The sequence below is a fragment of the Bufo bufo genome, chromosome 1, assembly GCF_905171765.1.
Source record: "Bufo bufo chromosome 1, aBufBuf1.1, whole genome shotgun sequence".
Lineage (NCBI taxonomy): Eukaryota > Metazoa > Chordata > Amphibia > Anura > Bufonidae > Bufo > Bufo bufo.
This window is the reverse complement of record NC_053389.1, coordinates 25,043,863-25,115,951: the sequence shown is the minus strand read 5'-3', so window position 1 is coordinate 25,115,951 and position 72,089 is coordinate 25,043,863. Positions and strand designations below refer to the sequence as shown.

Here is a 72,089-nt window from a genome sequence, read left to right as displayed (position 1 = left end):
ACATGAAGCCAGATTCTCTGCTATGGCATGAAGAGACTGATTCTCTGCTGACATGAAGCCAGATTCTTTGCTATGGCATGAAGAGACTGATTCTCTGCTGACGTGAAGCCAGATTCTCTGCTATGGGACCTCTTTCCAATTGATATTGGTTAATTTTTTTTAAATTTTTTTTTATTTTAATTCATTTCCCTATCCACATTTGTTTGCAGGGGATTTACCTACATGTTGCTGCCTTTTGCAGCCCTCTAGCTCTTTCCTGGGCTGTTTTACAGCCTTTTTAGTGCCCAAAAGTTCGGGTCCACATTGACTTCAATGGGGTTCGGGTTCGGGACGAAGTTCGGTTCGGGTTCGGATCCCGAACCCGAACATTTACGGGAAGTTCGGCCGAACTTCTAGAACCCGAACATCCAGGTGTTCGCTCAACTCTATTAATAACTTATCCTTCCCACTTTCTGACCACAATCTTCTTTCATTTACCATTAAGACCTCTCTAATTTTTCTCATGACAATCCTACTTTTCACACTTACAGAAACCTACACACCATTAACTGCCAGCAACTTATTAACACCCTACAACTAGCTCTTACCCCAATCACTTCCCTCCCCTGTCCAGACTTGGCTGCCAATCATTACAACTGGACCCACAAACCACCCTAGATGAAGTTGCTCCAATATCAATCCGTCCCTCCCGACCCAGAACACGGCAACCCTGGCACACATCTGAAACACGTTTTCTCCAGCGCTGCTCCAGATGTGCAGAAGGCTTATGGAGAAAATCGTGAATAGCAGCAGATTTCCTCTATTATAAATTTATGCTCAAAATATAGAATTCGTCTCTCAAAATCACCTCTCTCATCTTCTCACTCTCAGATAAACCAAAATTACTCTTTGACACTTTTCATTCCCTTCTAAGCCCTAAAGTTCCAGAACCTGTCACTGACCTCTGTGCTGATGGCATAGCCACTTACTTCAGAGACAAGATTGGCAGTATCCGGTAGGAAATAATCTCCCAGTCCCCAAATAATTTCAATCCTCCTCCCTCCGATTCCTCCACATGCTCTCTCTCTCCTCTTTTGGCCCTATAACACAGGGATGCTCAACCTGCCTAACCTCCCCTTCATCTTTAAACTCCTTGAACGTCTTGTCTACTCTCACTTAATAAGCTATCTCTCTGCAAACTCTCTTCTTGACCCCTTACAATCTTCCTTTCGCCCTCCTCACTCTACAGAAACTGCCCTTACTAAAGTAACTGCAAAAAGGCATGCTCAACCTGCGGCCCTCCAGCTGTTGTAAAACTACAACTCCCACAATGACCTGCTGTAGGCTGATAGCTGTAGGCTGTTCGGGCATGCTGGGAGTTGTAGCTTTGCAACAGCTGGAGGGCCGCAGGTTGAGCATGCCTGCCTTAGACCATAAACTCCTCCTCACCATGCTCCACTCAATTGGCCTTAAGGACACTGCTCTCTCTTGGTTCTCTTCCTGGCTCTTCTTCTCCTCCTCTTCCTCTTAATGTTGGCGTTCCTCAGGGCTCAGTACTAGGTCCTCTACTCTTCTCCCTCTATACAGCCCTCATCGGGCAGACTATCAGTAGACTTTGCTTTCGATACCATCTCTATGCTGACGACACCCAACTATACACTTCATCCCCTGACATCACCCCTGCTTTACTCCAAAACACCAGTAATTGTCTGGCAGCTGTCTCTAACATCATGTCCTCTCTGTATCTAAAACTGAACCTCTCAAAAACTGAACTTCTTGTCTTTCCCCCATCTATTAACCCACCTAAACTTTATATTTCAATTTCTGTCTGCAGCACTATCATAACTCCTGTGCAACATGCCCGCTGTCTTGGGGCCACATTTGACTCTGATCTTTCCTTTATTCCCCATATTCAATCACTTACACGCTCTTGTCGTCTGCACCTCAAGAATATCGCCAAAATCTGCCCTTTTCTTACGGTGGAAACGGCAAAAACTCTTGTTGTTGCCTTGATTCATTCTCGTCTTGACTACTGCAATGCATTACTAATCGGTCTCCCTCTCACTAAACTCTCCCCCCTTCAGTCTGTTCTAAATGCTGAAGCCAGGCTCATCTATCCATCCAACTGTTACACTGATTATACTAGTCTGTGCCAGTCACTTCACTGGTCGCCCATCCACCATAGAATACAGTTCAAACTTCTCACCCATAAAGCTCTCCACAGTGCTGCACCTCCATATATCTTCTCCCTCATCAACATCTACCACCCTACTCTCCGTTCTGTTAGCGACCTAAGATTAATAACCTCCATAATTCGTACCTCTCACTCCCGTCTTCAAGACTTTTCTCCAGCTGCACCAATTCTCTGGAATACTCTGCCCTGGAATATTAGGTCAATTCACAACTTCTCCACCTTCAAACGTGCCTTAAAAACACAACTTTTTTTAAGGCAGGCTTATCAAGCTACCTAAAATGACTTTTCCCCGACTAAACCTCTCCCCCACCAACTCCTCTGGCCTAAACTTGATCCTCTAGCAGTCCCAAACCAAAATCACATAGGTCGGCACCACTCCTGTCAGTTCAATAATGGCTCGAATCCTACTTATCACAATTAACTACCTTACAGATTGTAAGTAGGGTTGAGTGAACCGCAACTGTAAAGTATGGGTTCGTACCGAACTTTAGGATTTTCGGACCCGAACTTTTCAGTAAAAGTTTGGGTTCAGCGATTTAATGGCGCTTTTTGAAAGGCTGCAGAGCAGCCAATCAACAAGCGTTTAACTCGTGTGCCCTTAGAAGCCATCACAGCCATGCCTACTAATGACATGGCTGTGATTGGCCAGTGCATCATGTGACCCAGCCTCTATTTAAGCTGGGGTCACCTAGCGCTGCACGTCATTCTACTCTTACTAGTGTAGGGATAGGATGCTGATGCTGTAAAGGAGAGAATAGGAAAGAATCTATCTGTTATCAGAAGTGCTTGTTGTTAACTCTACGATCTACAGAGATTTTGTTTTGTGGGTGCAATGCAACATTTTTTTACCCTGCCCTGAGCCCAATGACACAGAAAAATAAGTTTTATCTGTCTGTTAGATAGGTGGGTGTCCGCGGCCATTTTGTGCAAGTTCCCTGCACCAGCACTGCATATGTGCCGGGACAATAATTTAACACTGTTCTTTTAGTTCAGTGGGCAATATATACCCACTGCATATGTGCCAGGGGAAGGGAAAATAATATAGGGAATCAGTCTTTGAGTTCAGGGACCCAGGGGGTGACATATTCAATTTTTTTTCTGTAAAGCACAATCCAAGTAAATCCATCTGTTAGATTCTGTGGGGACAAATTATTATTTTGTTGCTAAAAAGTACATTTGCGCCCTGCACTGCATTTGTGACAGTCCAATACAAGCTTTAAATACTGCTGTTATATTCTGGTTTTAAAAAAACACCCATTTTGTGCAAGAACCTACATTTTGGGCCTTTGCTGCATTTGTGACAGTCCAATACAAGCGTTAATTATTGCAGTTATATTCTGGGTTTAACCACTACAGGACGCGCCGGTAATCGAGTGGATCTTCAGCCTGCCAGCGGTGATCATTCGCTGGCAGGCTGTAGATCCGATTTTTTTTAACCCCTTAAAGGTATATTAGATGCTGTTTTGATAACAGCGTCTAATATACCTGCTACCTGGTCCTCTGGTGATCCCTTTTGCTTGGATCGACCACCAGAGGACACAGGCAGCTCTGTAAAGTAGCACCAAACACCACTACACTACACCCCCCTGTCACTTATTAACCCCTTATTAACCCCTGATCACCCCATATAGACTCCCTGATCACCCCCCTGTCACTGATCACCCCCCTGTCACTGATCACCCCCCTGTCATTGATCACCCCCCTGTCATTGATCACCCCCCTGTAAGGCTCCATTCAGACGTCCGTATGTGTTTTGCGGATCCGCGGATCCACAAAACACATACGGACGTCTGAATGGAGCCTGACAGGGGGGTGATCAATGACAGGGGGGTGATCACCCCATATTAGACTCCCTGATCACCCCCCTGTCATTGATCACCCCCCTGTAAGGCTCCATTCAGACGTCCGTAAGTGTTTTGCGGATCCACGGATCCGCAAAACACGGACACTGCGGATCTGCAAAACACGGACACCGTGGGGTGTTATACTGCCCTGGCATTTTAGGGGCCCTAATGCGTGAGAAGTAGTTTGAAATCAAAATGTGTAAAAAATGCCCTGTGAAATCCTAAAGGTGCACTTTGGAATGTGGGCCCCTTTGCCCACCTAGGCTGCAAAAAAGTGTCACACATGTGGTATCGCCATACTCAAGAGAAGTTGGGCAATGTGTTTTGAGGTGTCTTTTTACACATGCCCATGCTGGGTGAGAGAAATATGTCTCTAAAAGACAACTTTTCCCATTTTTTTAAAACAAAGTTGGAATTTGACCGAGATATTTATCTCACCCAGCATGGGTATATGTAAAAAGACACCCGAAAACACATTGCCCAACTTCTCCTGAGTACGGCGATACCACATGTGTGACACTTTTTTGCAGCCTAGACGCGCAAAGGGGCCCAAATTCCTTTTAGGAGGGCATTTTTAGACATTTGGATCCCAGACTTCTTCTCATGCTTTAGGGCCCCTAAAATGCCAGGGCAGTATAAATACCCCACATGTGACCCCATTTTGGAAAGAAGACACCCCAAGGTATTCAATGAGGGGCATGGCGAGTTCATAGAAGATTTTTTTTTGTTGGCACAAGTTAGCGGAAATTGTTTTTTTTTTTTTTTTTTTTCTCACAAAGTCTCCCTTTCCGCTAACTTGGGACAAAAAGTCCAATCTTTCATGGACTCAATATTCCCCTCAGCGAATACCTTGGGGTGTCTTCTTTCCGAAATGGGGTCACATGTGGGGTATTTATACTGCCCTGGCATTTTAGGGGCCCTAAAGCGTGAAAAGAAGTCTAGAATATAAATGTCTAAAAAATTTTACGCATTTGGATTCCGTGAGGAGTATGGTGAGTTCATGTGAGATTTTATTTTTTGTCACAAGTTAGTGGAATATGAGACTTTGTAAGAAAAAACAAAAAAACAAAAAAACAAAATATAAATTTCCGCTAACTTGTGGCAAAAAAAAATTCTGAATGGAGCCTTACAGGGGGGTGATCAATGACAGGGGGGTGATCAGGGAGTCTATATGGGGTGATCACCACCCTGTCATTGATCACCCCCCTGTAAGGCTCCATTCAGATGTCCGTATGTGTTTTGCGGATCCGCAGTGTCCGTGTTTTGCGGATCCGCGGAGCCGCAAAACACATACGGACGTCTGAATGGAGCCTTACAGGGGGGTGATCAATGACAGGGGGGTGATCACCCCATATAGACTCCATGGTCACCCCACTGTCATTTATCACCCCCCTGTAAGGCTCCATTCAGAGGTCCGTATGTGTTCTGCGGATCCACGGATCCATGGATCGGATCCGCAAAACACATACGGACGTCTGAATAGAGCCTTACAGGGGGGTGATCAATCATAGGGGGGTGATCAGGGAGTCTATATGGGGTGATCACCCCCCCTGTAAGGCTCCATTCAGACATCTGTATGTGTTTTGCGTATCCGATCCATGGATCCGTGGATCCGTAAAACACATACGGACGTCTGAATGGAGCCTTACAGGGGGGTGATCAATGACAGGGGGGTGATCAGGGAGTCTATATGGGGTGATCAGGGGTTAATAAGTGACAGGGTGGGTGTAGTGTAGTGTGTTTCTTGGTGCTACTTATTACAGTGCTGCCTGTGTCCTCTGGTGGTCGATCCAAGCAAAAGGGACCACCAGAGGACCAGGTAGCAGGTATATTAGACGCTGTTATCAAAACAGTGTCTAATATACCTGTTAGGGGTTAAAAAAAATCGCATCTACAGCCTGCCAGCGAACGATCGCCGCTGGCAGGCTGTAGATCGACTCGCTTACCTGCAGTTCCTGTGAACGCGCGCGCCTGTGTGTGCGCGTTCACAGGAAATCTCGCGTCTCGCGAGATGACGTGTATATGCGTCTAGGAGGAATGAATCGACCGCCGCCGGAACGCAATCCTGCGTTAGGCGGTCGGGAAGCAGTTAAAAAAACACCCATTATTTGCAAGATAATACATTTTGGGCCTTTGCTGCATTTGTGACAGTCCAATACAACCAGTCATGACGGGGTATTGGTTATTACCTGCTCGCCCCTCATGATCAGTCACTTACTAACCCTTGACTCACTTACCACAAGCCCTAACCTTCTAAACTGGCCCTGTCAGAACCCCAATAAGACACGGACACCAAGTTGGATTATATCGGCCACAGCAGCCGTTTATTGAAAACATATACATGAATAATTAACCTTTTATTTCCCACAAAAACATCCCCATAAGATATAACCAACTTAATTCACCTGAGTAACACGGGGGAGGTCCTGGAAGCCCCAAACCTCAGAATTTTCCCAGTATCCTTTTTTGAGCCGACTTGCCCCCAGCCGTTAAGCACCAGCTCGGAGGCACCACTGACGGCTCGCCCAAATTCCGCCACAACCGACCACCAGCCATAGGAGTCCAGCCCCAACCGTGGAGCACTCCCATCCTCGTCACCTGAATCTCTCCAACTTCAAGGACCTCCCACCGCCATGAACGCACATGGTTGACACCTTAAGCCTGTGCGTCCCTCCACATCCGCAAAGCTGTCTCAATGCCTTCCTGTATTGCCAGACACCACATGTCAATCCCCACTGCGTTCAAGTGAACGCCGTCAGACCGCCAAAAAGCTCCAACCCCTTTTTCCAGTTCGGTATGCCGTACTACCACTGCACCATTCCTTGCCATAAACCGCCCTATGGCCCGGTTAGCTTTTATCCTAGCCTTATTTATCCCCTCCACCGAACGCGCCCCCCTCCACACTTTGCGGGGAACAATGTCCGACCAAACGGAAATAAGACCCGGGAACAGCGCCCATAACCGGAGTAGGTCGAATTTAACGTCCTTCACCAATTCCCGCAACGGCCGCACCCCCAAATCGTTGCCCCCCACGTGCAACACCAACACATCCGGCACCCTATCCAACCTAACAAACTTGTGGACCTCAGGTAACACGCCCCCCCACACCATTCCCCTACGCCCCAACCATCTTACCACCGCTACCGACCGGTCAATCCCCAACTGTTGTCCATCCGGCCGAACCGCTGCCCGGATGGCTCCCCAGAAAACATAGGAGTGACCCATTATCCAGATTAGCGCTGGGTCCGAACCTGCAACGAAATAACAATAACAAAAGCATACCGTGCGGGATGAGACAGAATACAATGCAATATCACAACCGATCTAGACGAATATATGATCTAAAGCGAATCGATTCCCACCTTCCTATCCGCATGATCACGTCCTGCCCCAACCCGCGTCTGGCCGCCTCCGTCGCTGCCCCGATTCTGAAAGAATGGCTAGAGTAACCCCCAAGCGATAAGCCCAACTGCCCTAGACACCGCTTAAAGACCGCCGTGAACTGGAAACGGGAAAGGAAAGACCCGTCCGCATGCACTAAGAGAGGGGAATTCGTCCCCACCACCGCAAACCCGTACTCCCTTAACCACCTCCCGACCGACTAACGCACGGGGATGCGTCCAGAAGATGGATTATTCATTCCTCCTGGACGCATCCGTGCGTCATCTCGCGAGACGCGAGATTTCCTGTGAACGCGCGCACACAGGCGCGCGCGCTCACAGGAACGGAAGGTAAGAGAGTGGATCTCCAGCCTGCCAGCGGCGATCATTCGCTGGCAGGCTGGAGATGTGATTTTTTTAACCCCTAACAGGTATATTAGACGCTGTTATGATAACAGCGTCTAATATACCTGCTACCTGGTCCTCTGGTGGTCCCCTTTGTTTGGATCGACCACCAGAGGACACAGGTAGCTCAGTAAAGTAGCACCAACCACCACTACACTACACTACACCCCCCCCGTCACTTATTAACCCCTTATTCACCCCTGATCACCCCAGATCACCCCAGATCACCCCATATAGACTCCCTGATCACCCCCCTGTCATTGATCACCCCCCTGTCATTGATAACCCCCTGTAAGGCTCCATTCAGAGGTCCGTATGAATTTTACGGATCCACTGATAGATGCATCGGATCCGCAAAACACATACGGACGTCTGAATGGAGCCTTACAGAGGAGTGATCAATGACGGAGGTGATCACCCTATATAAACTCCCTGATCACCCCCCTGTCATTGATCACCCCCCTGTAAGGCTGCATTCAGATGTCCGTATGATTTTTACAGATCCACTGATACATGGATCGGATCCGCAAAACACATACGAACATCTGAATGGAGCCTTACAGGGGGGTGATCACCCCATATAGACTCCCTGATCACCTCCCTGTATTGATCACCCCCCTGTAAGGCTGCATTCAGATGTCCGTATGATTTTTACGGATCCACTGATACATGGATCGGATCCGCAAAACACATACGGACGTCTGAATGGAGCCTTACAGGGGAGTGATCAATGACGGAGGTGATCACCCCATATAGACTCCCTGATCACCCCCCTGTCATTGATCACCCCCCTGTAAGGCTGCATTCAGACGTCCGTATGAATTTTACGGATCCACTGATACATGGATCGGATCCGCAAAACACATACGGACATCTGAATGGAGCCTTATAGGGGGGTGATCAATGACAGGGGGGTGATCACCCCATATAGACTCCCTGATCACCCCCTGTCATTGATCACCCCCCTGTCATTGATCACCCCCCTGTCAGGCTGCATTTAGATGTCCGTATGATTTTTACGGATCCACTGATACATGGATCGGATCCGCAAAACACATACGGACATCTGAATGGAGCCTTATAGGGGGGTGATCAATGACAGGGGGGTGATCAATGACAGGGGGGTGATCACCCCATATAGATTCCCTGATCACCCCCCTGTCATTGATCACCCCCCTGTCATTGATCACCCACCTGTCATTGAAAAAAAGGCTCCATTCAGACATTTTTTTGGCCCAAGTTAGCGGAAATTATTTTTTTTTTTCTTACAAAGTCTCATATTCCACTAACTTGTGTCAAAAAATAAAATCTCACATGAACTCACCATACTCCTCACGGAATCCAAATGCGTAAAATTTTTTAGACATTTATATTCCAGACTTCTTCTCACGCTTTAGGGCCCCTAGAATGCCAGGGCAGTATACATACCCCACATGTGACCCCATTTCGGAAAGAAGACACCCCAAGGTATTCCGTGAGGGGCATATTGAGTCCATGAAAGATTGAAATTTTTGTCCCAAGTTAGCAGAAAGGGAGACTTTGTGAGGAAAAAAAAAAAATATCAATTTCCGCTAACTTGTGCCAAAAATTTTTTTTTATATGAACTCGCCATGCCCCTCATTGAATACCTTGGGGTGTCTTCTTTCCAAAATGGGGTCACATGTGGGGTATTTATACTGCCCTGGCATTTTAGGGGCCCCAAAGCGTGAGAAGAAGTCTGGTATCCAAATGTCTAAAAATGCCCCCCTAAAAGGAATTTGGGCACCTTTGCGCATCTAGGCTGCAAAAAAGTGTCACACATCTGGTATCGCCGTACTCAGGAGAAGTTGAAGAATGTGTTTTGGGGTGTCATTTTACATATACCCATGCTGGGTGAGAGAAATATCTTGGTCAAATGCCAACTTTGTATAAAAAAATGGGAAAAGTTGTCTTTTGCCAAGATATTTCTCTCACCCAGCATGGGTATATGTAAAATGACACCCCAAAACACATTCCCCAACTTCTCCTGAATACGGAGATACCACATGTGTGACACTTTTTTGCAGCCTAGGTGGGCAAAGGGGCCCACATTCCAAAGAGCACCTTTAGGATTTCACAGGTCATTTACCTACTTACCACACATTAGGGCCCCTGGAAAATGCCAGGGCAGTATAACTACCCCACAAGTGACCCCATTTTGGAAAGAAGACACCCCAAGGTATTCCGTGAGGGGCATGGCGAGTTCATAGAATTTTTTATTTTTTGTCACAAGTTAGTGGAAAATGATGATTTTTTTTTTTTCTTACAAAGTCTCATATTCCACTAACTTGTGACAAAAAATAAAAACTTCCATGAACTCACTATGCCCATCAGCGAATACATTGGGGTGTCTTCTTTACAAAATGGGGTCACTTGTGGGGTAGTTATACTGCCCTGGCATTCTAGGGGCCCAAATGTGTGGTAAGGAGTTTGAAATCAAATTCTGTAAAAAATGGCCGGTGAAATCCGAAAGGTGCTCTTTGGAATGTGGGCCCCTTTGCCCACCTAGGCTGCAAAAAAGTGCCACACATGTGGTATCTCCGTATTCAGGAGAAGTTGGGCAATGTGTTTTGGGGTGTCATTTTACATATACCCATGCTGGGTGAGAGAAATATCTTGGCAAAAGACAACTTTTCCCATTTTTTTATACAAAGTTGACTTTTGCCAAGATATTTCTCTCACCCAGCATGGGTATATGTAAAATGACACCCCAAAACACATTGCCCAACTTCTCCTGAATACGGAGATACCACATGTGTGGCACTTTTTTGCAGCCTAGGTGGGCAAAGGGGCCCACATTCCAAAGAGCACCTTTCGGATTTCACCGGCCATTTTTTACAGAATTTGATTTCAAGCTCCTTACCACACATTTGGGCCCCTAGAATGCCAGGGCAGTATAACTACCCCACAAGTGACCCCATTTTGGAAAGAAGACTATCAAGGTATTCCGTGAGGGGCATGGCGAGTTCCTAGAATTTTTTATTTTTTGTCACAAGTTAGTGGAAAATGATGATTTTTTTTTTTTTTTTTCTTACAAAGTCTCATATTCCACTAACTTGTGACAAAAAATAAAAACTTCCATGAACTCACTATGCCCATCAGCGAATACCTTGGGGTGTCTTCTTTCCAAAATGGGGTCACTTGTGGGGTAGTTATACTGCCCTGGCATTCTAGGGGCCCAAATGTGTGGTAAGTAGTTTGAAATCAAATTCTGTAAAAAATGACCAGTGAAATCCGAAAGGTGCTCTTTGGAATATGTGCCCCTTTGCCCACCTAGGCTGCAAAAAAGTTTCACACATCTGGTATCTCCGTATTCAGGAGAAGTTGGGCAATGTGTTTTGGGGTGTCATTTTACATATACCCATGCTGGGTGAGAGAAATATCTTGGCAAAAGACAACTTTTCCCATTTTTTTATACAAAGTTGTCTTTTGCCAAGATATTTCTCTCACCCAGCATGGGTATATGTAAAATGACACCCCAAAACGCATTCTTCAACTTCTCCTGAATACGGAGATACCAGATGTGTGACACTTTTTTACAGCCTAGGTGGGCAAAGGGGCCCACATTCCAAAGAGCACCTTTCGGATTTCACCAACCATATTTTACAGAATTTGATTTCAAACTCCTTACCACACATTTGGGCCCCTAGAATGCCAGGGCAGTATAACTACCCCACAAGTGACCCCATTTTGGAAAGAAGACACCCCAAGGTATTTGCTGATGGGCATAGTGAGTTCATGGAAGTTTTTATTTTTTGTCACAAGTTAGTGGAATATGAGACTTTGTAAGAAAAAAAAATAATAAATCATCATTTTCCGCTAACTTGTGACAAAAAATAAAAAGTTCTATGAACTCACTATGCCCATCAGCGAATACCTTAGGGTGTCTACTTTCCGAAATGGGGTCATTTGTGGGGTGTTTGTACTGTCTGGGCATTGTAGAACCGCAGGAAACATGACAGGTGCTCAGAAAGCCAGAGCTGCTTCAAAAAGCGGAAATTCACATTTTTGTACCATAGTTTGTAAACGCTATAACTTTTACCCAAACCTTTTTTTTTACCCAAACATTTTTTTTTTATCAAAGACATGTAGAACAATAAATTTAGAGCAAAATTTATATATGGATCTCGTTTGTTTTGCAAAATTTTACAACTGAAAGTGAAAAATGTCATTTTTTTGCAAAAAAATCGTTAAATTTCGATTAATAACAAAAAAAGTAAAAATGTCAGCAGCAATGAAATACCACCAAATGAAAGCTCTATTAGTGAGAAGAAAAAGAGGTAAAATTCATTTGGGTGGTAAGTTGCATGACCGAGCAATAAACGGTGAAATTAGTGTAGGTCAGAAGTGTAAAAAGTGGCCTGGTTTTTCAGGGTGTTTAAGCTATGGGGGCTGAGGTGGTTAAGCAACATACCGGACACATTGCGCAACCCGGGACCGCAAACAAAACAACCTTCCGACCTCTCCCTTCCACATCAGTTTTTGACCGCCTAATACGAAACTCCACCCTGTCCTGAAAAAGGTCTACATCGTCCCTAAACAAACCACTCGGTCTCTTATCCGATGGAGAAACCAACTCGCCCAAACGCAAGGCCCCAAAACATGCCAGCAAAAAAGCCAACCGAAACAAACGTAACTCCCACGGCGAGGCACAAACGTCGACTAGTTGATCCCCCAACCTCAACAGCAAAGCAAAAGACACCGGCCTACGGTCATCCTGCCCTGACTGAGAACGCCGCCAACCCTTTAAAGCCCTCACCACCAGAAAAGACTTGGTGACGTCCGGCAGATTCCTAAGACGAAAACCGAAAGCCAATCCTGAAACACAACTATTAATCCTAGAGACAGACCACCCCTCCTCTCTACAATGCCCAATGAACAATAGCAAGGGAATCTCAAAGTCATCCGACACAACAGCCAACCTGGTCTTCCAATCCTCCCAGCATTGCCATGCCCTATCGTATGTCTCCCACGTACCGGGTGCAAGTGAAGCCCGTATGAGACCCGCTACGGTGTCTCCAGAAGTTCCCACAGGCAACTCGGGCAGTCCAGTCGGCGCTCCTCTGCCCCCAGGGCCAGCTGGCGGAAACGCTCCCACTGTGAACGAGAGAGAGCATCAGCAATACAGTTATCAACCCCTGGTACATGCACTGCTACCACCCAAGCATTGAGTGACAAGCACTCCAGCACCAGCCTCTGCAATAGACGCACCACCAACGGTGAAGAAGCCGACAGCCCGTTAATCGCTTGCACCACCCGCAAGTTGTCACAATGGAAACGAATCTTCTTGTTCCTAAACTCCTCCCCCCATAACATTACTGCCACCACAATGGGGAACAATTCCAGCAACGCTAAATTCTTGACCCAGCCTCTCTCCACCCAGGTATCAGGCCAACCCCCCGCACACCACTGCCCCTTACAATAGACCCCGAAACCGCCTCCCCCCGCCGCGTCAGAGAAAAGGTCAAAATCAAAGGAGTCTACCGCCTCACCCATAAACAGACCTCTGCCATTCTAACACTCCAGAAACGATGCCCAAACTTGCAAATCCGCCCTAAGCTCTTTCCCCAATCTAATAAAATGGTGCGGCGCCGCCACCCCTGCCGTTGCCGCCGCCAAACGCCTACTAAATACCCTACCCATGGGGATAATCTTTCAGGCGAAATTCAGCTTCCCCAGGAGTGACTGTAGGCTCCGCAATTGGATTTTCTGCAGTCGCCTCGCCCTGTCGACCTCCATTTTCAAATCCTCAACCTTGTCCAAGGGCAGCCTACATTCCATCTTCACTGAGTCAATCACTATGCCTAGGAAGCTCAATTCCGTGGTCGGCCCCACCGTTTTCCCTGCCGCCAAGGGAACCCCGAAGGAATCAAACAACGCCTCCATCGTGCGCAACAGTAAAGAGCACACCCTGGATCCCGGGGGGCCAATACATAAGAAATCGTCCAGATAGTGAATAAGTGATTCACATCCGGAGGAATCCACTACCGCCCATTCTGGAAAAGAGCTGAACTTCTCAAAATACGCGCAGGACAACGAACACCCCATTGGCAAACAACGATCAACAAAAAACGTACCCTCCCAAAAACATCCCAACAAATGCAGGCTCTCTGGGTGCACCGGCAACAACATAAATGCTGACTCAATATCTGTTTTCGCCATCAATGCACCCATCCCAAACTTCCTAACCCACTTCACTGCCGCATCAAAAGAGTTATAGACTACCGAGCACAGCGTCGGGTCAATACCATCGTTGACCGACGATCCCTTAGGAAAGGATAGATGTTGAATCAAGCGAAACGTATTCGCCTCCTTCTTTGGGACCACCCCCAGAGGCGACACACGCAAGTTCTGCAAAGGTGGTTCCAAAAACGGGCCAGCCATCCTTCCCAGTCTAACTTCCTTCTCTAACTTTTTGGTCACCACATCAGGGTGCTCCCTTGCCGACTGCAAATTCTTCTTAAGCAACACGGGCCCCGATGGAACAAACAGAAATTTAAACCCCACCGAAAAACCTTCCCGCAACAATTGCGCAGCCCCCCTATCCGGATATCTAGCGAGAAACCGGTCCATCTCTTCCAGACGCACTGGCGTCTCCCCCTTTCCCAGAACTCTCGCCCCCCTTCTGTTTTGCCCCTCTAAAGCAGCGCGTGGCTCCGTGAGACCCGCCACAGGTGGAACATTCGTGCTTAAATTTGCACTTGGCTCCAAATTTACACCCCTCTTCATTGAATAAAAAACACAACCCCTTCGCAGATGCTGCCGCGAATCCGGATTGTCCCCCCGCCCCTGATTCGCTCCGAAAGGGCTGACCTGACTGAACCGGCGCCGTCACTTTGAGCCACAAAGCGATATCCTTGTGGTCCCATTTGATGCTAGGGCGTACCGCCTTCCGCTGCCTAAACTGTTCGTCGTAACGCAGCCAGGCCATACCCCCATACACCCGGTAAGCTTCCCCAATAGCATCCAGGTAACAAAAAAGCGCAGAGCAGCACTCCGGCACCTTCTCCCCTATCACACTGGCCAATATCGCGAACGCCTGCAACCAGTTAGGGAACGTCCGCGGTATCAGTCGGTGCCTACGCTTCTCCTCGTCCTCCCTCTTACCCTCATCCTTTCGCGCCCTATCCAAATTGAACCTGTCCAAAAGGAGTAAGGAAAATATATCCACATACTCCCCTTTCCAAATGCGCACCCTAACCTCCTGCTTCAATTGTGCCCCCAACGGGCCCTCGAAACAAACATAAACTTCCCCCTTAGCCCTATCGTCTAACCGCATTACATCCTCCTGATCAGACCCACCTACCTGCGTCTGAACGGACGCCAAAGTCCCACATGAAACCACCGTGGGTGTACTCGAAGCTGGCGGCCCCCCAGCGGCCGCCCCCACGCCGGCAATGGCCCTGACGCTACCGACCCGCCGACGCCACCCCCCAACGGTAACACGGGATTCCCTGCCGCCCCCAAATTTGCTAACAACCCCACTAAACCCCCCAAGAGCTGTCCCAGTCCCTTACTCAAATCCGACTGAGACCCTCCAGCCCCCCCAGACACTGACATAAAGGTCCCCAAGGTGCCTCACCTGGCTGCCTGGGTGCTGTGACCCCATCAGCCGAAGGTCCTGACTCCCGCCGCTCGGTCCTCTGAGACGGTCCTGGCACAGCGAGCTCCCACGGATGTTCCCTGGCCGGGCTGGGGCCAGGGACGTGATCTTCCGGATCCTCCCTGGAAACGACTTGCCCGGCGACACCTTCCTCCTCGACTTGCCTGGCCGACGAGGGCCTGCTGCCAAGGTCCGCAGCAGCCCGTGCCCTCTGGAACACTGCTCTGGCTGAGGGGCCTCATCCACATCAGGATCCTGGAGAGAGCCCGCCGTTCCCGGTCCCGACCACAAGGTGGCGCTGCTGCGCTGCTGATGAGGCCTGCCGAGGCCTGACCGAGGGCTCCGCCTACTGGCTGGATTCCTTCCACGTCTGGGCGCCCGGGAAGGAGCTGCACCCGGCGCCTGCAGGCGTGAAGGGTCCTGAAAAGCAGGGCTCCGTCTGCGGCGCTGAGCCCGAGGGGAGGCCATATCTGGGCTGAGGCGCGCCGGCGGCCGGGCCCGCCGCGGCCGGGATGCCCGTGGCTGAGGCGAAGCGGGAGCCTCAGCCGCCCCTCTGAGCAGCCGACCTGAGATCCGACAGAAGTGACTCTACGTCCATGATGAATGTAAGTGACCGCAAGGGAGTGTAGGTGTATACAGCTCCGTTTTCTCCACAAAATGGCCTCCTTCATCCCGGGCCCTCACCTATTTAACCCCTCGCTCCACCGCCCCCATAACTTAAACTAACCAATCCCTCCCCAGGGGCTCCCTCAAACCAGCCCCCCGTCATGGTCGCCTCCCCCCAAGGCTGCGCCCCCAGTCCGGCTCTGTCTATACTGCAGTTGCATTGTTGGTTGACAAATTCAAATTTTTTGTGACTGTGAAGTAATTGTATTAAATTCGCCTGTCACACTGTTGTGTGACCTCAAGACATTTTTCCTCTTTATGACACCGGCACTGCCTTACTGTCAGTGAACTTAATTGTTGACTTTTGGCGGTTACATTGTCGCCCGACATAAACCATCCTTTAGTTTGGTTGGTGAATGCAAAGAATGAGGAGAGCGTCAAATAAGGGACGTGGCCCTGGTCGTGGTGCTGCTGGTGGAGCTCCTGTTGCTGGGAGAGGACGTGGTCGATCTGTGCCAGCTACACGCACAAGTGAAACTCCTTCCTCAGGTGCGAGTAGGCGACAGAACTTTTAGCGTTATTTGGTCGGGCCTAATGCGGCTCTACGAATGGTGAGGGCAGAACAAGTACAGGCGATAGTAGATTGGGTGGCTGACAGTGTCTTCAGTTCCTTCACATTGTCTCCCACCCAGTCCCCTGCTGATCAGAGTTGGCACCTACAGCCCATGGCCATCTGTCTTTCAACTCACCCCCTTGCAAATCAGGCAAGCAGTCTGAGCCCCAAGTCATGCAGCAGTCTCTTCTGCTTTTTGATGACTCTACTGGCAGGGTTTCTGTGGGCCATCCACATAGCCCTGCCCCCAAAGTGGAAGAGATTGAGTGCACCGATGCGGAACTACTAATGTTTCAGGATGAGGACATGGGAGGACCACCGCAGCACGTGATGATGACGAAACACAGGTGCCAACTGGGGCTGCTTTCTGCAGTGTGCAGACCGACAAGGAGGGCAGGGGTAAAGAGTGGGTGGAAGATGATGTGGAGGATGATGAGGTACTAGACCCCACATGGAATCAAGGTAATGCGAGTGACCTGTGTAGTTTGGAGGAAGAGGTGGTGGTCGCACAGAGGCACCAGCACAGCAAAAGAGGGAGCAGGGCGCAAAAGCGTCTGTTACATTCTTGGGTGACATTTTACCATTTTTGCCGTATACAAACCCCTGCTCTGCATAGGTGACAGGGACCTAAATTTCAAAAAATCGTCTGTTACATTCTCAGGTGACATTTTACCATTTTTGCCGTATACAAACCCCTGCTCTGCATAGGTGACAGGGAACTCATTTTTGTAAAATCGACTGTTCAATTGGTGGGTGTGACATGAACCCAGTTTTGCCGTGAATAAATCCCTGCTCTGCATAGTTGACAGGGACTTAAATTTCTAAAATTCGTCTTTAATTGAGGCGCGCCACCTCCTTTCATTCGATCCTTCCGCTTTAACAACTTGTCCCACATTTCTGCTCAATTACATTTCAGCCATTGACATCCCTTGGATGTGGTATCCCTTTCTCAGGCTCCCTCTCCGGCCTGGAACTCTGATTCCCTGTTACCCATGATCACCATGGTAGGCGCATAAAAGAACATCGAAATTTGATAGAGAAAATATCCAATTGGATGGTGGACGTCACAGGGACGTGCTATCAGGCAGAAGTTATCTAGAGTCAACAAAGCGGCAGCAGGGCCTCTCCTGTATAACGTTTCCTAATCCAAAATACCCCAGTGACATTCCATGTAATTTTTAATTAATCATTCCAATAACAGGCATCTTAAGAGTCCTGTATTGATATTTGTCATCACTACCTCCCGAGTCGGGAGTGGGTAATTGCCGTGTGCCCCCTCCTTTCATTCGATCCTTCCGCTTTGATAACTTACCCCACATTTCCACTCGATCACATTTCATTTCATCCATTGACCTCCCTTGGATGTGGTCTCTCTTTCTCACGCTCCCTCTCCGGCATGGAACCCTGATTCCCCGTTACCAGTGATCACCATGGTAGGCGCATAAAAGAACATCGAAAGTTGATTGAGAAGATATCCAATTGGATCATGGACGTCACGGGAACGTGCAACATGGTTGAGCAGTATGTGTGCACACGCCTACACGTACTGACTGATGGGTCTGCCCCCTTCAACTTCTGGGTCTCCAAATTGGGCACATGGCCTGAGCTTGCCCTTTACCCCTTGGAGGTGCTGGCCTGCCCTTCAGCCAGTGTATTGTCTGAACGTTTGTTTAGCATGACTGGAGGGGATTATCACAGGTTATATTTCCCAATGTTTTGGGGTCGACCCAAATGTAAACAAAAAATAAATAAAAATAAAATAAAATAAAAATCAAAGCAAAAAAACAGTGTTGGCTACCTCCTCCACCGCCACATCCACCGCCTCCTCAACCTCCTACTCCATATGGACCTCCTCCTCCTAGATCAAGATATATATATATTTTTTTTACCAATTTTATGTTATTTGAATTCATTTCCCTATCCACATTTGTTTGCAGAGCACTTGCCATGCTCTTAACCACATTTTGCTGCCTTTTGCAGCCCTCTAGCCCTTTCCATTACTTTTTTTAGAGCCATTTTAGTGCTCAAAAGTTCGGGCCCCCATTGACTTCAATGGGGTTTGGGTTCGTGGTCAAGTTTGGGTACCGAACTCGAACTTTTTTGTGAAGTTTGGCCGAACCCGTCGAACCTGAACATCCAGGTGTCCGCTCAACTCTAATTGTAAGCTCTTGCGAGCAGGGACCTGACTCCTAGTGTTTCAGTTGTATATTAGCCAGTTACTTTTGTTTTGTACATAAACCCTATGAATTTGTAAAGCGCTGCGGTATATGGTGGCGCTATATAAATAAATATTATTATATTGTTTATATTTATATGTAAAATTGGGAAAAGGGATGGCTTGAATATTTATTTATTTCTTTATTTAGCTGACATTTTTACTCCCATTAGGGCGGGTTCACATCAGTGTTAGTAATTCCATTATACTGTTCCGTTATAACAGGGTTAGGCCTCATGCACGCGGCCATTGCTCGGCCGTTCCGTGCATTGGGGATCGCAATTTCCCTAATGCACGGGCACTATCCGTGCGGCTGCAGCGACGGATCCAGATCCATTCAACTTGAATGGGTACGTTATACGTCCGCACTGCAAAAAAAGTGAGTGGGTCCGGTGAGCACACCGCAGGAGCCTGCATATTGCAGACCTGGTGTGAGTGGGCCGCAATACGGGCCATGGCCAGCAACGGCCATGTGCATGAGGCCTTATAATGGAATATAACAGAATTTTCTGTTGACCGGATTTTTTTCGTCATACATAACAGAACAAAACGCCATATAAGACCCCAGTTTTAGATCTCAGATCAGACCCCCATTAGACCTCCATGTAAGTCCCCGACCTAATATCAGATCTCAGATAAGACCCCTATATCAGACCTCCAAACCCCCATATCAGACCTCAGAGCCCCATTACACCTCAGACCAGACCTCCAGACCCCCCATTAGACCTCTAGACCCCCCAGTCATACTTCCAGGCTCCCCAGTCAGACCTCCAGACCCCACAATAGACCAAACCAGACCCTCAGTCAGACCCCCAGACCCCACCATTAGACCAAACCAGACCCTCAGTCAGACTTCAGACCCCCAGTCATACCTCCAGACCCCCCAGTCAGACCTCCAGACCTCCGCATTAGACCACTCCAGACCCCCAGTGAGACCTCTCCAGACCTCACTAGCATTTCCTATATAAGATGCACTGCATCTTATAAAGGGAAAAGTACAGTACTACTAGCAAGGGGGCCCCTCTTGGCCTCCCTGGCTTAGGGGTCTGGTCACAACTGCGACCGCTGCGACCTCTATAGTTACGCTAGTGGTTGTAACCATGGAAACAAGCAGTGTATAACGTGATAGAGTCCAGCCACCAAAGGAAGCAATATGGATAATAGCAATATATTAGTAAGTGTCTTGAATTAACTTTCTCTACATGATAAAAGCCACTTGCCGAAGTGGGACAATTCCTTTAATGCAAAGATTGTACATGTACGTAATTATTAGGGGTGTAGCTAAAAGCTCATGGGCCCTGGTGCAAGAGTTCATCTTGGTCCCCCCTTCCCTCAGTGCTTTGCGGCCAGTGGCAGGGGAGCACGTAGCCTTCGTGCTGCCTGAGGCAAAAATTAAAACTTCACCCCCCTCATGCCAAATTCTTGACCTAACTTATTCCCTCCAGCCAGAGATGTAACTTGACCAGCATGCATTTTCTATAATACTGGTGTCTTCTTATGTGGCACAAGGGTCTTTGGGCCCCTCAGGCTCCTGGGCCATTAGTGACTGCTACCTCTACACCCCCTATATCTACGACCTTGATGATTATTCATTAACTTTGATCTGATTTACTTTTCCTGAGCTGACTGCTCTTTCCTTGAAATGACGATCTTCCCCGCCCATTGTAAAACTTTATACATTATTGTATCCTATCCAAGTCTGCACATCACCAGCTGCGACCGTTCCAGAGAAGACCACCATGACGTCCATCCTTGGAATTCTCACCGTCTTCTCAGCTCTTGTAGCAACAGGTACATTTTGAAAACTGTGGGATCACTCCAGAGCAGTGTTCCTCATCTCCAGTCCTCAGTGCCCAACTAGCCATCATGTTTTCAGGATTTCCTTAGTAGCAATACAGGACATAGAAAGCATACAGATGTAGCAGAGGTAAATTTGTCAAGTAGCTTGTCTTTTTTGCACTGCGATAACGTTCTTTGTGATGATACAGTAGACGGTTTATTTGCAGTCCTAGGTAAAACCATAGATTGTGAGTTAACTCAAATTCATAACCAAATAAAATCTAATTCTGACTTTTTGCCAGTGGAAAATTCATGTGTGTAAGAACCCTTAGGCCCCTTTCACACGAGCGTCCCGGATTTTTTCCGGATGCGTCGCGTGTGCATTGCGGTAAACCAGCAGGAGTGCGCACGCAATTTCAGTCAGTTTTGACTGTGATTGCGTTGCGTTGTTCAGTTTTTTCCACGCGAGTGCAATGCATTGCGAGTGATTGTGGTATCCACTACCCAAACCCTGACTTTTTCACTGAAGTTCAGGTTTGGGATCGGTGTTGTGTAGATTTTATTATTTTCCTTATAACATGGTTTTAAGGGAAAATAATAGCATTCTTAATACAGAATGCTTACTAAAATGTGCCTTGAGGGGTTAAAAAAAATAATAATAATAATATCTTGTTCGCACAGCCGGCATCGTCTTCTTTCTTCTTCTTTCAGGACCGGCAAAAGCACCTTTGATGATGTAATCGCGCTCACCTGACATCAGTGCAGGTCCTGCTGAATGAAGATACTGTAGAAGGATCTTCTATCTTCATTCAGTAAGACCTGCGCTGACGTCAGGTGAGCGCAATGACGTCATCAAAGGTCCTTTTGCAGGTCCTGAAAGTCGAAGAAAGAAGAAGAAAGAAGACAATGGCAGCTGCGTGATCAATTGAATGAGGTGTGTTATTTTTATTTATTTTTTTAACCCCTCAAGGCACATTTTACTAAGCATTCTGTATTAAGAATGCTATTATTTTCCCTTATAACCATGTTATAAGGGAAAATAATACAGTGATTAGACTTTAATGGGGTCCGAGGTTGCTCATCCCTATCATCGCTTGCGGATGCTTGCGATTTTCAAGCAGACCCATTCATTTCTATGACCCATTCATTTCTATGGGGCCTGGGTGTAGAGATTTATCAGTTGCTGAATATTATATTTCTGTACAAGTCAGGGTGGGTTCACACTACCGTTACGCCATTCCGTTATAGGTTCCGTATATAACTAAATGGCCAGACGGAATGCAAAATAGAAGTCTTTAAGAGGCATTCCGTTTTGCTCCGTCCTAATAGAAGTCTATTGGCAATCATAACGGATCCACCTGGTTTCCGTTATGCAGGACGGAAAAAAAAGTCCTGTCAACATCATGCATAACGGAAACCAGACGGATCCGTTATGATTGCCCACAGACTTCTATTAGGATGGAGAAAAACGGAATGCCTCTTAAAGGCTTCTGTTTTGCATTCTGTCTGGCCATTTCGTTATAAACGGAACCTATAACGGAATGGCGTAACGGTAGTGTGAACCCACCCTTAGGCAATCCCATTAGCACGGTGCCATTTTAGGGCATTTTGCACTTGTTTTGACCCATCCCACTTACAATTTTGGTTTCCAATAAAAAATAATGTATATATTTTCAGCTTGCGCGCTCTCATGCACAGAATGTGTTACTAATGAGCCATCCACCACTACATGCTCTGGCAATAAAGTTTCTTGTGCAAATGGCTTTTTATGTGGATCCACCTTCATAGAAACTGTACAAGGTGAGTCAAGGAATAATAACCTACAATCTGCTGTTGCCTTTCAGTTTCTTTTGGTCTCCATCCTGTTCTATTGTTATTGGATTTCTTTATTTCTTTATTTTTGTCTATTTATTTTCTTTTGCAGAATAAGGCTACTTTCACTTCAGCGTTTTCCTTTCCGGTATTGAAATCCGTCATAGGATCTCAATGCCGGAGAAAAACGCTTCCGTTTTGTCTCTATTCATTGTCAATGGGGACAAAACTGACCCGAACGGAACGGAATGTGCCACAATGCATTAAATTCCATTTGGTTGCATTCCCATGCTGGACATAAAAGATGGATCTGTTCAGAAAATACAACCGCCTGCATCCGTTCAGAATGGATCCGTTTGTATTATCTTTAACATAGACGGATCCGTCTTGAACACCATTGAAAGTCAATGGAGGACGGATCCGTTTTCTATTGTGTCATAGAAAACGGATCCGTCCCCCTTGACTTACATTGTGTTTCAGGACAGATCAGTTTTGCTCAGTTTCGTCAGACGGACACCAAAGCGGAATGGAGATGGAACGGAGGCAAACTGCTGCATTCTGAGCGGATCCTTTTCCATTCAGATTGCATTAGGACAAAACTGATCCGTTTTAGACCGATTGTGAGAGCGCTGAACGGATCTCACAAACAGAAAGCCAAAACAGCAATGTGAAAGTAGCCTAAGACTGACAGTATCTATTACAATAAGTAAAGAAAACTCATGTTCTGTTTTCCTTCCCTGTATATTTATAGTAAATGCGAGGATCATAAAGTTTGAAATATATGGTGTTACAGAAAATGTTAAGAATTTCTGCACTCACTGAAAAACCATCCACTGAGTTTTTAATCTCCCTGATCAATGGTCTTTGGGTATATCTAATAATCCTGTTTAATAGTATTTTTGGAAAAGTGTAAACTTACACTAGAGTCCAAATTTATCACAGTGGCTATTTTATATAATTTTACACCATTGTCTGGTTAACTTAATGTGCGCCAAAATTTGGTTACAATTCCAGGACAATTTGGCGCATCTTAAAGGATATGTATACCTTCGGAGGCAATTTTTTTTAATTATTGCATGTTACTCAATTTTGGCTAAAAATCTTTTTTTTTAATTGGCCTTTATTTAAGGGTTAACTGTTTTTCTAGCTGTGTGACTGGTACTTCCTGTTTCAATAGTTTTTATTGGTTTAGTATCAATAAAAGATAATAGAGGACAATAAAATGCAGTTCCACCTGCTAAGCATTGCAGGTGGGAGAAACTATATGTTTGTCTTTACAGCATGAGACAAACAGCCAACTGGATATTATTATTATAGTAAAGACGCATTATCAAGATTGTTAACAGTTTCCTTCCTCAAATAGGGTTTGTTATGTATGAGGAATGATACAATTCCCAAAAAAAAAATATATATATATATATATCATAAAAAAAGAAAAGAACAGGGTTATAGTTCCACCTATATCGATAGAAGTTGGAGTTTTAGTTTGGTTGATCTTATGGATCTAGTAGAGTGGCATAGACTGTAGACCGCCATGGCGCCCAAGTTTTATAGTATTTGGCCGATATGTTATTACTGTTTGCTATCATTTCTTAGAATCTGCAGTTAATATTTACTTTCCTGATTATCCGTGAAATGGGAGGGGTGAGTGTGGATATCCAGTGTTGTGCGATACTCTGGAGGGAAGCTGTAAGTATAAGACAAAGTACAGTTTTTTGAGAGGGAGATAGATTGTCTAGATAAATTTAATCTTAAAAGAAATATTTCTGGTCTGAAAGGGAGTTTCACTCCTATCACAGTTAGGATTAGGTTGTTGATTTCTTGCCAGAAGTAATATATGAGTAGGCATTCCCAGAATATGTGGGTGAGAGTGCCTGTCTGGTTGCATCCTCTCCGGCACATACTGGATGTATTCTCATAAATCTTGGATATTCTATATGGTCTGTAGTACCATCTACAGTCAGGTCCATAAATATTGGGACACGACACAACTCTAACATTTTTGGCTCTATACACCATCACAATGGATTTGAAATGTAACAAACAAGATGTGCTTTAACTGCAGACTGTCAGCTATAATTTGAGGGTATTTACATCCAAATCAGGTGAACGGTGCAGGAATTACAACAGTTTGCATATGTGCCTCCCACTTGTTAAGGGACCAAAAGTTATGGGGCAGAATAATAATCATAAATCAAACTTTCACTTTTCAATATTTGGTTGCAAATCCTTTGCGTCAATTACAGCCTGAAGTCTGGAACGCATAGACATCACCAGACGCTGGGTTTCATCCCTGGTGATGCTCTGCCAGGCCTCTACTGCAACTGTCTTCAGTTCCTGCTTGTTCTTGGCGCATTTTCCCTTTAGTTTTGTCTTCAGAAAGTGAAATGCATGCTCAATCGGATTTAAGTCAGGTGATTGACTTGGACATTGCATAACATTCCACTTCTTTCCCTTAAAAAAGTCTTTGGTTGCTTTTGAAGTATGCTTTGGGTCATTGTCCATCTGCACTGTGAAGCGCCATCCAATGAGTTCTGAAGCATTTGGCTGAATATGAGCAGATAATATTGCCCGAAACTTTAGAATTCATCCTGCTGCTTTTGTCAGCAGCCACATCATCAATAAATACAAGAGAACCAGTTCCATTGGCAGCCATACATGCCCACAATATGACACTACCACCACCATGCTTCACTGATGAGGTGGAATGCTTAGGATGATGAGCAGTTCCTTTCCTTCTCCATACTCTTCTCTTACCATCACTCTGGTACAAGTTGATCTTGATCTCATCTGTCCACAGGATGTTGTTCAAGAACTGTAAAGGCTTTTTTAGGTGTCGTTTGGCAAACTCTAATCTGGCCTTCCTGTTTTTGAGGCTCACCAATGGTTTACATCTTGTGGTGAACCCTCTGTACTTACTCTGGTGAAGTCTTCTCTTGATTGTTGACTTTGACACACATACACCTACCTCCGGGAGAGTGTTCTTGATCTGGCCAACTGTTGTGAAGGGTGTTTTCTTCACCAGGGAAAGAATTCTTTAGTCATCCACCACAGTTGTTTTCTGTGGTCTTCCGGGTCTTTTGGTGTTGCTGAGCTCACTGGTGCGTTCCGTCTTTTTAAGAATGTTCCAAACAGTTGTTTTGGCCACACCTAATGTTTTTGCTATCTCTCTGATGGGTTTGTTTTGTTTTTTCAGCCTAATGATGACTTGCTTCACTGATAGTGAGAGCTCTTTGGATCTCTCTTGAGAGTTGACAGCAACAGATTCCTAATGCAAATAGTGCACTTGAAATGAACTCTCGACCTTTTATCTGCTCATTGTAATTGGGATAATAAGGGAATAACACACACCTGGCCATGGAAGTGCTGAGAAGCCAATTGTCCCATTACTTTTGGTCCCTTAACAAGTGGGAGGCACATATGCGAACAGTTGTAATTCCTACACCGTTGACCTGATTTGGATGTAAATACCCTCAAATTAAAGCTGACAGTCTGCAGTTAAAGTACATCTTGTTAGTTTCATTTCAAATCCATTGTGGTGGTGTATAGAGCCAAAAATGTTAGAATTGTGTTGATGTCCCAATATTTATGGACCTGACTGTATATATTAGTTTAGAGTATGCTTCGTGGTGTTCTGTAAAGGATGAGCTGAGAATTGATGTTGTGAAGGCTTTTTTCCATTGGGACAGAGAAATTTTTATATTTGTCACGGATGGTGTTGCAGAAAACTGGAAGTTATAAATAAACATCCGACTGACTTGATCCCAAACTAAGGAACATATGGGTGAGCCCTATAAAACCCCTAGAGCTTGCCCTGACTGCTATGCCCATGCAAAGATCTTTATGATAGAGAATTCCATGCCCTAGTACCTAGACTGTGTGACACCTGAAAACCCTAAAATAGTGAGGGGACACGACCACCAGCTCCCTGCACTTAGTACGGAGGGAGTCAGGGTCACCTAGAATTAAGCTAGCACGTAAACACAAATAAAGGAAAAGACTTATCTGAGGAACCAGCAGTTGTAGCCTCTAGCAGTGAACACAATCCGAGAAGTAGTATAAACCGCAAAGTGAGGCAGTATGGGAGGGAATATAAAGGGAGGCAATCAGTGTAAATAGATGACAGCTGGGAGAAGGAAAAGAGATGACAAAGTGAAACCAAAATAAAGAACCTCATGCAAGAGGTAGAGAAGAACGTCTAACAGACCTTTTCACAGAACTGGCGGTGACAGTCTCTCTCCCACTTTTTCATATGTGAGGTGTGATATTCTAAGTAAGGTTCTGATAGTTGGGAGTAAAATATTTAATCCATTTTCCCAATTTGCCTAATCTGTTAGTTGTATATACATTTGTCTGAGGTGGGATCGCTAGATGTGTGTAGGTGGTATTATTTTAAAAAGTACCAATTTGCAGGTATACGTGTATGTATAGATCTGATTTATTTAGGTTGTATTTGTTTTGAAAATACTGAATGTTATGTATTATATTGTCTTTATCAGTGTTCATCACAAATATTTGAATTGCGAATTTTCATCTCGAATATTGGCACTTCGAGAATTTGCGAATATTTAGAATATAGTGATATATACTCGTAATTTTGAATATTCAAGATTTTTTTTTCATCAGTACACATGATCCCTCCCAGCTTCTAGCTTGTGGGCCAATGAGAAGGCTGCAATATCTTTGACTTTAGGAGTAGTATTGATTGCGAATTTTCGTAATTGCGAATTTTCGTAATGAGAATCAATGAGATCGTGAAAACTCAGATCCGATGGTATATTCTAACCCCCAGGCATTCCCATGGTGACGGGGACTCTTGTCGGGGAGGAGTATGCCAAAGTGGAACAACTGTACAGATTTAAAAAAAAAAGACGAATATTCTAAAAAACAAAAATATTCTATATAGTGCTATATATTCGTTTTTCAAATATTTGTAATATTCTAAAACAAGAATATATAGCAATATAGTGAATATTCGAAAAAAAAATTATGTAGAACTATTTAGCTAATATAGTGCTATAATCTTTTTTTTTAATAGTTGTAATTTTTTTCCAATCTGGACTTCAGATGAGAAAAAAATTATAACTATTAAACAAAGAAGATTATAGCACTATATTAGCTAAATTGCTCTACATTCATATTTTTTTCGAATATTTGCTATATTTCTATATATTCTTGTTTTTGAATATTACGAATATTCTAAAAAACAAATATATATGTTTTCTAGAATATTCGTCTTTTTTTTTTTTTATCTGTACAGTTGTTCCACTTTAGCATACTCCTCCCCGACAAGCGTCCTCGTCACCATGGGAACGCCTGGGGGTTAGAGTATACCATCGGATCTGAGTTTTCACGTTTTCATTGATTCTTATTACAAAAATTTGCATCATGAAAATTCTCATTACGAAAATTCTCATTACGAAAATTTGCAATCAACACTACTCCTAACGAATATTCGAATTCACGAATATTCTACGAAATATTTGTGAAATATCGCAAATTCGAATATGACCCCTGCAGCTCATCACTAGTCTTTATATAGATTATGAATATACCTTATGCCTGCTTTGATCAAAGTTGAAAGCGTTAGATCAGGGATAAGTATTTCCAGTGATTGTAGAGGGATATCTAGTATTTTTAAAGTTTGGAAAAAAGAGCATGTTGAGATATAAATCTTCCATGCTTGTATGGTCGCCTTAATAGTAGGAAAGGAGAGAGAAGAATATCTCACTTTGCCTATTGTGGAGGCTAGAAGTAAGGAGTGTAGTTCGTGTGGTCCGTTTATATTGTTTTCTATGTCTATCCATAATTTTTCCCTCATTGGGGGCCAACAATCTATGGATTGATCTAGTATGGTCGCTATATGATATGATTTTATGTCAGGAAGACCTAGGCCTCCATGTCATTTGTGCCTGGTGTGGGTATTTGCTCTGGTAGACAGGCTTGCGGACGCAGTATAGAGGCAACGACAACATCTTTAACTTAAACAGTTCAGTGTTTTATTCGCACATAAGTAAAGTGACAACAAAAAGTTAGTTTCAAGGAAAAACAGTCACCTTGAGTCTGGTGTTTGTTCACACCAGGCAGCAACACATAAGTCCTTCGGTGGAAAAGAAGTCCACGTGCTTTCATCCAAACATGATAGCAGGCCTTAATCCCGGCCCAAACTCTCAGGCTCCAACACAGAGATTGGAAAAGCTCCACTGTCAGATGGAGGATAATCCACACCAGCTGAGACTGCTGGCAGGGTTTTATATCCCTAACCAAAACCCGACCTGGAACGTGGGGAACAGCCACCCACCCTGCACTTTGGCTGCTCCCAGTAAGAGCCGGGCCTGGATCGGCTTTACAGCCACACTATATAACCAATAGTGTCAGTCAGCACTAGCTGCCGCTGACACTTAAAATTACCAACTCTTACCTCGGTGACACATATCTTCCGTCAATGACGCCCCTTGCGCTTTCCTACACTGGTTAAAATTCCAGTCACTATTCTTGGGGGTTTATTGGACCAGATAAATTTACTTAGTTGGGTCTGGAATTTTTGCTTTAGCTGATTTGGGATAGGAAGGGGGATGGTGCGAAAATTATACAAAATCTTAGGTAGCGCTATCATTTTATATAGTACGAGTCTGCCCCTCCTGGATAATTCATAGGAGTTCAGGTGAGTAAGTTCCATTTGTGGTTTAACCCCTTAAGGACTTAGGACTTACCGGTACGTCCTAAGTTTAAATCGCAATTGCGGCGCGGCGGGGGTTAATCGCAACAGGATGTCCGCTGAAATCATTCAGCGGGCATCCTGTCACAACGCCGGGGGGGATCGCCGCAAACCGCAGGTCAATTCAGACCTGCGGTTTGCGCCTTTTACCTGGAGCGGCGGGCAGCGGTGCCATCGGATCTCCATCCGGCTGTAGGGGAACCCGATGGCATGGAAGGCAGCGCGGTGTCTAAGGAAGGCATCTCGCAGCCTTCCGGTGAAGAGCCAGTGAGATCCAGCCCCCTGGATCTCACAGGCCCTGGAAGCTGTATGAGTAATACACACAGTATTACTCATACAGCCAATGCATTCCAATACAGTAGTATTGGAATGCATTGTAAAGGATTAGATCCCCAAAAGTTGAAGTCCCAAAGTGGGACAAAAAATAAAGTAAAAAAAAAGTTTAAAAAATAAAGTTTCCCCCCCAAAAAATTAAAAGTTTCAAGTAAAAATAAACAAAAACGTAATTTTCCCCAAATAAAGTAAAAAAAAATTGGTAAAAAATAGGGGGAAAAAAAAGTATACATATTATGTATCGCCGTGTCCGTAAACATATCACATGACCTAAACCCTCAGATGAACACCGTAAAAAAAAACAAAAAACTGTGCTAAATAAACCATTTTTTTGTCTCCTTACATCACAAAAAGTACAACAGCAAGCGATCAAAAAGGCGTTTGCCCACCAAAATAGTACCAATCTAACCGTCACCTCACCCCGCAAAAAATGAGCCCCTACCTGAGACAATTGCCCAAAAAATAAAAAAACTATGGCTCAGAATATGGAGACACTAAAACATCATTTTTTTTTTTCAAAAATGATATTATTGTGTAAAACTTATCTAACCCCTCAGATAAACACCGTAAAAAATAAAAACTGTGCTAGATAAACCAATTTTTTGTCACCTTACATCACAAAAAGTGTAATAGCAAGCGAACAAAAAGTCATATGCACCCCAAAATAGTGCCAATAAAACAGTCATCTCATCCTGCAAAAATCATACCCTACTCAAAGTAATCGCCCAAAAACTGAAAAAATTATGGCTCTCAGACTATGGAAACATTAAAACATGATTTTTTTTGTTTCAAAAATGAAATCATTGTGTAAAACTTACATACCGTATATACTCGAGTATAAGACGAGTTTTTTGGCACATATTTTTGTGCTCAAAAAGCCTCCTCGTCTTATACTCGAGTCTAGTCTAGCTCCGGTAATACAGGCAGTGTGGGGGACGGCGCTCAATCACTGACGTCACGCTCCTGCGCCGCCTAGTGGGAGAAGGCGCGTGACGTCAGTGAGTGAGCGCCGCTCCCCGCACTGCCTGTATTACCGGAGCAAAGACAAAGTAAGAATACTGCTGTGAGCGTCGGGGAGGGGGATCTGTGGATGGCACTGTAGGGGGATCTGTGGATGGCACTGTAGGGGGATCTGTGGATGGCACTGTAGGGAGATCTGTGCATGGCACTGTAGGGGGATCTGTGGATGGCACTGTAGGGGGATCTGTGGATGGCACTGTAGGGGGATCTGTGGATGGCACTGTAGGGGGATCTGTGGATGGCACTGTAGGGGGATCTGTGGATGGCACTGTAGGGGGATCTGTGGATGGCACTGTAGGGAGATCTGTGGATGGCACTGTAGGGGGATCTGTGGATGGCACTGTAGGGGGATCTGTGGATGGCACTGTAGGGGGATCTGTGGATGGCACTGTAGGGGGATCTGTGGATGGCAGTGCAATCCACAGATCCCCCTACAGTGCCATCCACAGATCCCCCCTCCCCTAAACAGTGCCATCATGGCACTGTTTAGGGGAGGGGGGATCTGTGGATGGCACTGTTTAGGGGAAATCTGTGGATGGCACTGTTTAGGGGGGAGATCTGTGGATGGCTCCCTGTATTTAATGCAGAGTGTGTGTGTATATAATGCACACACTCTGCATTAAATACAGGGAGTCACCCTCTTGCAGATGTGTGTATATAATGTAGAGTGTGTGCATTATATACACATACACTCTGCATTATAGCTGCATTTCCCACCCTAGTCTTATACTCGAGTCAATAATTTTTCCCATTTTTTTGGGGTAAAATTAGGGGCTCGGCTTATACTCGGGTTGGCTTATACTCGAGTATATACGGTAAATAAAAAAAAGTATACATATTAGGTATCGCCGCATCCGTGACAACCTGGTCTATAAAAATATCACATGATCTAACCTGTCAGATGAATGTTGTAAATAACAAAAAATAAAAACGGTGCCAAAACAGCTATTTCTTGTCACCTTGCCTCACAAAAAGTGTAATATAGAGCAACCAAAAATCATATGTACCCTAAACTAGTACCAACAAAACTGCCACCCTATCCCTTAGTTTCTAAAATGGGGTCACTTTTATGGAGTTTCTACTCTAGGGGTGCATCAGGGGGGCTTCAAATGGGACATAGTGTCAAAAAAACCAGTCCAGCAAAACCTGCCTTCCAAAAACCGTATGGCATTAGTTTCCTTCTGCGCCCTGCCGTGTGCCTGGACAGCGGTTTTGGTTTGGCTGTTAACCCTTGCTTTGTAACTGGAAAAAAAATATTAAAATGGAAAATCTGCCAAAAAATGAAATTTTTAAATTGTATCTCTATTTTCCATTAATTCTTGTGGAACACAACATTTTTGGGTGGTTTCTATTATTTAAGCCTTGCAAAGTGACTACAGACCAGAACTGTTCCCTAAAAATTGGGTTTTTTGAAAATTTCTGAAAAATTTCAAGATTTGCGTCTAAACTTCTAAGCCTTGTAACATCCCCCAAAAATAAAATATCATTCCCAAAATTATCCAAACATGAAGTAGACATATGGGAATGTAAAGTAATAACTATTTTTGGAGGTATTACTGTGTATTATAAAAGTAGAGAAATTGAAACTTTGAAATTTGCTATTTTTTACAAATTTTTGATAAATTTGGTATTTTTTTATAAATAAAAATTATTTTTTTTTACTTGATTTTACCAGTGTCATGAAGTACAATATGTGACATAAAAAACTGTCTCAGAATGGCCTGGATAAGTCAAAGCGTTTTAAAGTTATCAGCACTTAAAATGACACTGGTCAGATTTGCAAAAAAGTCCTTAAGGTGAAATGGGGGTCCTTACGTAATAGGGGATTAAAGTTATTATCAATCATAGTTTCGACAGGTAATAAAAGGTTGATGCCTAAGCAGGGAATACTGTTGTCCTGCCACCTGTATGGAAATGTGGATTGAATAATACTTTTTTTGTTGTTGGACAGATTCATGCTTAATATTAGAGATTTCGTATCATTTACTTTGTAGTATGAGAGAGCCAAAGTTGTGGATTAAGGATTGTATTTTATTCAGGGATTTTATGGGGTCTGTTGTGCAGATGATAATATTGTCTGCGAATAATCCTATTTTAGAAGTTTTATCTCCAATTTTTATACCTGAGATCTCTGGTGTCATTCTAATTGTTTCAGCAAAAGGTTCTAGTGCTAAAATAAATAAAATAGGGGATAGCGGACATCCTTGTCGTGTTCCGTTTGTCAAGGGAAATGGATTTGAGAGCATACCATTTGTCAATATTCTGGCTGAGGGATTTTTATATAAGGCTTAGATGCCTCTTAAGATGGGGCCTGAGAAACCAAACTTCTCAAAAGTAGGGAACATATATCCCCAGTGTATTCTGTCAAACACCTTCTCTGTGTCCAATGAAAGGAGCAGAGAAGGCGTTCTTTCTATTTCAATCCACCTAAGGATGTTTATAAGTCTGTGGGTACCATCGGGGCCTGTCTATTAGTGACAAAGCCTACTTAGTTTTACTAAAAGGGGGATGATGCTCGATAGTCTTGAAGAGATGATCTTCTCGTAAAGTTTAATATCCAAATGAATAAGAGATATTGGGCGATAGTTAGCTACCATGGAGGGATCTTTGTCTTGTTTGGGAATGATGATTATAGTGGCCTGTGTCATTTCTTTAGGGAAGTGTCCAATTGAAAATGCTTGGTTAAATATTTCTTGGAGATATGGAGTTAGTGATTCTGAAAATATTTTATAGTATTCATTGGAGAAGTTATCAGGACCTGGGGCTTTTTTGAGCTTAACCCCTTAAGGACACAGCCTTTTTTCACCTTAAGGACCAGGCCATGTTTTGCAAATCTGACCAGTGTCATTTTAAGTGGTGATAACTTTAAAACACTTTGACTTATCCAGGCCATTCTGAGATTGTTTTTTCGTCACATATTGTACTTCATGACACTGGTAAAATTAAGTTAAAAAAAATCATTTTTAATTATAAAAAAATACCAAATTTACCAAAAAATTTATAAAAATTGCAAATTTCCAAGTCTCAATTTCTCTACTTCTATAATACATAGTAATATCTACAAAAATAGTTATTACTTTACATTCCCCATATGTCTACTTCATGTTTGGATCAATTTGGGAATGATATTTTATTTTTGGGGGATGTTACAAGGCTTAGAAGTTTAGAAGCAAATCTTGAAATTTTTCAGAAATTTTCAAAAACCCACTTTTTAGGGACCAGTTCAGGTCTGAAGTCACTTTGTGAGGCTTACATAATAGAAGCCACCCAAAAATGACCCCATTCTAGAAACTACACCCCTCAAGGTATTCAAAACAGATTTTACAAACGTTGTTAACCCTTTAGGTGTTCCACAAGAGTTAATGGCAAATGGTGATAAAATTTCATAATTTTGATTTTTTGGCAAATTTCTCATTTTATTTTTTTTTTTCCAGTAACAGCCAAACAAAATGCTATATTTATTGCCTCGATTCTGTAGTTTGCAAAAACACCCCATATGTGGCCGTAAACTACTGTACTGGCACACAGTAGGGCGTAGAGGGAAAGTGCTCCGTATGGTTTTTGGAAGGCAGATTTTGCTGGACTGGTTTATTTACACCATGTCCCATTTGAAGCCCCCCTGATGCACCCCTACAGTAGAAACTCCATAAAAGTGACCCCATCTAAAAAAACTACACCCTCAAGGTATTCAAAACTGATTTTACAAACGTTGTTAACCCTTTAGGTGTTGCACAAGATTTAATGGAAAATAGAGATACAATTTCAAAATTTCACTTTTTTGGCAGATTTTCCATTTTAATTTTCCAGTTACAAAGCAAGGGTTAACAGCCAAACAAAACTCATTACTTATGGCCCTGATTCTGTAGTTTACAGAAACACCCCATATGTTATCGTAAACTGCTGTATGGGCACACGGCAGGGCGCAGAAGGAAAGGAATGCCATACGGTTTTTGGAAGGCAGATTTTGCTAGACTGTTTTTTTTGACACCATGTCCCATTTGAAGCCCCCCTGATGCACCCCTAGAGTAGAAACTCCAAAAAAGTGAACCCATTTTAGAAACTACAGTATAGAGTGGCAGTTTTTTTGGTACTAGTTTAGGGTAAATATGATTTTTGGTTGCTCTATATTACACTTTTTGTGAGGCAAGGTAACAAGAAATAGCTTTTTTGGCACTTTTATTATTTTTTTGTTATTTACAACATTAATCTGACAGGTTAGGTCATGTAATATTTTTATAGAGCAGGTTGTCACGGACGCGGCGATACCTAATATGTATATATTTTTTTATTTATGTAAGTTTTACACAATGATTTCATTTTTGAAACAAAAAAAATCATGTTTTAGTGTCTCCATAGTCTGAGAGCAATAGTTTTTTCAGTTTTTGGGTGATTATCTTAGGTAGGGTCTAATTTTTTGTGGGATGAGATGACGGTTTTATTGGCACTTTTTTGGGGTGCGTGTGACTTTTTGATCGCTTGCTATTACACTTTTTGTGATGTAAGATGACAAAAAATTGCTTTTATTACACCGTTTTTTTTTTGTTCTTTTTTACGGTGGTCACCTGAGAGGTTAGGTCATGTGATATTTTTATAGAGCCAGTCGATATGGACGCGGCGATATCTAATATGTATACTTTTTTTTTATTTATGTAAGTTTTACACAATGATTTGATTTTTGAAACAAAAAAAATCATGTTTTAGTGTTTCAATAGTCTAAGAGCCATAGTTTTTTCAGTTTTTGGGCGATTATCTTGGGTAGGGTATGATTTTTGCGGGATGAGATGACGGTTTGATTGGTACTATTTTGGCGTACATGCGACTTTTCTGATCACTTTTATTACCTTTTTTGGGAAGTAAGGTAGGCAAAATGTTAATTTCCTCATAATTTTTATTTTTTTATTTTTATGGCGTTCACCGTGCGGGGAAAGTAACATGACCGTTTCATAGATCAGGTCGTTATGGACGCGGCGATACCTAATATGTGTAGTGTATTTTGTTTTTTACATTTTTATTCAGTGATAAATGTTTTTTTTTTATCTTTACTTTTTTTAAACATTTTTTTGACTCAGACCCACTTAGTTCTTGAAGATCCAGTGGGTCTGATGTCTGTATAAAACAGTACAGTACACTATATAGTGTATTGTACTCTATTTTACTTACACTTTGTCTGAACAGATCTATGCCTTTAGCACAGATCTGTTCAGCACCATGGACAGCTGGATGCCTGAGAAGGCATCCTGTTGCCATGGGAACCTTCCCCGTCTGCTCAGTTGTGGCCACAACTGAGCAGACGGGGAAGGGTAAGGAAGGGGGCTCCCTCCCTCTGTCACCCCATCCTGTCTGGGGGCAGGCAGCCCCCCGATGGGAGACGGAGCTCCCTGACTGTTAACCTTTTCCATACAACGGTCCGTACGGATTGCAGTATGGAAAGGGTTAAACGGCTGACATCACAGCAAAGATGTCAGCCGTTTTTATACCAGAGTGTCAGCAATGTGCTGACACTCTGGTATAACCACTGGACGCCAATGAATATTCAAGAGGAGGCTGGCGGAGGATCGCGATCCCGCCGGCCGCACCGCCCGCCTCCCGCACCGCCTGCAACCCCCCCCGCACCACCCGCCGGCATAAAATCATTCAGGGGTGCAGAAGGGGTGTAAAATCTATATTTTCGGCATGTTAAAGTTTCTGATCCCCGCGGTCAGGGACCGTGGGGATCAGAAACTGCAGAAAACGCAGCAAACCGCAGGTCTGAATTGACCTGCGATCTGCTGCGATCGCCAACACGGGGGGGTCACGGGACCCCCCCGCGCATCAATGATTTGAGCAGGCACCTTGTTCCGATCACCGCCCGCCGGGCGGCAGTGATCGGAACAACACATGACATACTGGTACGTCATGTGTCCTCAAGGACTCGGGAAACATGCCGTACCGGTACGTCATGTGTCTGTAAGGGGTTAAGAGAGTTGATGGTTTTATTGATTTCTTATTTAGAAAAAGGGGTGTTAATTATTTCTAATTGAGACTCTGGGATTGTGGGTAGTTTTACAGAGTTAAGAAAATGTTGTATATCCACCGAGTTTGGTTGTATGATGGTTTGGTCCTCTCTGAGGTTGTATAGTGACTTGTAGTAGTCGCTGAAATAGTTAGTGATATGTTGAAGGTTAAGTATTTTACTGTTGTCCTTTGTGTTTATCAGGTGCGCGATTTTGGCTTTAGTTTTCTGGGTTTTAACACGATTTGCCATAAAAGAGGAGGCTTTATTGTTCTGGCTGTAATATTGTAGTTTGAGTTTTCTTATATGATGTTCATAATCGTCTAGTAATATTAAGCGAATCTAGTCTCTCGGTCTTGTTATGTTGGTTAGGGTCTGTGGATTATTATGTATTGTGTATTCTTTTTCCACTTTCCTAAGGGCATCTATCTTCTCTTTTAGTTTTTTCTGTTTCTCTTTCTTGTAGGGAGTGCCATATTTTATTAAAAGGCCTCTAATGTATGCCTTATGCACATTCCATAATGAAAATCTATTTATTTTGGGGCTATCATTTATTGTAAAGTATTTTTTTTTATGTCTGATTTTATAGCATGTTGGATGTCTTTGTTAGCGATCAAGTAGTTGTTGATGCGCCAAATGTATTCTGTGTTGGATATATGTTTCTACTTTATTGTGGTGATAAGAGGACCGTGATCTGACCAAGTTATCTGGCCTATCTGTGCATTGCGTATCATTTGGAGGGAATGTCTAGTAGCTAGGCAGTAGTCTATTCTGGTGTATATGTTATGACAGGGTGAGAAAAAAGTGTAGTCTCTTTCGCTAGCATTTATACATCGCCAAGAGTCATATAAATCATTGCTTAATAACTAGGGATGAGCGAACCCGAACTGTAAAGTTCGGGTTCGTACCGAATTTTGGGGAGTCCATGACACGGACCCGAACCCGAACATTTTCGTAAAAGTCCGGGTTCGGGTTCGGCACTTTCTTGGCGCTTTTTGAAAGGCTGCAAAGCAGCCAATCAACAAGCGTCATACTACTTGCCCCAAGAGGCCATCACAGCCATGCCTACTATTGGCATGGCTGTGATTGGCCAGTGCAGCATGTGACCCAGCCTCTATTTAAGCTGGAGTCACGTAGCGCCGCTCGTCACTCTGCTCTGATCAGTGTAGGGATAGGATGCAGCTGCTGCTGTTAGGGAGAGATTACGCAGGGATTTACTCAGCAAAAACACTTAATTCAGTGATCGATCTACAGCTATGGATCATTGAACTGCTGCTATTTAATTGCTCACTGTTTTTAGGCTGCCCAGAGCGTCTTTTTGTCACTTTTTTCTTGGGTGATCGGCGGCCATTTTGTGTCTTGTGGTGCGCCAGCACAAGCTGCCATCAAGTCCATTTAACCATCAATAGTGTGTTTTTTTTTTTTTTCTATATCCTACATCAGGGGCTTGGCTGTGCTTGCTATTTTATTGAGGGGTAAAATACAATTGGCCAAAATAGCAGTACCCTAAATCTGGTGTTTCAGCTGTGGCTAGCCAATTGTAATACTGTCTGCTGTCTGCCGAAGCACAGTTTTTGTTCTGGGTTGAATACAATTCCCAACTTAGCAATCCCCTAAATATTTTTTTTCTGCTGTATCAGGCCAAGTTTAAATTGATCCATAAAAGGGTATATTAGATTTAAGGTGCGGATAGTGTCATTCTCAATAACTTCACACGCTACCGTGCATTTCCAAGTTTAATTCTGTCCGTAAACGTATACCTGTCACCCAGCGCCTAAATAATAGGCCTAAAATCTTTATTCAGCTCAATCTGTCGTTACTGTTGTGCCTGTATTAGTGTAATACGGTACCTAAATAGATAGCCAGATAGTGTTAGGTGCCTGTAAAAAAAGGCCTGAATTTGAATTCAATACATTGGGCCAAATAATTTTTTTATTATTGTGGTGAACGGTAACAATGAGGAAAACATCTAGTAAGGGACGCGAACGCGGACATGGTCGTGGTGGTGTTAGTAAACCCTCTGGTGCTGGGAGAGGACGTGGCCGTTCTGCCACAGCCACACGTCCTAGTGAACCAACTACCTCAGGTCCCAGTAGCCAGCAGAATTTACAGCGATATTTGGTGGGGCCCAATGCCGTTCTAAGGATGGTAAGGCCTGAGCAGGTACAGGCATTAGTCAATTGGGTGGCCGACAGTGGATCCAGCACGTTCACATTATCTCCCACCCAGTCTTCTGCAGAAAGCGCACAGATGGCGCATGAAAACCAAGCCCATCAGTCTGTCACATCACCCCCATGCATACCAGGGAAATTGTCTGAGCCTCAAGTTATGCAGCAGTCTCTTATGCTGTTTGAAGACTCTGCTGCCAGGGTTTCCCAAGGGCATCCACCTAGCCCTTCCCCAGGGGTGGAAGAGATAGAATGCACTAACCCATAATCACTTATGTTTCCTAATGATGAGGACATGGGAATACCACCTCAGCACGTCTCTGATGATGACGAAACACAGGTGCCAACTGCTGCGTCTATCTGCAGTGTGCAGACTGAACAGGAGGTCAGGGAGGAAGACTGGGTGGAAGACGATGCAGGGGACGATGAGGTCCTAGACCCCACATGGAATGAAGGTCGTGCCACTGACTTTCAGAATTCGGAGGAAGAGGCAGTGGTGAGACCGAGCCAACAGCGTAGCAAAAGAGGGAGCAGTGGGCAAAAGCAGAACACCCGCCGCCAAGAGAGTCCGTCTGCTACTGGCCGCCGCCATCTGGGACCCAGCACCCCAAAGGCAGCTTCAAGGAGTTCCCTGGCGTGGCAGTTCTTCAAACAATGTGCTGACGACAAGACCCGAGTGGTTTGCACGCTGTGCCATCAGAGCCTGAAGCGAGTCATTAACGTTCTGAACCTTAGCACAACCTGCATGACCAGGCACCTGCATGCAAAGCATGAACTGCAGTGGAGTAAACACCTTAAAAACAAGGAACTCACTCAGGCTCCCCCTGCTACCTCTTCTGCTGCTGCCGCCTCGACCTCTTCCTCCGCCTCGGGAGGAATGTTGGCACCTGCCGCCCAGCAAACAGAGGATGTACCACCAACACCACCAACACCTCCGTCATCAAGCATCTCAACCATGTCACACGGCAGCGTTCAGCTCTCCATCTCACAAACATTTGAGAGAAAGCGTAAATTCCCACCTAGCCACTGTCACAACCAGACAGCTGAGAAGCTCTGACAGAAGCCTTTCAGAACCTCCTCCTTGAGTTTTCTTTGTTTTGGTTTCAGTACATCATCTCGTTAGCCTCTCTCAGCTGTCATGCAGTTGGACTAATTGCTTCCCTTTAAATTCCTCCCCATAATGCAGTAGTGTGCGGCTTATACAACTTCCTGGAGTGTGTGTGCATGCTGTTCCTATATCCCAGTCTTCTACAAAATATACTGTATATTGTTTGGCACAGTGTAGCGGTATACTGTATATTGTGTGGCACAGTGTAGAGGTATACTGTATATTGTTGTCACGGATGGTGTACAGGAAACAAGACAATGCAAAATAATCTATGACTCACTGGATCCACAACTAAGGAACAAAAGGGAGACCCCTGCATGAGACCTGGCACACTCTCCCTGACTGCTCAGCCTATGCGAACACCCCAAAGGTGGATGGTCGCATATCCACGTACCTCGACTATCTAACGCCTGAAGACCCTACAATAGTGAGGGGACACGACCACCGGCTCCCTACACTAAACACGGAAGGAGTCAGGGTCTCCTAAGATCCAGCAAACAGAAAATCACAAATAAATATACAGCACTTATCTTGCAGAAGACTGGGATATAGGAACAGCATGCACACACACTCCAGGAAGTTGTATAAGCCGCACACTACTGCATTATGGGGAGGAATTTAAAGGGAAGCAATCAGTCCAACTGCATGACAGCTGAGAGAGGCTAACGAGATGAGGAACTGAAACCAAAACAAAGAAAACTCAAGGAGGAGGTTCTGAAAGGCTTCTGTCAGAGCTTCTCAGCTGTCTGGTTGTGACAGCCACCCTCGATCCCTGGCCCTGAATGCCAGCATTTCTAAACTACTGGCCTATGAAATGCTTTCATTCAGGCTGGTGGACACAGACAGCTTCAAACAGCACATGTCGCTTGCTGTCCCACAGTATGTTGTTCCCAGCCGCCTCTACTTCTCCAAGAGAGCCGTGCCTTCCCTGCGCAACCAAGTATCCGATAAAATCAAGTGTGCACTGCGCAACGCCATCTGTGGCAAAGTCCACCTAACCACAGATACGTGGACCAGTAAGCATGGTCAGGGACGCTATATCTCCCTAACTGCACACTGGGTAAATGTAGTGGTGGCTGGGCCCCAGGCGGAAAGTTCTTTGGCGCACGTCCTTTTCGCCGCCAAGGATCGCAGGGCAACATTCTTTGCCTCCTGTAGCCTCCTCCTTCTACTCGGATTTCTCCTCCTCTTCATCCACCTGCTCATCCAGTCAGCCACACACCTTCACCACCAACTTCAGCACAGCCCGGGGTAAACGTCAGCAGGCCATTCTGAAACTCATATGTTTGGGGGACAGGCCCCACACCGCGCAGGAGTTGTGGCGGGCTATTGAACAACAGACCGACGAGTGGTTGCTGCCGGTGAGCCTCAAGCCCGGCCTGGTGGTGTGCGATAATGGGCGAAATCTCGTTGCAGCTCTGGGACTAGCCGGTTTGACGCATATCCCTTGCCTGGCGCATGTGCTGAATTTGGTGGTGCAGAAGTTCATTCACAACTACCCCGACATGTCAGAGCTGCTGCATAAAGTGCGGGCCGTCTGTGTGCGCTTCCGGCGTTCACATCCTGCCGCTGCTCGCCTGTCTGCGCTACAGCGTAACTTCGGCCTTCCCGCTCACCGCCTCATATGCAACGTGCCCACCAGGTGGAACTCCACCTTGCACATGCTGGACAGACTGTGCGAGCAGCAGCAGGCCATAGTGGAGTTTCAGCTGCAGCACGCACGGGTCAGTCGCACTGCGGAACAGCACCACTTCACCACCAATGACTGGGCCTCCATGCGAGACCTGTGTGCCCTGTTGCGCTGTTTCGAGTACTCCACCAACATGGCCAGTGGCGATGACGCCGTTATCAGCGTTACAATACCACTTCTATGTCTCCTTGAGAAAATACTTAGGGCGATGATGGAAGAGGAGGTGGCCCAGGAGGAGGAGGAAGAGGGGTCATTTTTAGCACTTTCAGGCTAGTCTCTTAGAAGTGGCTCAGAGGGAGTTTTTTTGCAGCAGCAGAGGCCAGGTACAAATGTGGCCATCCAGGGCCCACTACTGGAGGATGAGGAGGACGAGGATGAGGAGGAGCAGGTGGAGGAGGATGAGGATGAAGCATGTTCACAGTGGGGTGTCACCCAACGCAGCTCTGGCCCATCACTGGTGCGTGGCTGGGGGGAAATGGAGGATGATGACGATACACCTCCCACAGAGGACAGCTTGTCCTTACCTCTGGGCAGCCTGGCACACATGAGCGACTACATGCTGCAGTGCCTGCGCAACGACAGCAGAGTTGCCCACATTTTAACGTGTGCCGACTACTGGGTGGCCACCCTGCTGGATCCCCGGTACAAAGACAATGTGCCCACCTTACTTCCTGCACTGGAGCGTGATAGGAAGATGCGCGAGTACAAGCGCACGTTGGTAGACGCGCTACTGAGAGCATTCCCAAATGTCACAGGGGAACAAGTGGAAGCCCAAGGCGAAGGCAGAGGAGGAGCAAGAGGTCGCCAACGCAACTGTATCACGGCCAGCTCCTCTGAGGTCAGGGTTAGCATGGCAGAGATGTGGAAAAGTTTTGTCACCACGCCACAGGTAACTGCACTACCACCTGATACGGAACGTGTTAGCAGGAGGCAGCATTTCACTAACATGGTGGAAAAGTACGTGTGCACACCCCTCCACATACTGACTGATGGTTCGGCCCCATTCAACTTCTGGGTCTCCAAATTGTCCACGTGGCCAGAGCTAGAATTTTATGCCTTGGAGGTGCTGGGCTGCCCGGCGGCCAGCGTTTTGTCTCAACGTGTATTCAGCACGGCAGGGGGCATCATTACAGACAAACGCAGCTGCCTGTCCACAGCCAATGTGGACAAGCTGACATTCATAAAAATGAACCAGGCATGGATCCCACAGGACCTGTCCATCCCTTGTGCAGATTAGACATTTATAACTACCTCCCCTTAACCATATATTTTTGTACTCCAGGGCACTTCTTCATTCAATCCTCTTTTTTTAATTATACCATTATATTGCGGGGCAACCCAAAGTTGAATGAACCTCTCCTCCGTCTGGGTGCCAGGGGCCTAAATATCGTAAACTGGCCTGTTCCAATGGTGGGTGACATGAAGCCTGATTCTCTGCTATGCGACCTCTCTCCTCTGTTTGGGTGCTGGGGCCTAAATAAGTAAAAGTGGCCTTCTCCATTGGTGGGTGACATGAAGCCTGGTTCTCTGCTATGGGACCTATCTCCTCTGTTTGGGTGTCAGGGGCCTAAATAAGTAAAAGTGGCCTTCTCCATTCGTGGGTGACATGAAGCCTGATTCTCTGCTATGGGACCTATCTCCTCTGTCTGGGTGTCAGGGGCCTAAATAAGTAAAAGTGGCCTTCTCCATCGGTGTCTGACATGAATCCTGATTCTCTGCTATGGGACCTATCTCCTCTGTCTGGGTGCTGGGGCCTGAATAAGTAAAAGTGGCCTTCTCCATCGGTGGGTGACATGAAGCCTGATTCTCTGCTATGCGACCTCTCTCCTCTGTCTGGGTGTCAGGGGCCTAAATAAGTAAAAGTGGCCTTCTCCATCGGTGGGTGACATGAAGCCTGATTCTCTGCTATGGGACCTCTCTCCTCTGTCTGGGTGTCAGGGGCCTAAATAAGTAAAAGTGGCCTTCTCCATCGGTGTGTGACATGAAGCCTGATTCTCTGCTATGGGACCTATCTCCTCTGTCTGGGTGCTGGGGCCTGAATAAGTAAAAGTGACCTTCTCCATTGGTGGGTCACATGAAGCCTGATTCTCTGCTATGTGACCTCTCTCCTCTGTCTGGGTGTCAGGGGCCTAAATAAGTAAAAGTGGCCTTCTCCATTGATGGGTGACATGAAGCCTGATTCTCTGCTATGCGACCTCTCTCCTCTGTCTGGGTGTCAGGGGCCTAAATAAGTAAAAGTGGCCTTCTCCATCGGTGTGTGACATGAAGTCTGATTCTCTGCTATGGGACCTATCTCCTCTGTCTGGGTGCTGGGGCCTGAATAAGTAAAAGTGGCCTTTTCCATTGGTGGGTGACATGAAGCCTGATTCTCTGCTATGCGACCTCTCTCCTCTGTCTGGGTGTCAGGGGCCTAAATAAGTAAAAGTGGCCTTCTCCATCGGTGGGTGACATTAAGCCTGATTCTCTGCTATGGGACCTCTCTCCTCTGTCTGGGTGCTGGGGCCTAAATATGTAAAACTGGCCTCCATTGGTGGGTGACATGAAGCCTGATTCTCTGCTATGGGACCTCTCTCCAATTGATATTGGTTAATTTTTATTTATTTTATTTTATTTTAATTCATTTCCCTATCCACATTTGTTTGCAGGGGATTTACCTACACTTTGCTGCCTTTTGCAGCCCTCTAGCCCTTTCCTGGGCTATTTTACAGCCTATTTAGTGCCAAAAAGTTCGGGTCCCCTTTGACTTCAATGGGGTTCGGGGTGAAGTTTGGGTCGAGTTCGGATCCCGAACCCGAACATTTCCTGGGAAGTTCGGCCGCACTTCTCGAATCCGAACATCCAGGTGTTCGCTCAACTCTAACACGGAGTCATTTTTTTTGCGGACCCCTTGAAGTGAAGGGAATGGTACAGACATGGAAAAAGATAAGTTTGTGTGCAGGAGCCCTAAGGTGCGCCTCCAGAATCAGTTACACTGGGGGGCCTTAAGTACCGCAGTCCGACACTGGTGCAAGGAATACCTCATACATTAATCTCTTTCCATATTCCCTATTTAGACCTATAAATGTCATCTAGGAGCCAGAATGGAACTCGTAGGCCCCTTTCACACGGGCGAGTTTTCCGCGCGGATGCGATGCGTGAGTTGAACGCATTGCACCCGCACTGAATACCGACCCATTAATTTCTATGGGGCTGTTCACATGAGCTGTGATTTTCACGCATCACTTGTGCGTTGCGTGAAAATCGCAGCATGCTCCTCTTTGTGCGTTGCGGTGCGATAATCCACGCAACGCAGGCCCCATAGAAGTGAATGGGGTTGCGTGAAAATCGCAAGCATCCGCAAGCAAGTGCGGATGCGGTGCGATTTTCACGTACGGTTGCTAGGAGACGATCGGGATGGAGACCCGATCATTATTATTTTCCCTTATAACATGGTTATAAGGGAAAACAATAGCATTCTGAATACAGAATGCATAGTATAATAGTGCTGGAGGGGTTAAAAAAATAAATAAAAATTATTTAACTCACCTTAATGCACTTGTTCGCGTAGCCCGGCATCTCTTTCTGTCTCCTTTGCTGAACAGGACCTGGGGTGAAAATTTCATGAACAGGACCTGTGATGACGTCACTTCGGTCATCACATGATCCATCACCATGGTAAAAGATCATGTGACGGACCATGTGATGACAGGAGTGACGTCATCACAGGTCCTGTTCATGTAATGAATGCTCACCCCAGGTCCTGTTCAGCAAAGGAGACAGAAGGAGATGCCGGGCTACGCGAACAAGTGGATTAAGGTGAGTTAAATAATTTTTATTTATTTTTTTAACCCCTCTAGCACTATTATACTAAGCATTATGTATTCAGAATGCTATTATTTTCCCTTATAACCATGTTAAATGGGAAAATAATACAATCTACAGAACACCGATCCCAAGCCCGAACTTCTGTGAAGAAGTTCGGGTTTGGGTACCAAACATGCGCGATTTTTTTCACGCGAGTGCAAAACGCATTACAATGTTTTACACTCGCGCAGAAAAATCGCGGGTGTTCCCGTAACGCACCCGCACATTTTCCCGCAACGCCCGTGTGAAAGAGGCCTTAGAGCCTCTCCTAGACTGGCAAACCCAGCGTGTAACGCTATATTTTCCCTACAGAGAAATGTATGGCCGGATTTCACATAGTGATAAGATATGATTGCTGTGGATGAAGGAAGCCGGATCTGGTGTGATCAGCTGATCGCTACATCGGCTTCTTTTTAAACGTTGGGTTGGTAAGAGCTCCCTTGTAATGCAGCTTACACATTCTCCTTGTCTTCATACTAAGGGCTCATGCAAAAAAATACAGATGATGTATTTTTGGGTGGATCATTGCAACAATGCCTATCCTTATCCGCAAAAGGACAATAATAGTACATGTTCTATCTTTTTTTGTGAAATGGTCATGCGGACATGAAGTTCCGCATACGTAAAATACGTAAAGCAAAAAAAAAAAACGGAAGGCACATGGAAAAATTAGTTTGTGTGCATGAGCCTTAAGACTGTATTACACTGGCCAATATTTTGGCCGATAATCACTAACTAGTGCTCTAATGAACGCTCGTTAGCGATCATCTGGCAGTGTAATATGCCGCTGATTGTCCGATGCTTAAAAGTCACAATGTGCCAGCAGCGGATCGTGCTGTTTAATAGCGATCTGCCGCCAGCACACCATTGTACAGCATGGGGATGACCGATGACATAGCGATCGCTTCTCCCCGTGCTGCGGAGAAGATCGTTGTATGAAATAGCAGCCGTCTCTCCGTCCGACAATCCTCTGCTGATCTGCTGGTGTAATTCAGGCTTCAGTTTTTCCAGGAAATAATCTATTTTATGCATATTTGCAGGTAAAGGAAAAGTTTCAACATTCGGAAGGAGATGCGTACATAAAAGTCAATGTGACTTCAAAGGAAATGTTGCTTTGTCTGATATAAAACAGAGGACGGCCACTACCTGCTGTTCCACTGAGGACTGCACGCCTCCTGTTCCTACATGTAAGTAGTCTCTTTTGTTTGGTGCAGTCACACTGACTATGCATTGAGTCCCTAGTAGAGAAATGTCATCATATCCACAGCATCTACCGTCGTTAGGTCTGGGAATGGAAATACTCAGAGGGAGGTGGGATTTGTCCAAGCTTCTATGCTGATGTCTAGAAAAGTCACAGAGTGGGCGGGGCATGAGTATGGAAGGGGGCGTGGCCTTGCATTCCAAAAGATATACCGTTATTTACATTGGAAGACTGGCGTCATTTACTGAAATCTACATCGGCTCCTATCGCTCTGGATAGTCCCTAAACTAAAACTATAAAGTGTCTTTCAAGCCTTGCCTTGAATAAGACTTAAAATGCAGAACCAGCAAAAGAATACAAATTGTCACACCAATAGTCATGAGCGGCAGGGGTCATATTCGAATTCGCGATATTTAGCGAATATTTAGTAGAATATTCGTTGAATATTCCCAAATTTGAATAATCGTTATATTTTTCAATTTTGTACTCGAAAAATCGGCAAGATAATGATTGCGTAATATGCGAATATTACACGATCAATACAGGCTTGGTTCAAAAACGAATATATAGCACTATAGAATTTAGTGCTATATATTAGTTTTTTAGAATATTCGTCTTTTTTTTCTATCTGAAGTCATGATTCCTCCCTGCTTAAGTTACTAAACGTAACTTTAAAAAAAAGACAAATATTCTAAAGAAATAATATATTCAATATAGTGCTATATATTCGTATTATCGATTTATTTTGAATAATTGGACCCACTGGTGTACCGCCCATAGAGGCAGACCACACACTTGCTATGGGGCCCGGTGAGGCTGAATGCCTTCCTCCTCGCCTCTGCTGCTGCCCGCCAACTGCCTAATATCTAATTTTATTATTTCCTCCATGGCGCGTGTCACAGTAGGATCCACCGCTGGCCAATCATTTTTGCGGAACGAGTGTGGACCCATTCATTTTAAATGTGGTCGCAAAAGATTCGGACAGCACACTGTGTGCTGTCCGCAGCCGTACTTCCGTTCCGCGCAAAAAATAGAACATGTCCTACTTTTGTCTGCTCCACGGACAAGAAAAGGCATTTCTATAGTGCTGGCCATTTGCTGACTGCAAAACAGTTGCAGACGTTTGAATGGACCCTAACAGGGAATAAGCAGCAGAGCCCTGTGAGAGACAGAAAAAAAGGGCCCACGTCCCACCCAGCAGCACTCCACTGCTCTGACCACCTCCTGACCACTGTGATCTGAAGCCTGGAAGAAGCCAAGCACCAGAAGCACAGGAACTACTCCCAGATCTCATGCTTAGCCAGCACAGACGGGGTGGACAGTCATGACTTGTAGTCACACACACTATGCTGTAAGGTGTAGGGGAGAGGGACGCGCAGTGTGCAAGTGTCTATTTACACCAACAGTCACTCAATGTGCTGACTGCTGAGTGTATAATGTGTGATATATATATATACATTATTATTAGTAGGATTTATTTTAATGCGCCATTAATTCCATAGTGCAGTACATCCAGCTGGGGTTACACAAATATAAAAATACAATAACCAAGAAACTATTAACAGACTGGTACAGAGGACCCTGCCTGCAAGAGCTTTCAATCTATACATACATACACACATATAGGGTGTATACAGTATACATAATAGCTTATGTACCACACAACACCCCCCATAGATATCCAAACCCCCCCCCCCCATATGTTTAAGTTCTGAGAGGTTGAGTCCCTGCCCTTTATTGCATTAGTAATATCCTATTCCTAAAAGGACACGGACGTGTGCTGTCCGTATTTTCTGCAGACGGCGCACGTACCCATTGATTTTAATGTGTCTCTTCACACATCAGTGGTTTTTCACTCACCCATCCATTGAAGTCTATGGGTCTGTGAAAATCACGGACACAACATGGATGTCATCTGTGCTTGGTCCATTTTTCACTGATTGGAGAAGCTCTAGAAATTCATTTTCAGCTGAGCATTGTCTGTGCAGGGCCGGTTTTAGACCAAGTGTGGCCCTGGGCAAAATTGAAAGTGGGCCCCAAATCCTGAAATATTGGACTAGCAGTCTGACAGAAGCTTGTAGGCACGGACAGCGGTTGCAACCACAGCAGCTGAGTGTAGAATGCCACATTATATCTCTTTAGCCTTTGCACTGTAAGGCGTTGTTCATACCTCAGTTATTTCCATCAGGCATTGCGAGCCAAAACCAGGTGTGAGCAGCGGTGTATCTTGGTTTTGTGCTGCCCTAAACTCGGGCACCCCCTAATATAAATTTGACCCACTGCTTCCTGTCAAGGCCAAACCCCTTCCTCTGTAAACCCCACCCCTTCCTCTTTACAATACATTTGTGTTAGACGTTGCGCTTTTTTAATTTTTAGAATAATGATACGGGCAGCCATTTTATTTAATACATTTGTGCTAATTTCTGTGTTGGTTGGAGGGGGGTGAGGGGCAGTATTACACAATCTGTATTTGTATAAAAAAATATATAAAGATTGTGTAATACTGCCCCTCACCCCCCTTCCAACAGCACAGAAAGTTGCACAAATACATTAAATAAAATGGCTGTATCATTATTCTAAAAATTAAAAAAGCACAACTTCTAACACAAATGTATTTTACACAAATGTATTTTACAGTATGTGCAGCTAAAGATAGTACAGTATTAACCCCTCCTCTAACCACCCTACCCCCTTACCCCATAAAACAACTAAGTAATAGATGTTTTGTGAATTACTGTAATTTAAGTACTTACCGTTTTTGAAGACAGCAGGCTCAGGGATCAGTGCATTGGTGGCCGGGGCCGGGGCCTGGCCTCAGTGTTCATGGTGACCGTGTGCAGGCATAGGTGGGTGCCCTACATTACAGTGGATCATGCCCTGTCTGCCCCCTGCAGTGTATGGGCAGCCTTTTATGGGTGGTAGCCTCTGAATCTGCCTTTTCTATGGAAAGACACACAGCCCTAACTGCCCCCTGTGATCATCCAGTCGCCATATTTATCGCCAATTTACTATTTATGGCAGGCCCATACACTGCAGTGGGCAGAGAGGGCATGATCCACTGTAATGTAGGGGCACCCAGCTATGTGGTCCATACACTGCAGTGGGCAGACAGGGCATTACAGCCACCACTCACCGACTCAGGGCAGCAGGTAGATGAACACGAACAGGATCAGGTCAAACAGGAGGAAGACCCAGATGTCAGCAGGCAGCCCCGAGCCTCCCTCCCCCGCTCCACCAGCTCTGCAGACACCGTCTCCGGCCCGCCTTCATTTTGCCGCTGTGCCCGCTGCCAAGTGTCCATGCTGCGCTGCGTCCGTGTCTCTATGGTGAGAACGGGGAGCGTCGCACGTACAGGGCGCGGCATCCTCTCATGCTGCCGCCCCATTGGCAAGTGCCTCTCTAGGCAAATGCCTTGTTTGCCTCGTGATAGATACACCCCTGGGTGTGAGTCAAAAACACAGAACAGGTGCAGAGCTTTTCATTATACCTTATGTCTGTGTAAACTCCACTTCTGGTTTTTGGTTCACAATCACTAATGGAAATAACTGATCAAATAACTGACATTTGAACAAGGCCTAAGTTGCTGATCCTGCAGCCTCTTTGGGTATGTTCACACAGAGTATTTTCTGTCCTTAAATGCAGAATCCGCATCAGTTTTTTTTTGGATGCTTTTTTTTTCAAACGCATTTTATAAAACTGTTTTTGATGCAGTTTTGGCATGGATTTTCATTCCTTATGAATGGCCAGGGCACTTCTGTTTTCCATGGTGCAGTTTATAAAACCACAAGCTGAAAAAAGGGTCTGTCCCATCCGGGCCCCTTAAGTGAAGGGAGAGCACAGTGTGCATGCACGGTTATCCTCCATTATGCTATGAGTGTTCTGTAAATAGCTGATCGCTGGCAATTCCATAGCAGTGAATGGAGATAATGCTGCGCATGCACACTGTTATGGGGGATCTGTGGAGGACACACTTATGGGGGATCTGTGGATGACACTGTTATGGGGGATCTGTGGATGACACTGTTATGGGGGATCGGTAGATGACACTGTTATGGAGGATCTGTGGAGGACACACTTATGGGGGATCTGTGGATGACACTGTTATAGGGCATCTGGCTGTGATACTGCCGCAATGTGTGACATAACTTTACAGATTCCTTTATTTGCAGTCCTGGTCTGCTCCCCCCAAATACTGAAAAAACACAAAAACAAAACACTGCTAATTTGGACTCAGGTTCTTAATCTATACTCCGACGCCCCCCAATTAACAATGCAGACCACCTAAACAATGCCGTCTTTATTAGTTTAACTAGAACCCTCTATGGCCCAGATAGCCATGTGGTAATTGAACACAGCACGGCCACGTCACAAGCACCACACGAGCATGCCGTTTGGTTGTGCCCTGGAGTCACATGGAGCCCACAGGACACAAGGAGCTCGCACAGGGGGCTCACATACGAAACACAGAAAGCACACACAGGGGGTACAGGGAGCTCACACATGACCTAACCCCTCATATGAACACTGTAAAAAAAATATATAAAAATGGTGCAAAAAAAAGTTTTTTTTGTCACCTTACATCACAAAAATGGTAATAGCGAGCGATCAAAAAGTCATATTCCCCCCAAAATAGTGCCAATAAAACCGTCCTCTCATCCCGCAAAAAATGAGCCCCTACCTAAGATAATCGGCTAAAAAAAAAAAAAAACGGACTCAGACTATGAAGATACTAAAATGTTTTTCTTTTGTTTATAAAAAGATAATATAGTGTAAAACATAAATAAATAAAAAAGTAGACAGATTAGGTATCGCCGTGTCCGTAAGAATCTGCTCTATAAAAATACCCCATGGCCTAACTCCTCAGATGAACACGGTCAAAAAAATAAAATAAAAACGGTGCAAAAAAAGGTATTTTTTTGTCACCTTATATCACAAAAATTGTAATGGCAAGCGATCAAAAAGCCATATGCCCCCCAAAATAGTACCAATAAAACCATCCTCTTATCCTGAAAAAAATTAGCCCCTACCTAAGATAATTGGCTAAAAACTAAAAAAAATATGACTCTTAGACTATGAAGATACTAAAATGTTTTTCTTTGTTTATAAAAAGATAATATAGTGTAAAACATAAATAAATAAAAAGTAGACATATTAGGTATCGCTGCATCCGTAAGAATCTTCTCTATAAAAATACCCCGTGACCTAACCCCTCAGATGAACATGGTCAAATTCTTTTATTAAGAACGGTGCCAAAACAGCAATTTTTGGGCAAATTTTAAATTTTAATCTGTTTTTTTCCAGTAACAAAGCAAGGGTTAACAGCCAAACAAAATGTAATATTTATTACCCTGATTCTGCAGTTTACAGAAACACCACATATGTGGTCGTAAACTGCTGTATGACCAAACGGCAGGGCGCAGAAGGAAAGGAACGCCGTATAGTTTCAGGAAGGCAGATTTTGATGGGCCTTTTTTTTTGGCACCATGTCCCATTTGAAGCCCCCCTGATGCAGAGTAGAAACTCCATAAAAGCGACCCCATCTAAGAAACTACACCCCTCAAGGTATTCAAAACTGATTAACCCTTTAGGTGTTCCTCAACAGTTTATGGCAAATGGAGATAAAATTTCAGAATTTCTATTTTTGGTAACCTTGCCTCACAAAAATGTAATATAGATAAACCAAAAATCAGATGTACCCTAAAAATAGTCCCAACAAAACTGCCAACTTATCCCGTAGTTTCCAAAATGGGGTCACTTTTATTGAGTTTCAACTCTAGGGTTGCATCAGGTGGGCTTGAAATGGGACATGGTGTAAATAAACCAGTCCAGCAAAATCTGCCTTCCAAAAACCACACGGCGCTCCTTTACCTCTACACCCTACCGTGTGCCCGTACAGTAGTTTACGGCCACATATGGGGTGTTTCTGCAAACTACAGAATCAGGGCAATAAATATAGCATTTTGTTTGGCTGTTAACCCTTGCTTTGTTACTGAATAAAAATGGATAACAATTTTAAATTTGCCAAAAATTGAAATTCTCACATTTCATCTCCATTTGCCAATAACTCTTGTGCAACACCTAGAGGGTTAACAAAGTTTGTAAAATCAGTTTTGAATACCTTGAGGGGTGTAGTTTATTACATTGGGTCACTTTTATGGAGTTTCTACTGGGCTGTTTCTGCAAACTACAGTATCAGGGCAATAAATATTCAGTTTTATTTGGCTGTTAACCCTTGCTTTGTTACTGGAAAAAATTGATTAAAATTGAAAATTTGCCAAACAATCTAAATTCTGAAATTTTAGCTCCATTTGCCATTAACTCTTGTGGAACACCTAAAGGGTTAACGACGTTTGTAAAATCAGTTTTGAATTACTTGAGGGGTGTAGTTTCTAGAATGGGGTCACTTTTGGGTGGTTTCTATTATGTAAGCCTCACAAAGTGACTTTAGACCTGAACTGGTCTCTAAAAATGTGGTTTTTGAAAATTTAAGAAAAACTTTAAGATTTGCTTCTAAACTTCTAAGCCTTGTAACATCCCCAAAAACTAAAATGTCATTCCCAAAATGATCCAAACAGGAAGCATACATATAGGGAATGTAAAGTAATAACTATTTTTGTAGGTTTTACTATGTATTATAGAAGTAGAGAAATTGAAACTTGGAAATTTGCAAATTTTTCAAAAATTTTGGTAAATTTGGTATTTTTTTATAAATAAAAATACATTTTTTTTACTTCATTTTACCAGTGTCATTAAGTACAATATGTGACGAAAAAACAATCTCAGAATGGCCTGGATAAGTCAAAGTGTTTTAAAGTTATCACCACATAAAATGACACTGGTCCTTAAGGTGAAAATGAGCCTGGAGTTCGCTGCAGCCCGCAGTTCGGCAATCATCACCTCCACATCAGCCATGGTAGGATACTAAGGGGATGCCTGCAGTGCTGGGTCAGCTAGCTAACTAAACCCACAAAATGTCTCCTGTCCTTCTTCCTCTCACCGCTATTTAACCCTCTTAAGGCCACCCCTCCTAAACTCAAATCAACCAATGCCTGGACGGGGTGCTCCCTAACCAAACCCCCGTCATGCCGTCCTCCCCTTAGGCTGTGCCCCTGGTCCGGCCTCTACTATCATTATAAAAATTAAGACAAAATGTCGTGCGGCACATGTCATGTAGCCCTAGCATTAAAGTGGCAGGGTGCTGTGGAGGTTACTATTAAAGAGGTGTTCACTGTGGATATTACTGTTAAGGGGGCAGGCCGCTGTGGAGGTCAATGTTAAAAGGTTGGACACTGTGGAAGTCACTGTTAAGGGGCCAGGGGCCACTATTAAAGGGGAAACTGCTGTGAGGTCACTGTTAAGGCAGCAGGGGACTGGGTGGTCACTGTTAAGGGAGCGGAGTACTGTAGAGGCCACTATTAAGGGAGCGGGCCCCTGAGGAGGTCACTGTCAAGGGAGTGGGGTGCTGTGAAACTTACTGTTAAAGGGGGGGCTGCTGTGAAGGTCAAAGTTAAGGGGATGGGCTGCTGTGGAGGTCCCATTTTAAAGTGGCGGGGCACTGTGTGGGGGTCAGTGTTAAGGGGTGGGGGACTGTGGAGTTCACTATTAAAGAGGACGGGGTGCTGTAGAGGTCATTGTTATGGGGGATACTGTCGACATATTTTAACGACACACACAAACGACACACACACCCGACGCTGCCATACACCTGCATCACACTGAATATGTAGTTTAACCATTTGTAGTATATTAAGTGAGAGGAATTTGAATAAACAACTTTTACTATATGACCCTTTAGGTGATAACAGATATTGGCAAACCTGACTGTGGTGGTGGTTCTCTTATTATGTGTCGGGGACAATCCACAGTCACTAGGAGGTTCCTCACACAGGGTCACCCAGATCGGGGCGCCCAGTTCGTATTTAGGCAGGGCCTACAGTACAGGGACAGATGAGGACATTATTCCTTCTTTTCTAAGCCTAATTATACTATTTTTAGGAACACATTGGGATATTTTAAATCAAAAATAAACATTATACAGTGTGACTATAACCAGTCAGTGCTGCCATAGTCACCCCATGTGATGCTGCTGTCCTGCCATCATGACGCATCAGGACATACAGCAGATGTTCTCCTGCTGTAAGTTTTCAACTGTATTTGCTTCATAAGACACAAATACAGTAAAAAATGACTCCGCTTTCATGGGGCCCGCTGCCAGGGGGGAGCCGGTACATGTGCTCCATCTACCCTATGGTTTTAGCGGCCCTGGTGTTATTGAAGGTTAAGTATTTGATGGCCTTACAGGTTTTAGGGCTCTATGGGTAATATAGGACTTGTATTTGTAAGTGACTCTATCACACTGTATTCCCATCATTGTATATTACTATTTACTGCTCTCCTCCATGACAGTAATACCCAGCAATGAGAACTCCAATGGTCTGACGTGTCCATACTGCGACGCTAGTGGCTCCATAACGTGTGATGCTGAAATATCTCTGAAATGCACAGGAAGTGAGGACAGATGTCTTCACAGGATCTCAGAGCACAACTCAGGTAAGTCCTCTAGAATCAAAGTATTTCTGGTATTTTATCTTTTGACAGGACAGGTGGTAATTCCATTATTTTGTTGTTAGCAGATTAATCTCATCATATAAGTATCTAGAGATGTCTATTACAGAGCTCTAAAGGACATAGGGGGAATTGATTAAGATAGGAGGGTCAAATGCTGTATGTCAGATTTCTGTTGTGATTTATGCCAGTTAGAGATGGCCTTGCGGTTTGCCCAGCAGTCGTTTTGCGGCGAACTTTGCTCGTTCGTGGCAAACATAAGGCAATATTCATGCCCGCCATATTCTTTTACATTGTGAAGAACTTTGACCCATGACACATCCATCAGGTGGTACAGGACAGCCAATTGAGACGTTTCAGCACATGGACATACCCCCTACCTTATAAATAAACCTGATCTGGGCGCCATTTTACATTCAGTGCTTTGCCAGTGTAGGGAGAGGTCGCTGTGTGGAGCAGGGACAGGCCGTAAGGGACACAAATTGCTAGCTAATAGGGCCACAAAAGTCCTTTTAAGGACTGGTATAGGTGTACTATCGATAGGTGTGATACACTGAGGGGTGTAATATACCTATAATATACTTTCTAACATAGAAAGTATATTATAGTGCATTCATATTGTGCAGCAGTTGTGTGCGGTTCTGCTGCAATACCGCAGCTATACAGAGGGACAAACGCTATTGGAACAAATAATTTCTACTGCTTTGATTTACCAGTTGCCCCCCAAAAAAACTGATTGAAGCAGGGGTATTATATACCAATAATATACTTTCTATATAGTGCATTTGGGTAGTGCAGCATTTGTTTGTGGTTTTGCTGCGTTACCGCATCTACACAGAGTAACAAACACTATTTGAAACAATAATTTCTACTGGTGTCATTTACCAGTTGCCTCCCAAAACAACTGATTGAGGCAGGGGTGTGATATACCTTCTTCCAAAAATACTGCTCTTCTATAGGGACTTTTTTCACAGGGTCATTTTGAAAATGACAGGCAGAGGAAGAGGCAGGCCATTCCGCAGGGGTGGTAGGGGTCGGACAGGTGCACCAGGCCGGAGCCTAAGTGGGAAGTTGCAGAAGGTGCGTGCGATTAAGTCAAAGGACGCACCAGACTTGGTTGAGTGGCTCACTCAGCCTTCCGCTTCTGCACCCACCTCATCCTCTCTATCTGCACCCTCTTCACTCTCTGCTGTGTGCACCCCCAAAGACACCACCACCACCATATCCCCTCCACTCGAGTCAGAGGAATTATTTTCCCACCCATTCCCAGACCTTACGGATGCGCAGCCATTATTGGCATCAGATCAGGAAGAGGAGGTATCAAGGTCGCCACCCAGCAGTCTGACGACAGTACCCAGATTAGTCCAAGGAGGGTGGTCCCTACTTCGAGATCTCTAGTGTCAGTGGTGGTGAAGGGGACGATGATGACCTGTCTATGGACGTCAAGTGGGTGCCCTCAAGAGAGGAATAGGAGGGAGATACGGAGCAGCAGATAGGGAGGAGAAGGAGGAGAAACCGGCAGAACTTACAGAGCACAGGAGGCAAAAAGCAGACTGCTAATGTATCTGGAATGAGCCATCCAGCATGCACATTACATCTGGTGCTCCCAGGACGCCGGTACATGGCTCCACAGTGTGGGCTTTTATAACGTCCGCTGCTGACAATAGAGTTGCCATCTGCTGCCTGTGCTGTCAACGCGTAAGTCGCGGTAAGCCCAACACTCACGTAGGGATGACCGCCTTAAGAAGGCACCTGGCCTCCCATCACAGAGCCCAGTGGGAGCAACACTATCAGAACCCACAAAGCCACAATACCGGCGCTCCCCCTCCTGCCTTTTCTTCTTCTCCTCTCTCCTCCCAGTTGTCCGCCACTCCACCTTCCACCGTGCCGTCGTTGCGTTCATCTGGCAAAAGGTAGGCTTCCTTGCCCCAAATGTTTGAGCGAAAAAAGGAGATGACGCTGGATAACCCTCTTGCCCAATAGCTGACCGCTGGCTTGTCAGAACTGCTAGCCCGCCAACTACTGCCATATAAACTGGTGGATTTGTGGCCATTGGAACACCGCAATGGAAGGTCCCCGAAAGGAAATACTGGTATTTCTCCCAGAAGGGCATCCCAGAGCTATATGGCCACGTTCAGCGGCAAGTGAATGTATCTGACCAAAGACACGTGGTCTAGCAAGCACGGGCAGGAAAGGTACATAACTTTTACTGCCCACTGGGTGAACCTTCTAATGGCCGTCAAGCATGCAACCCGTGGCACCCATATAGATTTGGTGTTACCGCCACGGATTGCATGCAGGCCTGACTCTTCTTCTCCCCCTCCTACTCCATCCTCCCTCTCCTCCTCGACTGACTCCTCCTTTTGCGCTGCTACCGTCTCTTCTGCTGCGCCCACCAAGCTCCCCAGAACTTATTCGACATGCCAGGTAAGACGTTGCCATGCTGTGCTGCGTCTTTTGTGCCTGGAAGCCAAGAGCCACGCCGGTCCTGCACTCCTTTCAGCTTTGCGGTCACAGGCCAATCAGTGGCTAACCCTGCTCAATTTGACAGTTGGTAAAGTGGTGTGCGACAACGGTGCCAATCTGCTGAGCGTGCTGAAACAGGGCAAAATGGCACACGTCCTGAACTTAGTCGCGCAGCGATTCGTGCACCGGGGTCCAGGACGTCTTGCGGCAGGCCAAGAAGATCTCTGGCCATTTTAGAAGATCTTACACGGCCATGGCTCGCCTTGCTGACATTCAGCTGTGACATCACCTTCCCGTCAGATGTCTGATTTGTGACTGCCTGACGCGATGGAACTCCACCTTGTATATGCTTGATAGGCTGCTCCAGCAGAAACGTGTAGTTAACGGCTACCTGTACGAACTCTGCAGCAGGACAGGTTCTGGGGAGCTTGTTTTTTTTCACCGCGCCAGTGGCTGCTCATGCGCGACGCATGCAGAATTCTGCGACCATTTGATGAGATCACCAAACTGGTCAGTTGTAGCCATGGTGCCATCAGTGACATCGCACCTTATGCTTCTTTCTGGAGCGTGCATTGCGTCGTGTCAATGATCAAGCCGTCGAGGAGCAGGAAGATGAGGAAGTCGCAATACTGGATGAATTCCCAGGGGGGGCTACTCCATCTGAGACAAGTCAGCAACAGGAGTCTGAAGAGGAGTCAGAGGAGGATGGTGCCGGGGCGGAAGGAGGAGCAAAAAGAGCAGGGTTTAAACATTTCTGGGATCCCTGGTGTTGTCAGTGGCTGTGGGGAGGAACACGAGGACGACATTATCCTGGATGATGAGCAGGAGACAGGCCACTTCACTGCTTCCAGTTTAGTGCAAATGGGGGCATTCATGCTCCAGTGTTTGAAAAGGGACCCCCATATAAAAAGCAAGGACCAGTACTGGGTGGCAATGTACTTAAACCCCTGGTACAAACACAAAATGGCAGACATGTTACCAGCATGACAGGGGGCTGTCAGAATGCAGCACTTCCAGGCCTTGCTTCGAGAAATGTTGCGTTCTGCTGTTGCAGGCACTAGCAGATGAATTTCCACTCACAGAGAAACAGTTGCAGGTACCAATCCTACAGCGCATGCAAGAAGAGTGTGGTTTGAAGGTGTTGGTCACTTCGGATTTGAGATCATTCTTGTATCCAACCCATCGACAGGTGTCCGACTACATCGTGTTAACGGCCGATGTGGACGCTTTGAGAAGCGATGAACCCCTGGACTACTGGGTGTGCAGGCTTGACCTGTGGCCATAGCTGGCACAATTTGCCATGGAACTCTTGGCTTGCCCCTCGTCCAGTGTCCTGTCCGAAAGGACGTTCAGCGCAGCAGGGGGGATCATGACCGATAAGCGCACTCGCCTAGCTCACGACAGTGTGGACTACCTCAAATTTCTAAAAATGAATGAGGCATGGATCTCGGAGGAAATCATCACATTTGACGAGTCGCCAACGTTTGATTGAATTTTCTCATGACAGCCCACAAATATTCGCCACCAGAACAAATCATGGTCCCTGTCTTAGGTAAATACAGCGGCATAAAAGGCCTTTTATGTCCGTTGAATGCCTAATTTTTGTGCCCTGTAAAGGCCGACAGTTACATATTTATCCTGTGACCGCCTAATGTACCCCCAGCCACAGAATCCAAAGTTCTTTGCTGTCAGGTGAAGGCCTATTGCCTAATTTTTGGGGCCTGTACTGGCCGACAGTTACATTTTTTATCTCTAGCCACATAATCACACCCCTGTCTCACTCCTCTGCCTCTCATTATGGTGGCGTATGAACCGCATTCACCATAAAGACCTAATGTCACAGGATCATGTGACTGTGCCCCCCACCATGTACTGTGCTCCTCAACCCATACTGTGCCCTCTTATACCCTGCATTGTGCCCTCTTACCACACCCTATGCAGTGCCCCTAGTCATTCCCTGTACTGTGCCCTCTTATACCCTTTTATCCGGTCACTGTATGGCGGTGTTATCCGGTCACTGTGCAGAGGTGTTTTTCAGTCAATGTATGGCGGTGGTATCCAATATCTGGGTGGCCATAACTGTATCCCTTTCCCTGCCCACGCCATCCTTTTTTAGACCTAGCATGAGCGGGAAAAATATGCAGATTGCGGTGCTAAGGACCTTTGCGCCACAATCTGTGTCAGAAATTCGCCTAACATAGACGTATTTTCTATATAATAAATGATCACCTAATTGTATTATCATTCGGGGGTAGTGCTAATATCTTTATATTATATAGATTCTAGTGTATTATACTGTGCCCTGTATTTCCCAGTAGAAAATTATCCTTGGGAAACACAGTCCTCATCCCTGACCACCAGGACCAGGTAGCGCTCTGTCAGTACATGGCGGTCTCCCCTCTCCGCCACGCTGCTCCGCTGTGTACTGGAGCTTATTCTGACACATGGGATGGGTTCACATCCTATTTTTGCCATCCATTTAATGCATACCAAAAATTTATCCGTTAACAGATGCCTCAGACTGATGCCGTACAGTGGCCTCCGTTCACCATACAGTTCCATGGTAGAAAAAACTTTTTTTACTGGACTCTGCAGGATACAAAAACGTGGAGTGCTGCACATTTGCATACATCAAACCGATAGGAAATAACATTTTTCTAGGCTCCAGCAGGACACACTTTTGAGAGTTTCCCTTTAAGACGTATAAAAATGGCCCCTGATTAAAATACATATTTTTTGTGGGAATCTTTGCCAATGATCCCCCTCTGGTATGTCACTGTCCATGTTGTGGGACTATTTGTGTACTTCTAGTAAGTGTTTGCTGGCTGCAAATATGAGCTGAAGGTTTTTCAGGTTCGCCTGCCATTAAAGTGAATGGGGCCCTCCGCGGCCGATGTTTGTCCATCACTAATGCCAGTTTCTGATGTAAATTGTGGTAAATTGTGTCACTATTACTGATAATTACTTATAGGCTGCAGGTTCTCCCTTCTGCTCCTTCTCCTCTAATTTCTCTTGGAGGCTAAAGGACCTTTGGAATGCAGTAATGGTAGACTAAAGGACCTTCAATCATGGGACATGATGACATCATCAAAGGTCCTTTAGCCTACCATTACTGCATTCCAAAGTTCCTTCACATTGGTATGTACACCTTTTCTAGTACAATTCAGGCCACCCCAGGCCCCCTTCAGATACAGTCACATTGGGGGCCCGGCCTGGCTTGAATTGTACTAGAAATGACACTGCCCCCAGGCCCCTTCTCAACTGGGGCCCCTAAGCAGACACCTCCCCTGCTTCCCCGTACGCCACTGGTGTGAAGACAAAGATATAGAGAAGGGGACAAAAACATTTCTGCTGAACTGAACGTTTCCAAGAGCACAGTTGCCTCTGAATACGTTTGTCCATTAGATACTTTTTAAATAAATTAGCAAAGATTTACATTGTGGGATATTAAGTGCAGAATATATATTTTTTATTTTAGCACAAGGCTGCAGCATAATAAAATGTAAAAACAGTGAAAGGTTCTGAAGGCTTTCTGAATGCACGACATACTTTTTGTGAGGTCTTGTTTTTTTTTTGGTTGACTTGTAGTTGGAGAACATTCACCTTTTTGAATACTTTTTATTCTTCTATTTTGTTGGCAAAATAACTAAAAACTGTGATTCTGGCAGCGTTTTTTAGTGTCTATCCAATAATACTACATTGCATTTTACTGTAAAACATCAGACCGTGGCATCAGACTTGTGAATTAGGACAAGAGATGTTATTAGATGATTATATGCTCAGTCCTTTCAGTAAACAAAAGTCACTACTGTACATATGTGACAAATAAAGAGCAAATATCTATGTTCTCTGATTGATAAGGGGGTGATAACATGAAAGGTTCATGTCCCCCCGACCCCTGGGTCTAAACCCATACAGGAGGCTCTGTGGTATACCTGCTCCCCCTTTATGCTGCCTGTTGGTCCAACACTGACCCCCTTATCCACCTTCACAGAGGAGGAAATGACAGCCGCAAGTACAATATATGCAGCTGCCAATTCAGTCTCCTTTAGCTCAGGCTGGATTCAGATTCTGACCCAGAAGTCATGCAGATGCAGAAACATTAACCTGTTCATTGTTAGATCATGTAATGCTGAGACAATCGTTACAGTAATTGTATATGCTAACATGACCATGAAATCTCTGCAGGACAATCTGTATATGTGTCATCCAGTCAGATGTGCGCAACCGAGAGCTACTGTGATCATGGGATTGAGTCTTATACTGAAGGAGGAACAACATACAAGAATGTTTTTTTCTGCACCAATGGAGGCACAAGTGTCCAGAAAGTCGTCCTGACTCCGGCCGTCGTGTGTCTTCTACTGATGAAATGGCTTTTCTAGAAGATTTCCAGGTCCGTGCGGCCGATGCTGATGTTCCTGTCATTGTCACAGCTTTCTACATTATTTTTAATGATAAAACCTCAGAAATTCTTTTTCATGTCGATTGATGTTGTCTTAGATTTTTCCTATTGAATGAAGAATAAATGGCATTGTACAGAAAGATCTGTGGCCCCGAGTTATCTCCTGTACTGTAGACACTGCAGCCCCTATGGCCACAGCAAAGCATTGGGGGTCCACCGGTTATGTCATTCGCAGGTAACTTTGCTCTTTGCTGAATGACTGGTTTTCTCTATGTGAGCCACTGATCAGGCAAGCCACACAAATCACCGAGTTATCATAGAGCAAAGGAACATCTCAATAAAACAGCGATGTGTATTAATAAGTGGTGCAGTGATATCTATTCTGTATTGTAATTGTGGTCAGATTTATACGACACTAGCAGAATAACTCGGCTTCGCACAGGTATATTTTGACTATTTCATTTAATGTTGATGTGATATCCACAGTTCCCCCATAACAGTGACCTCCATAGCACCCCAAACCCTTAAAGGGGTTTTCTCATCTCAGACAATGGGGGCATATTGCTAGGATATGCCCCCATTGTCTTATAGGTGCGGGTCCTACCACTGGGACCCGCACCTATATCGAGAACGGTGCCCCGAAAGTGAAGGAGAGCTCACTGCGCATGTGCAGCCGCCCTCCATTCATTTCTATGGGGCCGCCGAAAATAGCCGAGTGCTCCCATTCACTTCTAAGGGAGAGGTGGGGAGAGGCGGGGATTAGCGCTTGGTGGTGGGTGGATGAAATCTGGGGTCCTCCAGCCACAGCGCTCCCTGCTCTGTTCTTGATATAGGTTACGGATCCCAGCGGTGGGACCCGCACCTATCAGACAATGGGGGCATATCTTAGCGATATGGCCCCATTGTCTAAGATGGGAATACCCCTTTAACAGTGACCCCTACAGCACCCAACACCCTTAATAGTGACCTTCACAGCGGCCTTGCCCCTTAAAAGTGTCATCCACAGCGGTACGCTTTCTTAACAGGGACCTCCACAGTACCCCACCTCTTTAACACGGATCTCCACAGTACCCTTTCCCCTTATCACTGACCTCCACAGTCCCCTGCCTTCTTAACAGTGACTTCCACAGAGCCCGCCCCTTTAACAGTGACCTCCACAGCGGCCGCATCTTTATTAGTGATCTCCATTGTACCCAGTCTCCTTAACAGTGATTTCCACAATAACCCACCCCTTAATAGGGGCTTAAAATGTGACCTCCACAGCACCCCTAACCACCCCCCTAACAAAGACCTCCACAGCGGCTCGTCCCTTAACTGTGACCTCCACAGTGCCCCACCCCCTTACCATTAGCCTCCACAGCACCGCGCCCCCTTAACTGTGACCTCCAAAGCACCCCACCCCCTTAACTGTGACCTCCACAGCGGCTCACCCCCTTAACAGTGAGCCCCTCACACTGCAGCCCCCTGGGTCCCACAGGCAAGCAGACTGTAAGTGTATTACACTGTGTAATACACTTACAGCCAATGCATTACCGTACACTTGTATTGTAATGCAATGTAGAGGGGATCAGACCCCCAAAAGTTGAAGTCCTACAGCGGCACAAAAAATAAAAGAAGGCTGTCCCCACCCCCCTCAATGCCAGCCTTCTTTTGAGCCAATAGCTCCGGCCACACACACACACAGCGCATGCGCACTGCACATCTTGCGCAGCGACCTCCATCTTTAGTATTTACTCACCGTCTCTGCACCACTCTCCTCCCTGCGCATGCGCATCTATACTTTCACACTGCGCCTGCCATCTTGCTTTCTCCACCTGCTCTCCCAACACAGGACCACCTCCTCTTCCCCCAGTTCCGCCATGCAGCATCATAAGTACGCCACATGCCGACTGCAGCATAGTGCTATTACTATAGGGCCGTTGCCCCTCATCCTTATAGCACTTATACACAACAGGGCCCCTGTGCCCCATTCTGAGTGCCACACTGGGCTTTTGCCCCACTTCAGCCACTCTTACTGGGCCATTGTGCCCTACTTCAATCTATTTCTTCCTCCATCGGTGCAGCTCATCCAGGTAAGACATGGAGACACACAGCTCAGTCTCCATCAGTGGCGTCGCTACAGGGGCGCAATTGCCCCCCCAGGTCATTCCTTGCCCCCCCCGGGTGCCCACCCCGCTGATTCGCTGCTGCGCCCGGCCGCCCGCACTACTGAGTGAGTGATTCACAAATCACAACACAGACAACATATACACAGACATAACAGATGGGGGTGGGGGTGGCGTTCGGATCCAGCGGAGGCAGAGCGTGCAGGGTGGGCGCAGGCTGGGAGTGCGGCAGCCGCAGAGTTGACGTCACCAACTCACCACGTAAAGCTGCGTGCCTGCCCTGCTCTGCTACTGCGTCTGCTAGTGTCAGTGAGCCTGTCTGTGCCCAGCCCAGGCCCCAGCTTCGGACAGGAGAGGTCCAGAGGAGGACTGTGTGTGGCAACTTCCCAAGAACTCTGCCTGGCCCTGCCCTGGCCGGCCGGCCCCTAGGCAAGCTAAGAAGAAAACAAAGTAAGAATAAAAGTTTTTAAAAAAAGTATGTACCCACACTACCTCGCCTCAAGGCCTGCCTGCTTGCGCCAAGCCCCTCCTCAACACTGATACCCCTATAACTTAGGGGTACCCTTGTAAAATGTACCCTGATACCCCTCAGTTATATTACCCCTGTGTAATGTACCCTGATATCCCTTAGTTATATAATATAACTAAGGGGTATCAGGGTGCATTATACAGGGGTAACATAACTGAAGAGTGCTATCCTATCAGGGACGTAATACAGGGGTAATGTAAGCTATATTACCCCTTTATAATGTCTGATAGCCCTCCTCAGTTATATTACACCCAATTTACCCTGATACCCCTTAATTATATTACCCTGGCACCAGGGGCATAGCTGCAGGGGAAGCGGCTGCTTTGGGGCCCTGACCTAGAAGGGGCCCATCCAGGAGGAGGAGGACTAAAAGACTTTGTCAGGGCCTCCTCAACAGTATTACACTATGAAAAAATATACAGATAGTACAGACAGAGTAGGAAAAGGATGGAAGAGCTGCCGGGCCTGGTCTGAGAGAGAGATCTTTACTAGCCACAGGAATGGGGGCGGCATGAAAGGAAGGGGATGCGAAAAATTTAGTGGGGGAGGGGGGCCCCATTCAAAAAATTGCTGTGGGGCCCAGTCATTTCTAGCTACGCCACTGCCCGGCGGGGTCATATAACTAAGTGATATCAGGGTACATTATTATACAGGAAAATTATTAGTGCCCCCCCATTTTTGACTGTGTATCTTCTGTGCCCCCCCCCCTATATATTGATCCTAGAGTCGCCACTGGTCTCCATGGTCTTTCTATTGCTATAACAGCCTTTGTTGCTTTCAGTGCAGCATCACCCTTTAGCCTCTCTCCATATTCCTCACCTTTTTTAGCCTCAGCTCGTCTCATTGGATCTACTTTGCTATTTGCTCCTGATTTATCACCATAGTTTTTCAATGCAGTCCTTTCCTTAACAGCTACCTACATGTAATATAACTCAACCCACTGGGCCACGTCTTCATCTCTGAATTTCAAAGAAAAAGTGCATCTGCCTTATATTGCACCACACTTTTGATGAATGTGTATTCTTTTCAATTATGCATGCCATTATGTTGTTCATTAATGATTGTAACCTGGGACAAATCCCCAAAAGATAAGATGCCTATAATTTCTCTACCGCGGTGGATACTGGCTTAGCCAGATTGTATTTTGTCACGTTGATTGTATTGTATGCTACGCATCACTTTTTGTATATTTATTGCATTTCTGTACACGTACACTGCTCAAAAAAATAAAGGGAACACTTAAACAACACAATGTAACTCTAAGTCATTCACACTTCTGTGAAATCAAACTGTCCACTTAGGAAGCAACACTGAGTGACAATCAATTTCACATGCTGTTGTGCAAATGGGATAGACAACAGGTGGAAATTATAGGCAATTAGCAAGACACCCCCAATAAAGGAGTGGTTCTGCAGGTGGTGACCACAGACCACTTCTCAGTTCCTATGCTTCCTGGCTGATGTTTTGGTCACTTTTGAATGCTGGCGGTGCTTTCACTCTAGTGGTAGCATGAGACGGAGTCTACAACCCACACAAGTGGCTCAGGTAGTGCAGCTTATCCAGGATGGCAATTAGCAAGACACCCCCAATAAAGGAGTGGTTCTGCAGGTGGTGACCACAGACCACTTCTCAGTTCCTATGCTTCCTGGCTGATGTTTTGGTCACTTTTGAATGCTGGCGGTGCTTTCACTCTAGTGGTAGCATGAGACGGAGTCTACAACCCACACAAGTGGCTCAGGTAGTGCAGCTTATCCAGGATGGCACATCAATGCGAGCTGTGGCAAGAAGGTTTGCTGTGTCTGTCAGCGTAGTGTCCAGAGCATGGAGGCGCTACCAGGAGACAGGCCAGTACATCAGGAGACGTGGAGGAGGCCGTAGGAGGGCAACAACCCAGCAGCAGGACCGCTACCTCCGCCTTTGTGCAAGGAGGAACAGGAGGAGCACTGCCAGAGCCCTGCAAAATGACCTCCAGCAGGCCACAAATGTGCATGTGTCTGCTCAAAAGGTCAGAAACAGACTCCATGAGGGTGATATGAGGGCCCGACGTCCACAGGTGGGGGTTGTGCTTACAGCCCAACACCGTGCAGGACACTTGGCATTTGCCAGAGAACACCAAGATTGGCAAATTCGCCACTGGCGCCCTGTGCTCTTCACAGATGAAAGCAGGTTCACACTGAGCACTTGTGACAGACGTGACAGAGTCTGGAGACGCCGTGGAGAAAGTTCTGCTGCCTGCAACATCCTCCAGCATGACCGGTTTGGCATTGGGTCAGTAATGGTGTGGGGTGGCATTTCTTTGGAGGCCCGCACAGCCCTCCATGTGCTCGCCAGAGGTAGCCTGACTGCCATTAGGTACCGAGATGAGATCCTCAGACCCCTTATGAGACCATATGCTGGTGCGGTTGGCCCTGGGTTCCTCCTAATGCAAGACAATGCTAGACCTCATGTGGCTGAAGTGTGTCAGCAGTTCCTGCAAGACGAAGGCATTTATGCTATGGACTGGCCCGCCCGTTCCCCAGACCTGAATCCAATTGAGCACATCTGGGACATCATGTCTCGCTCTATCCACCAACGTCACGTTGCACCACAGACTGTCCAGGAGTTGGCAGATGCTTTAGTCCAGGTCTGGGAGGAGATCCCTCAGGAGACCGTCCGCCACCTCATCAGGAGCATGCACAGGCATTGTAGGGAGGTCATACAGGCACGTGGAGGCCACACACACTACTGGGCCTCATTTTGACTTGTTTTAAGGACATTACATCAAAGTTGGATCAGCCTGTAGTGTGTTTTTCCACTTTAATTTTGAGTGTGACTCCAAATCCAGACCTCATTGGGTTGAAAAATTTGATTTCCATTTTTAATTTTTGTGTGATTTTGTTGTCAGCACATTCAACTATGTAAAGAACAAAGTATTTCAGAAGAATATTTAATTAATTCAGATCTAGGATGTCTTATTTTGGTGTTCCCTTTATTTTTTTGAGCAGTGTATATTTCAGTTCTCTGAAGAAGGCATCTTGCCGAAAACGTTCAGTAATTTTCTGCTGGATACCGGCTTGACTAATAAATATAGTACTTGAAGCAATCCGGTCGTGTACAGGAGTTTATTTTTTACTATTGTTGCTGGGCCTGGGAACCGTCTCCTGCTATCCAGAAAATACCCAAATTGATGTGTTACCTAACCCTTTACACAAATGAAGTACAATGTGTCACAAGAAAAAAAATCTCAGAATTGTTTGGATAAGTAAAAGAATTCCACAGTTATTACCACATAAAGTGACACATGTCAGATTTTCAAAAAATGGCCTGGACAGGAAGGTGATAACTGGCCCAGGGTAGAAGGGGTTAAACCGATAAGCAATACAGTTTGTTCACTGTACACTACTTGCTGATCGTTATATGTATGTGTATCCCTGTGTGTGTGTGTCCCTGTGTGTGTGTCTGTCTCTCCCTGTGTGTATTTGTGTGTATTTGACCGTCTCTGTGTGTGTGTGTCTGTCCATGTGTTTATTTGACTGTCCCTGTGTGTGTCTGTCCGTGTGTGTCTGTCCCTGTATGTATTTGACTGTCCAGGTGTGTGTCTTTGTGTGTGTGTGTCCCTGTGTGTGTCTGTCCCTGTGTGTGTGTGTGTGTGTCTCTCCCTGTGTGTGTGTCTGTCTCTCCCTGCGTGTGTGTCTGTCTCTCCCTGCATGTATTTGTATGTATTTGACTGTCTATGTGTGTGTGTCTGTCCCTGTGTGTGTCTGTGTCTGTCTGTCCCTGTGTTTGTATCTGTCCCTGTGTGTATTTGACCGTCCCTGTGTGTATTTGACCGTCCCTGTGTGTGTGTGTGTCTGTCCGTGTGTGTCTGTCCCTGTATGTATTTGACTGTCCAGGTGTGTGTCTTTGTATGTTTGTGTCCCTGTGTGTGTTTGTCCCTGTGTGTGCGTCCCTATGTATGTGTCTCTCCATGTGTGTGTCACCATCACTATTCTGACTCAGATTGTTGTAATAGCGATTTATCCCTAGTGAGACCTCTATGTCTGGCCTGTATAAGCAGATATAATCACTGCAGACAATCCTTATCAGATAGCTTGAACTCAATGCCTGGCCTGTATAAGCAGATATAATCACTGCGGACAATCCTTATCAGATAGCTTGAACTCAATGCCTGGCCTGTATAAGCAGATATAATCACTGCGGACAATCCTTATCAGATAGCTTGAACTCACCAACACCGAGTTTATCCGTGTAAGTTGCTTTATTCTGTAGCCAGATAACAGAGTACAGCAGAACAGATGGATTCTGGTATTGTGCGGTCAAAAGATGATGCTTTTGTAAGCTTACATGAGAATACATGTGTACCTGTTCAATGACTGGAGCAGTATGGAGAAACAGGAAGCGAGGTACACAGAAGAAGGGTGGAGCAATGAAATGAATGACATATCACAAACAGAAAAAGGCTACTTTTTTAAACGGATCCGTCAATAAAATGTCTAAACGGAGACAAACGGAAGCCATTCAGACGGATACGCTCAAATGGATCCGTCTGTATTGAGGATCCGTTTGTCACGTTCGTTTCCATTTTTGCATCCGTTTTGGAATGAGTAGCAATTAGTTTCCCCCCTCTTCATGTATTCAGATCCCCAAGGTTGTCATGCTGCTAAAATTTCTCCAGGGCTAACTTGTGGAAATTTAAAGATGGTCCGGTTTTAGCTTTGATCATGGACCACACCTTTCGGACTCTTGCACACGACTACATGCACTTAAAGATGTATAGTGTTCGTTAGCAGGCCATATGTCCCTGATCGTCATTGATCGTGCGTACGGGAGTACAGAGCATCATGATGCTGAACATGTTGTGCCGCAAACTGGGCTATTGTCCCGCACTCATATGATCTATTAGTGCTAGACAATAGCCCCGCGGGCAGCTCGACTTGCACAGAATCATTGTACACTATGGTGCTGTGTACTCTCGTGCGCACGATCAATGCCACTATGGGACCTATGGCCCGCTCACAGACCGTATGTCTCTGGGGGCATACAGTTGTGTGCAAGAGGCCTTAAAGGGGTTTTCTCATCTCAGACAATGGGGGCATACCGCTAGGATATGCCCACATTTTCTTATAGGTGCGGGTCCCACCGCTGGTACCCTCGCATATATTGAGAACGGAGCCAAGAAAGTGGATGAGGGCGCAATGCGCCGCCGCCCTCCATTCATTTCTATGGGAGAAGTGGCAAAATTAGTGGTCCTCTAGCAACAGTGCTCCCCGCTCCGTTCTCGATATAGGTGCGGGCCCTACCAATGGAACCCACACCTATCAGACAATGGGGGCATATTCAAGCAAAATCCCCCCATTGTCTATGTGAATACCCCTTTAACAACTATGTCCCTTGCGTGTCCCTTGTGGTAATCACACTAGTTATATTAGAGCGTCATCGGGAAATCATTAAACTGTAAAATTACAATTTATTAATGAAATCCTGATGATGACGATGGACCGTGACTCCCACAAGGGCTCATATGAAAGGGCACAAGATTAAACAATGAACAAGCATTTGCTTGTTCATTGTGCCAATCATAGGGTCTACGATCAATAAAGAGCCAAACGATAGCTGATTATTGATGGTCATGTTCATGGTTCTTCCAACATTGGCACTAATGCTGTTTTGAAATAAAAACTACCAAGGGTGTTACAAGAAACGCACAGTAGTGAGACTAGGGTAGTTTTAATTTCAACGCAGCTGTAGTGGCCAAGGTTACCCTGTACAGGACAATAAAAACAGACACAGTGAAGTAAACTATTTTTATTTTATTTTTTAAACAATAAAAAAAAAATCAAAATAAACATTTTTTTTTTTTTACAATTGTTCAAAATGGTGAGGGGAGGTGGACTGTCGTGGGGTTGAAGGACTGGGGCTGGCAATGGTAGCCCCCCTGTCCTGTTGATCTACTGATATGAAACTACGGGCCACAGAAAAGGATGCAGGGCGTAATTGTGGGCTGTGGAGAAAGGAAGGGTCTGAGGAGGAGGGGACCAGAGCATGTGTAGAGGTGGAGGAAGTTTGAAAAGAAGTAGAAGGAAAATACTGGGGAGAAGAAGAATAAGAGACAGAAGGCAACACATGCTCGGGGGGGTGGGAAGGGAAAGGTTGGCGGTACTGTCCACTGGTGTGGGATGGGGGGTAGGTGTGGGATGGGGGATAGGTGTGCAATGGGGGGGGGGGGGTTGGGGGCCGGTGCATGATTTGCCATGACTTGCCATGACCCGTTCTCTACCATGATCTTAAACTCATGCAACTGCTCGGGCGTCATTGAGTCCATCAAACTGATCATGCTTAGCCCATAATGGTAGTTTGGACTGCGTTGAATCGCCAACTCCACCCCCTCCCAGCGGCGAATCAAGTCAGCACTAAACTCCTTCTGATGTAAGGCAAAACCTTCTAGAGCCTCAGAAACGACCTCTACAAGGTTTGCATAATCAGTTCAATTTGGCCTACCGGATCTCTGCCTGCTCACCAGGGATCTCAAATTTTGGCGAAAACCAAAGAGGCTCTGTTGAGCGGAGGGATCCAGTAGGGAACCCTGATTATCCTGAGCCGATACATGAGGGACAGGAGGGCTGGCGCTGGCGATCTGTTCCGGTTCCGCCTCAGGAGGTTGTTAAGGCTCCCGAGTGCTGCTGGCACTTCTGTAGGAAAAAAAAAAAAGGAAAGAATTGTCCTTTAAATAAAACATTGATGTTCTATGCTATGTCTACCTTATACCATAGGGGGCTGGCCAAAACAGGGGAGCCCAACGCTCTGCTGTCTCAGACAGCCCCTTACACTCAGACGGAGAGAACAGTTGTCCCTCTGACTGTAGGAGGCTGGCCAAAACAGGGGAGCCAAACGCTCCGCTGTCTCAGACAGCCCCTTTAAAAAAATTTTTTTTACAGTTGTTAAAAATATTTACCTTCTTGGTGCCATTGCCTTTCGTAGGAATGTATGTGGTCCCTGAGGTTCCTCCGGAGCCACTCGTGGCCTGAACCTCCTTGTTAAAATCCCTTCTGTAGCGGTCTTGGATAGATCGCCAACGCGTGGTAACCAGTTTGATTATAGAAAAAAAACACAAAAATAAAATTTAGCAGGATGTAAGGAAAAGAACAATATTAATGTATTAAAATACATATTTTTGTACTTACCATATTTCTCCTGAGCCGCCGCATTTAGATCCCCCCAGGTGTCAAAAATTTGCGAACAGATGTCCCTCCAGAGCCGCTGGGTCAGATGATGATCAGTGTGGTGGCGGTCGGAGTGGTCCCATATTGATGGACGCACCTCCACCAGTTGGATGAGGAGCAGGTTATCTATGGTAGGAACCCCAAGCTCCTCATCTTCCCTGGTGGAGCCTCTGGAACCCTGAAAAAAAGGAAATACTAAATTAACCGTAAATCCTAATACAAAATGCAAATTAAAACTACTTAATCAAGACTTACACGTCTATGACCACCACGCTCATTCCCACGGACTCTGGAGGTGACAG

General features: G+C 45.4%; 1 protein-coding gene across 1 annotated transcript; it reads left to right on the top strand.

Moving 5' to 3' along the window:
* The first annotated feature begins 20,560 nt into the window (after positions 1 to 20,560).
* LOC120992447 (phospholipase A2 inhibitor and Ly6/PLAUR domain-containing protein-like) lies at positions 20,561 to 62,476 on the top strand. The gene is made up of 5 exons (XM_040421435.1): positions 20,561 to 20,648; positions 22,314 to 22,436; positions 46,361 to 46,507; positions 54,928 to 55,071; positions 61,741 to 62,476. The coding sequence occupies exons 1-5, from the start codon at positions 20,597 to 20,599 to the stop codon at positions 61,932 to 61,934; spliced, it is 660 nt and encodes a 219-aa protein (XP_040277369.1). The 5' UTR covers positions 20,561 to 20,596; the 3' UTR covers positions 61,935 to 62,476.
* The last annotated feature ends 9,613 nt before the right edge of the window (positions 62,477 to 72,089 follow it).

Coding starts and splice junctions, on each gene's coding strand:
- LOC120992447 (XM_040421435.1), top strand. CDS start 20,597: ATGACGTCCATCCTTGGAATTCTCACCGTCTTCTCAGCTCTTGTAGCA. Junction 46,508..54,927: donor CACGCCTCCTGTTCCTACAT/GTAAGTAGTCTC, acceptor CCTCCATGACAG/TAATACCCAGCAATGAGAAC. Junction 55,072..61,740: donor GATCTCAGAGCACAACTCAG/GTAAGTCCTCTA, acceptor AAATCTCTGCAG/GACAATCTGTATATGTGTCA.